Raw genomic sequence first — 72,089 nt, 5'->3', positions numbered from 1 at the left:
AAAGGGGTTCGAGAGTGTTGCTATACCGCAGGACCCTGGCGGACAAACTGATGGTAATATTCCCATACGACAGCGCTAGTGGCCGAAGGCGCAGTTCCGAGGGCCAGGTAGCAGGGGAGGCGCGGAGATCAGGCAGCATGTACAGCTCAGGCAGGCCAACACTCTTTAAGGCCCTTGACAGCTTTATGGCTCCCCAGCAAGACTGTGTCACCGCTCCCCAGTCACGGCTGAGTCAGCGGGAGCACTGTAAAAGGATGATGAGGGAGTACGTAGCCGATCGCACGACCGTCCTCCGTGACGCCTCTGCCCCCTACAACTACTGGGTGTCGAAGCTGGACACGTGGCCTGAACTCGCGCTGTATGCCCTGGAGGTGCTTGCTTGTCCTGCGGCAAGCGTCTTGTCAGAGAGGGTGTTTAGTGCGGCTGGGGGAATCATCACAGATAAGCGTACCCGCCTGTCAACCGACAGTGCCGACAGCCTAACACTCATCAAGATGAACAAAGTCTGGATTTCCCCAGACTTCTCTTCTCCACCAGTGGACAGCAGCGATACCTAAGCAATAGGTAGGCTGCACCCGCGGATGGAAGCATCGTTCTGTATCACTATCAAAAACGGGGACCTTTTCCCTTCATCAATCTGTGTATAATATTCCTCCTCCTCCTGAAACCTCACATAATCACGCCGAACGGGCAATTTTTCTTAGGCCCACAAGGCTCAGTCATATAATTTTTCTAAACAATTTTTATACGTTTCAATGCTCATTAAAGCGTTGAAACTTTCACCTCCACCAATTTTTATTTTAACTGGGCTGCCTCCTGGCCTAGTTACCAATTAAGCCACATTAACCAAAGCGATTAATGGTTTTCACCTGCCCTCTTGGTTGGCCATGGCCAATTTTTCTGATGTTCATTAGTACTGTTGATACAGCAATTTTTGTGGGCCCTCGCCTACATTGTAATCAAATGAATTTTTATCCCACCTGCATTACAGCTGACGTTACATCCGCTGTGTTTGGCAATGCAATGGGATATTTTTATGTACCGCCGGTGGGTTCCAGGGAGCCAACCATGCTGTGGGTCCACAGGGAGTTGTAAATGCATCTGTTTCCACTTCTAAAGAACCCCAGTCTGACTGGGGCATGCAGTGTGGGCCGAAGCCCACCTGCATTAAACATGACATTACTACCTCAGCTGTGTTGGGCAATGCAATGGGATATATTTATGTACCGCCGATGGCTTCCTGGCACCCACCCATGCTGTGGGTCCACAGGGAGTTGTAAATGCATCTGTTTCCACTTCTAAAGAACCCCAGTCTGACTGGGGCATGCAGTGTGGGCCGAAGCCCACCTGCATTAAACATGACATTACTACCTCAGCTGTGTTGGGCAATGCAATGGGATATTTTTATGTACCGCTGGTGGGTTCCAAGGAGCCACCCATGCTGTGGGTCCACAGGGAGTTGTAAATGCATCTATTTCCACTTCTAAAGAATCCCAGTCTGACTGGGGCATGCAGTGTGGGCCGAAGCCCACCTGCATTAAACATGACATTACTACCTCAGCTGTGTTGGGCAATGCAATGGGATATATTTATGTACCGCTGGTGGCTTCCTGGCACCCACCCATGCTGTGGGTCCACAGGGAGTTGTAAATGCATCTGTTTCCACTTCTAAAGAACCCCAGTCTGACTGGGGCATGCAGTGTGGGCCGAAGCCCACCTGCATTAAACATGACATTACTACCTCAGCTGTGTTGGGCAATGCAATGGGATATATTTATGTACCGCCGGTGGCTTCCTGGCACCCACCCATGTTGTGGGTCCACAGGGAGTTGTAAATGCATCTATTTCCACTTCTAAAGAACCCCAGTCTGACTGGGGCATGCAGTGTGGGCCGAAGCCCACCTGCATTAAACATGACATTACTACCTCAGCTGTGTTGGGCAATGCAATGGGATATATTTATGTACCGCCGGTGGCTTCCTGGCACCCACCCATGCTGTGGGTCCACAGGGAGTTGTAAATGCATCTGTTTCCACTTCTAAAGAACCCCAGTCTGACTGGGGCATGCAGTGTGGGCCGAAGCCCACCTGCATTAAACATGACATTACTACCTCAGCTGTGTTGGGCAATGCAATGGGATATTTTTATGTACCGCCGGTGGGTTCCAGGGAGCCACCCATGCTGTGGGTCCACAGGGAGTTGTAAATGCATCTGTTTCCACTTCTAAAGAACCCCAGTCTGACTGGGGCATGCAGTGTGGGCCGAAGCCCACCTGCATTAAACATGACATTACTACCTCAGCTGTGTTGGGCAATGCAATGGGATATTTTTATGTACCGCCGGTGGCTTCCTGGCACCCACCCATGCTGTGGGTCCACAGGGAGTTGTAAATGCATCTGTTTCCACTTCTAAAGAACCCCAGTCTGACTGGGGCATGCAGTGTGGGCCGAAGCCCACCTGCATTAAACATGACATTACTACCTCAGCTGTGTTGGGCAATGCAATGGGATATTTTTATGTACCGCCGGTGGGTTCCAGGGAGCCACCCATGCTGTGGGTCCACAGGGAGTTGTAAATGCATCTGTTTCCACTTCTAAAGAACCCCAGTCTGACTGGGGCATGCAGTGTGGGCCGAAGCCCACCTGCATTAAACATGACATTACTACCTCAGCTGTGTTGGGCAATGCAATGGGATATATTTATGTACCGCCGGTGGCTTCCTGGCACCCACCCATGCTGTGGGTCCACAGGGAGTTGTAAATGCATCTGTTTCCACTTCTAAAGAACCCCAGTCTGACTGGGGCATGCAGTGTGGGCTGAAGCCCACCTGCATTAAACATGACATTACTACCTCAGCTGTGTTGGGCAATGCAATGGGATATTTTTATGTACCGCCGGTGGGTTCCAGGGAGCCACCCATGCTGTGGGTCCACAGGGAGTTGTAAATGCATCTGTTTCCACTTCTAAAGAACCCCAGTCTGACTGGGGCATGCAGTGTGGGCCGAAGCCCACCTGCATTAAACATGACATTACTACCTCAGCTGTGTTGGGCAATGCAATGGGATATATTTATGTACCACCGGTGGCTTTCTGGCACCCACCCATGCTGTGGGTCCACAGGGAGTTGCAAATGCATCTGTTTGCACTTCTAAAGAACCCCAGTCTGACTGTGGCATGCAGTGTGGGCCGAAGCCCACCTGCATTAAACATGACATTACTACCTCAGCTGTGATGGGCAATGCAATGGGATATTTTTATGTACCGCCGGTGGGTTCCAGGGAGCCACCCATGCTGTGGGTGCACATGGAATTCCCATTGTGGAGTTGTACCTGCCTGTGACTATATATAAAAAACCGCGGTCTGACTGGGGCATGCAGACACCTTGACAGAATGAATAGTGTGTGGCACATAGGTTTCCCATTGCTATGCCCACGTGTGCAGCTCCAGATGGAGGTGGCACAGGATTGGATTTCTCATTGCTTCTGTACAGCATTGTGGGCTATCTTTTAAAGAGGGTCGCTGCCTAGCCGTGCCAACCCTCCGCAGTGTGTGCCTGCTTTTCCTGTGGCAGACGCACTTATAGATAGACATGAGGGTGGTGTGGCATGAGGGCAGCTGAAGGCTGGGCAGGGACAGTTTGGTGTGCGCTGTGGACACTGGGTCGTGGGGGGGGGGGATTTGGCAGCATGTAACCCAGGAGAAGTGGCAGCGGAGTATCATGCAGGCAGTGATTGTGCTTTGTTGGAGGTAGTGTGGTGCTTAGCTAAGGTATGCATTGCTAATGAGGGCTTTTCAGATGTTAAAGTTGTTGGGGGGGGGCACTCTTGCTGCTATTGTGGCTTAATAGTGGGACCTGTGAACTTCATATGCAGCCCAACATGTAGCCCCTCGCCTGCCCTATCCGTTTCTGTGTCGTTCCCATCACTTTCTTGAATTGCCCCGATTTTCACAAATGAAAACCTTAGCGAGCATCGGCGATATACAAAAATGCTCGAGTCGCCCATTAACTTCAATGGGGTACTCGAAACGAACCCTCGAGCATCGCAAAAAATTCGGCTCGAGTAACGAGCACCCGAGCATTTTGGTGCTCGCTCATCTCTAACCGACACACATATCTTGTAGCCTGGGGGTTGAGTGCATTTCAAGAAGTTCCTCAAGAAGCACCTCGATTTGATCGTCCCTACCAGGTGCTTCTGACTACTGCCACAGTTGTGAAATTAGCCGAAAGACCCACTTGGATCCACACTTTTCACTGTAAGAAAGCCTCAGATTCAGGAGACCAGGCTTAGTCATGCTGTCGACAATACTCTGGTTGGGGCTAGTGAGAGAGGAGGGTGGTGACTGGAATCCTTGGTCGGAGTATTATGAGGGTACGGTTACCTTCTGGTATAACTCGTCCAACACTCAAGTAGCCGCATATTCCTTCGACTATTGTACTGTGGTCCTGTGTCTATGAGCAAATCCCACCGCGGGCCAGATTCAGTTCAGTCCAGCTGGTTATATGACATATACCCGGGGAATACAATATGTTTGCGCCACTGATAATGTCTGGGGAGAAAACTGCCGCTATAAGGGATATGGTAGATGCTTCCGAATGGAAGCCTTCACCTTGCCCCGTGCCCATAGTTAACCCCCTACGCCCTAAAATAAAAACTTTGAAGAACATGATGGCCATAGCTGACTCTACCTTCGAGGACATCATGACAGTAGAGACTTGCTACTTTGACCAGAATCTCTGGTTGGAGTGGATGAGAGTGACAAGTCTAACTGTTTAATGTGCGGTAGTGCCCGACCAAACTTGGGGATGGTCCCCCTAAATCTCCCTGTAAATGCTGTATAGTGTTTCCTTAGTCTCTTCAATATCACATCAACTAATTACACTGGTTGTTAAAAGTGGAAAAAGGAATACTCTATAATCACCCAAGTGTCTCGCCCCAGGGAGAGTATTATTGTCTACACCGGAAACTACACCTGCTATGCAAGCAGGCAGGGTGAAGGGCGATTTTTGGGGAACTCACCAATGGGCATTGCTCCTCCTGCAGTACACTAGGAGGGGAATGGACGCAGAACCAGGTCCAGTCCTTAGAAGACGTTTACTGGCTTTGTGGGAACATGAGGTGGAGGACCCGCCTGGAAGGTAACTCAACAGGGGAGTGTGCCTTAGCAAAGCCCTTATGCTCCCCCACATCCGGTTAGACAGCATTGAGGATAATGAGGTTACCTCCAGTAGTTACCTTATCTCGATCCAACTCTGCCTGTGCTCTGTAGTTTTCCTGTCATGTTGGTCTATCCTTGTCTTCTGCATAGGTACGGCGGTTCGTTCCTGTCTTGCCTCTAGGCAGCGTAGGGTCAATGTTGGCGGCCTGGACCTGTCCACCTTTGGGGCTATCTCCAGAAAGGGAGATTGGTGTGGGTGAAGGTTAGGGAGTCCCGCACCGCACGTACCTGTGCACACTACTAGTAATGTAACATTACCCTAGAGCGAGAAGAGAGGCTCCTGGTGGTAGTTTTGATCCACATGTGTAAATTGACGTCATAGGACAGTGAAGGGGGGCACCTGACGAGTTTTAAAACTAGAGACCAAGTTAAAGCTGAGTTTGAGTCCATTTTTTTCCAATCATTACAGTAAATAAAAATGTTGACCGGACTAATTATATTTATTATAATCAGCAGAGGTTTATAAATTATACTAGAGATGCCTTATTGGGACTAGCAGACCAATTAGGACCTACCTCGTCTATGACTTCTCAAAATAGAATGGCCTTAGATATGATTTTAGCTGAAAAGGGGGGGTGTCTGTAAGATGATAGGGGAAACCTGTTACACCTACATCCCAGACAACACGGGACCCCCAGGTAAAGTCACAGTTGCAATTAAGAAGCTGATTGCACTATCGGAAGAACTAAAAAGAGCTAACACTTGGGACTTTTCATGGATGAGTGGGTGGCAAAGGATCCTGGCCCAGATAGCCATTGCTGTTGTATGTGTACTCATTATCTTTTCTGTTCTAATCTGCTGTATTATCCCCTGTGTCCGGAAGACCAGTTAAACTGCAATTAAAAAAAGATGCTCCTACAATGAGTTTGCTGGATGCATCCTCAGAAGGAGAGGAAAAGTCCTACACCCCCTTGAAGACCCTAAATCCAACCTTTAACACGCTCCAGTTATAGGGTCACCCGGAGATGACTGAAAATTACCAGGGAAAGTTAGAGAATTGACATTTCAAGGGGGAATTGTAGTAGAAATGATGATTAATTAGCTTAAAATGTCTATTGATTTGTATAAACTAGATGTATTACGCAGCTGTAGTGATTTAACTCTGTAGAGGCTAATGGGCACATCATTTAATTATGGTAATTGCTGGACAATGGCATGGTGAAAGATGTGTTCTATAACATTAGCCTAATGTAAAGCTCTAGTGCAGCCTCTCTAGGGTGAAAATTGCACAGGTCTTCAGCTGGCTGGGAATAACAGCTTGGACATCTCACTTACCTTCTCTCCTCTTGAACTCCTAGAACAAAGGACCTCATGGTCCTACAGAGACAGACGAAGGGAGTGGAAGGAGGGGAGGACTCAGCTGGAGACCCAATAATTATGCTCACGGACCACGTATGTAATATGTTATACGCCCATAAAGGGCAGGTATTATGTTATTTAATAAAACTAAGGGTCTAAGCATTGTACGCCCAGACCCAGTTTAGATCCGAGACTAGAAACTTGTGTCTGACTGGTTATTATAAGGCGTGCACATGCCATACTACATAATTAGGAAGCTACAGAATACTCCGGAACCTGCTGGAGAAATTTGTGTCCAGAACACTCTGGTGTCGCAGGGTTCATACTATTGTGGTTATCCCCACCCCACATCCGTGCTGAGCATGGTACTCATGTGCTGCACAGACGTGACATAGTAAGCAGCCAAACGTTTCCTCAGTGGCCTTCTTCTAGCACAAGCATAGATCCCATTGAGGCATTATCCAACCAGTTTAGGTCTCTGGCTATCGAAGTTGCTGAAGTCAAGCAGCAACACTTAGGTGGTATGGGTTTAGTTAGACGACCTAAGCTGGGTCTACCAGATCATTTTTCTGGTAAAAGGCAGGAGTTTTTTGCGTTCAAAGAATCCTGCAAATTGTACTTTAAACTGCGCCCTGTTACTTCTTGTGATGAGTCTCAGAGGGTAGGACTGGTAATCTCCAGGTTGCAGGGAGATTTTCAGGCCTGGGTGCTCTCATTGCCTCCCACCTCCGAGGCTTTTTATTAGTGGATTTGTTTTTTTTTGTCTTTAGGCCTGATCTATGATGACCCGGATAGTGTGCCTGGTGGAGGTTTAGATTAGAGGCCTAGATCAAGGGAAATCACCTATTTAAGACTTTTGCGCAGAGTTTCAACGTTGGTCTAACGAAGTACAATGGAATCACCCCGCATTGCGGAGTCAATTTTGCTTTGCGACAAGATAAAAGATCTAATGGTTTCACATCCCGCACCTAGAACTCTTGACGAGGCCATGTCCCTTGCCATACGGATTGGTCAACATTTTGAGGGAGTGGACAAGTAAGCTATCCTTTGCTTTATCCGTAGAACCCGTGGAGCTTGATGAACCCATGCAATTAGCCTCTGTGTCTAGTTGAACGGGGAAAAGAGAGGAGCAGGGGGGCAGAGGTCGCTGTTTTTTCTGTGGCCGTAAAGGACACTTCATACAGGTTTGTCCTTTTCGCAGGTCTCAGTCGGGAAACAAACTGGCCTGAAGGTTAAGGAGAAGTTCCCTTTGGGCTCACAAATCACCTGGATATCATCCTCCAGGTCGGTCCTTCCTGCTCAGATCCATATTGATGGGCATAGTTGTCAGGTGACAATTTTTTGGGAAAAAGAGTCAATTTAATTCATTATGTGGTTGACTAAGTGTCTAAGACTTGATATTAGACCCTTGGACTACCCAATACCTGTGTCTGCCTTTGATTCCACCCCACTGTCGCAGAAGTCTTTAAAATTTTTTGTGGCAGACGTTTGTCTCAAGATTGGCTTGTTTCATACTGAGAAAATATAATTGTTTGTCTTTGAATCACTCCCTACACAGGTAGTGTTAGGTTTGCCATGGCTGAAGTTGCACAACCCAATGGTGGACTGGGTAAAAGGAGACGTGGTGCCATGGAATCCTTCTTGTAGACAGAACTGCTTGTCAGTCAATGTCTCTGCAGTACAAACCGAGGAGTTACCTGAGTACATCAAGGATTTTGCTGATGTGTTTTCCAAGCAGAGAGCGGATAGGTTACCACCTCATAGACAGGGGGGATTGCACTATTGACCTCATTCCTGGTTGCAAGCTACCCAAAACTTGCATGTATAACGTACCAAGAACAAACAAAACTGAGCAGCATCCAGTGGTAAAAATTTCAATGCATCATATGAGATGAGGGTGTATTCCTCCATATTGGCAAAGGGTGAACACGCCACGTATCAACCCTGTCACAGAGTCTTTGTCAAGCTAATCAATGCCGCCACCCACCAACATTAAATAAGACACTCAACCAATCACAGTTAAAAACAATAATACATGCCCGCCCACTACAGGTGTTCCACAGAACTCACCACCTGGTCCATTATGAGGAACGAGGAGAATGGCATCGTCCCGGCAATCAGAGGCATCTGTCGTACTAGGTATACAGGTGTGTAAGCCATGTCGCGCATGCGCAAGGACGTAACTCATATGTCATGCCGCTCTCAGGCCGCACCGGTCGTCATAGTGACGCCAGAAGCTCCAAAAAAGCACATGCGTGGAGCACGGAATATCCCGTGCCCCAGCTATACCGGTCGTCAAGGGGACAGATAGCATAGAGCATCCGCGCATGCTTCGTATAGGGCTCACACCATAGAATTAAATCCATTTACAAGGAAATACATATACATCCAGGACCATATAGTAGATGGAACTCAACCACAATTTTAATACTTAGCCACAAAGTATACATCCAAATCATAAACCAATGTTGCCCCCATGGAAACATGTTTGGCTACACCCCTAATACATATATGTTTTAAAGCCTTATCGGTATATATGGAGTAAAGGGAAGGGGGAAAAAACTCAATAGAAGAGTGGAAAAATAAATCAATGGTGTGGCCCATAGCAGCAGGAGCCTGTGCCCAATCAAAAACTTCATAAATACAACAATAAATCAGCATGCATAAAGATAGCTTCAGATGGCATAAAAAAGCATGTGCGGATGCTCTATGCTATCTGTCTCCTTGACGACCGGTATAGCTGGGACACGGGATATTCTGTGCTCCGCGCATGTGCTTTTTTGGAGCTTCCGGCATCTCTATGACAATCAGTGCGGCCTGAGAGTGGCATGACGTGTGAATTACATCCTTGCGCATGTGTAGTATGGCACTTAGACACCTGTATGCCCAGTACTACAGATTCCTCTGAATGCCAGGACACCGCCATTCTCCTCATTCCTCATAACAATCAGGTGGTGAGTTCTGTGAAACACCTGTAGTGGGCATGCATATATTATTGGTTTTAACTGTGATTTGTGGAGTGTCTTATTTAATGTTGGTGGGTGGTGGCATTGATTAGCTTGACAAAGACTCTCTGACAGGGTTGTTACGTGGCGTGTTGACCCTTTATCAATATGGAGGAATGAAACAGCATCTCATATGATGCATTGAAATTTTTACCACTGGATGCTGCTCAGTTTTATTTGTTCTCGGTACATGGATTTAGGACCTAGGAGGCGGGTTCCTAATTGAGCTTGGTGTAATGGTCTACCTCACACCATTGGTGATATACACTGGAGTGCTGCTACTTTTTTTTTGTTTAAATCACATGTATAATGTATCAGGTCCAGAGAGGCTAGCTCGCAAGGGGTATATCACGGACAGTTTAAGAAAGGGACAATTACGGCCATCAAATTCGGCAGTAGTTGCCGGCTTCTTTTTTGTTAAGAAGAAGTATGGGGGTCTGCGACCATGTCTGGATTTTAGGGAACTCAGTAAGTTCACTAAGCGCAACCCTTATCTGTTACAGCTCATTCCAGATTTGTTTAGCCAGTTAATGGGTGCCCGCTGGTTTTCCAAGCTGGACTTGCGGGGGGCATACAACTTAATACAGGTCAGAGAGGGGGATGAATGGAAGACAGCTTTCAATACTCCCGAGAGTCATTTTGAAGAGACCGAGACACAGAGAGAGAGAGGGAGAGGGTGTGTTAATGATGGATGGGAGGAATGTTGTGTAGCTCCCTCCTCTTCCTCTGGTTTTATATTATTCCCCTCCATATCTTCATCCTCTATATTTCTCCCATAGATGGAGAAACATGTTGGATAAGGCGCTCTCCTTTCTTTCCCAAAGCCACCCTCCCTCCCTGTAGTGTTGAGTAATGGCTGACTGGCAAGACAGTAGGGAGATTGAAAGAGAAGGAGATGGAAGGGGGTGATGAAGGGACAAACATGGATGAATAACCCACAATTCTTAGGGGTACCTTGAAACATGGACCACGTCTTTTTGCTTTGTGCCCCACCTGCAGGACATTAATCCACTATGCTGTTAAAGATATGCAATGCACCTGCCACTGATAAAGTTCTTCAGCACTAGGAACACGTTATTACTCACATGGCAGTGCAGGACAGTAACTGATCTTTTGGGCAAAGAGATGGTGGCTGGACATCTGGTACTTTGGGTTAGCACAAGACATCATGTTGCAGAAGGTTTCTGTGTCTACTTGCCTGAAGAACAGCATTTCTCTTGCAAGCAGCTGTGGAATGCTTGTGTTTATGCTCTATGCTTGTGGATGGTTGGCATAGCATTGTTTTCCCTTTCCCATTGCTGGGGGATGAATGGATGGCTGCTGACCTAGGACATGCTGAAATATGAGATAAAGGTCACTGTCGGTAAAGGTGGCAGCTCAACTTCTGTTTCTGACTAGTGGCTCTGAAGCCTACAGCCAGATAATCAACTGTGGAAGAGAGACCTGAAGCAGTCATGCTACTGCCACTACACAAAACAGCCTCTGTGTGCTCAGAAACTACTATATGAATAGGGAGGGAGATTGGGAAAGATGCAGCTACAGCAGCGGAACAGGAAGCAAAATGATGCTGACTTTTTTCCTTATAGCCTAGCTGAGCTCTCCAAGGCAGCCGTTATTTGGAGTCCATGTGACTGATCATACACGTTGTGTTGAGGCTGTTTACCTCCTTGCTGCATTTTAAATGATTACCATAGATCTTACAGGTGACCACTCTCCTATCATTGTGTGCCTTTTTAAAGAATACTCAGGCTGCTCAAGTACTACGAGCACACTTCACCTGATGTTGCTGTTGCAATTAGTAGTACATGAGGGTGGTTGCCTTGTCCTTTTGTTTCTCTGCTACACCCTACTTGCTGGCTTGGCACAGTGCTGCCCTGCAACGTCCCACTCTTCCAATCTCCTCCCTCATCCTCACCATGAGTTGCTATCATGACTTTCCCTATCTATCCATGTTTGGTCAAGAACTTCATCGTCTTCCACCTCCTCTTCCTCATATTCTTCTTCTCTTAGGTGAACTTTATGTCCCATTTAGCACCTGAAGCTTGCACCTCCATTTCCATAGCCATTGAGTACACATTGCCTGTTGAGGGTTGACCGCACAAACTGACCTACCCTCATCTTGATCTTCAGAGGGAAAAAATGGTTGGGCATTGGTGCATTAAATGTCTTGGTCTTCTTCCTCAGACTATTTGGACTGCCCCGATGACATCCATGACAATGAATGAACAAACCTCTCCCCAGACTAAAGCATGTGGACTGCTTTGGAGGGCAGGTCATGTGATGCATGCATCCAATGAAACTGCTGCACACATACAAGATGAAGGATATGTTTGGTGAGATAAGCAAGGTGCCCTTGCTGCTGATTTGCTGCATGCTGACCTCTGCAACAGGCATTATAGGAAATTTGATTTTCCCAGAATTTTTGCTAAAAATCAGTTTGGATTAACCCGATTTAGATTTTGCTAAAATCTGGATGATTTTTTTTCCCTGGCCAAGCTTTGCTGTTTCAGCGATATGTAGTAGTTCTGAACAGGGTTACATTTTTAAAGGTGATTGCCCAGCAGTTGAGCATCAATTAGCTGACACAGACATATCCCTTTAAGGCAGTGTTTCCCAAACTTCAGTCCTTGCAAAAGGTTTGAGGCAATGTCTGAGGCTCTGACAATAATTGTGTCACCTTTGCAATACTATGTAAGTCTTGAAAATCTCACCAGTTTGAGAGGTCATGAGAACAGGCTTTTGGGAAACTGCTTTAAGATGTAACATATTGTGACAGTGCAGTAGCAAGAGTAACCTGTAGAGGGCCTCTGAGCACAGTCACCGTGTTTGATTTAGTTAACCTGCACCTGCAAGGGTGCGGCTACAAGTTTAAATTTCCCCTCCCTCACAAACACAGTGTCCTTGAAGCCTGTGGAGCTTAGGTCCATTGAGGCCTGTGGGGTCTGAGGTCTAAGTAGACCTGGTGCTAGTCTGTGAGGGACCTGGAAGCACAGACTGGACAAGGGCTAGTCGGCCCCTCGCTTATCGCCTTTAGGGTGAAGCCACCTTCATGGAAGGTCCACTGAAGGAAGTGGTTTGCATTGCTGTGTGCACTGTGACAGACAACAGTGTGAAGTTGTATATGACATGTTGGACTATATGTATGCTGAAAACGCTGCTATGCTTAAATAAACGCTGGAGGAACCAACATTTGGACTTGTGTTTCTGGACATCATTGCAGTGCTGTCACACCTGGGCAGGGGAAAGTAAGCAGGAGATCCTGGGCAAGTACCCACAACTTGCCATATATGGTGGAAGATGCAGGCAGTGAATTTTTAAACAACGGTGGTGCACCAGAGAATCCAGGAGGCCAGTGCAAGTGGAGGGGAGAACCTGCCAGCTAACAGTGTGTGGGATCCCACTGTTGGTGGACTTGGATCCACAGCAGGACAGGTCAGCAGTTATGCCGGACATTTTGCCATTCCTTTGTTGCAATCCAGAGACTGACAAAGTGGTGAGTCTAACCTTAGAGACTCCATGTGGCACTGTGACCTGGGACTTGACTAAATGTGAGAGTCTGCAAGTGGAGTTTGTGTTGGGCACGGATTTTCCCCATTTTTTTCAGGTGTGAGAGGGAAAGGATCCACTGCAGTCTCATACAAAAAATGCAGGTGTGAACAGTGCTCAAGGACTGTCACTTGTGTGCCCAGAGGAGTGGCTGCAGTGCAACACATCAACTCGGGGGGATGAGGAGAACACTCCGAGGACTGATGAAAGGGGGCCAAATGGACTGGAACATTATGATGATGTGAAGTATGATGAAGTATTTAATATTTCTTTGTTGCAGGTTGCACAGGGAAATCTGCACAATATGAACACATGTCTAGTAGAAATGCTTATGATAATGAAGGGAAATCTGCACAATGTGAATTGCTGTCTAAAAATGCATGTGTGTGGAATTGCTTAGGCATGGTTAGACTAGATAGTAACCATGAGAAGGTGCTGTGTGGCATACCTAGAGTTAAAGAGATTAATCCTCAGGTTCTGACACTTCAATTCAGCTACAGGAAGATGTAAAGTTACTTTCTACTGCTAGAAAAAAAAATAGCTTTATTGAAGGGTCAGTGTAGTCAACTCAGACAGGAGTTATTAGTAGAGAAACAGGAATCCAACATGGTGGAAGCAAATGCATGAGAACGCATCAGCTGGTTGGAGGAAGAATTGAATGATAAAATACAGTCTACAAAGAGGAATGGGAATTTCAGCTAAGTCAGCTCAAGGAAAAACTGGCAGTTAAGAAAGCTGCTTGCAACTGAGCAGAGAAGCAAGCTGGGGTCTTGAGAGGTATATTGGACTTCAAATAAACTTGTCATGAGCAAGTGCTGACCCAACTACAGACAATGCAAGATCAGAGAAATTTGTTCCTCAAGCGGTTAAAGGAAGCTACACAAACTAAGAGAGACCTGTCAGAGCAGACTGCAACACTTCAGGCTGAGGAATCTATTCTGGGATAGAAAATGGAGAAGAGTGCCGTGTGCTTGGATTCTGTTAAAGAGCAAAAAAAGTTCAAAAGGAATTAGAAGCTGCAAATCAACGGTATGCAAAAAAAGCAGCTGCTCATGACAAAGTAGAGAAGGCTAACACTAGATGTCAGCAAGAATTAGAAGATATCAGTGTGGGTCTGGATCACCAACATCAGATTGTGTCCAACTTGAAGAAGAAACAGAAGAAGTTTGATCAGTTGCTTTGTGGAGAGAAAATCATCTGTTAAATATGCAGAAGAACATGACCGTGCGGAAGCAGAGGTTTGTGACAAAGAAACCAAAGTGATCTCCTTGGAGCACACCCTGGAAGAGGCCTTCGAAGTGAAGGTTGTGTTAGAAAGACTTAACAAGCAGTTGTGTTCAAGTCTGAACTTGGAGGAACAGAAGCAAGAGAGGCTTCAGGATGAGCTTCAGACTGAGAGAAAGTCAGAGGACTTAAAGGGACAGCGTGCGATCGTCCAAGCATTGCTAGAAGACATAGCTCAGGTGGAGCTCCAGCTGTCACAGGTACAAGCAGAGATGGAGAACAGCAAAGCTATGGCGGCAGTGTCTGAGAACTCTAGGAAGGAAGCCGAAGATAAAGTGCAAAACCAATGGCAGGATGAGGTATCCCAGCTGCAAAAGCACTTATATGAAGAAGCTAAAATACATAAAGCTTACATTTTTTTGGTTCAGGTCTCTGGTCCTGCCCTGGGTATCTAATACCTCCCCTTATCTGATACCCTCCCTATTTTTAATTAAGGAAAGATAGCGAGAGGCATATCAGGTTCCAGTGTAAGGTCGCCCATTTCAAGATGGTTACTCTGCTTGTTTATCCAGATATTGCCGTTTGAGACATGTTAGGATGCAGCTGGGTTTTAGCATAATTTGATTACTATTAAAATTTTAATCAAAGAATACAATTCACTTTTCTGTGAATTTCAAAAAACTTTTTGTGGCTGTGACTATATATTTTGTCCTGTGGGGTGCACAGGACAAATATTTTGTGAGGAATGTCTGCTCCAGTAAGAAGGGGAATAGAAGCATAGGGCAGACTAGATAGGTCATGGTGGACTCAATTATTAGAGGAGCAAGCAAAACAATCTGACAGCAAGACTGGGATCCCCGAACAGTGTGCTGCCTTCCTGGCGCTTGAGTTTGATACATTTTGGATGGGTTTGACAAATTCCTGCGAGGGACTGGTGAGTATTCAGTGGATATGATACACATTGGCACCAATGACAACGTTTCAAGTATGTGGAAGTTTCTTGAAAACAATTTCAGGAACCTAGAATCTCAATTCAGGGCAAGAACCTTCAAAGTAAAATTTTCTGAAATACTTCCTGTACCATTTGCCACACCAGAAAGGCAGTGGAAGATAAACAAGTGGCTCAAGAGTTTGTGTAGGGAGGAGAGATTTGGAGTTCTGGAGAACTAGGAGGACTTTACTGTTGGCAATGGATTCTTCCATAGGGATGGGCTGCATATCAATGGGGGCGGTGCAGCTATGCTAGGGCAGAATATGGTTAGAAGGTTGAAGGAGTGTTTAAACTAGGAACTAGGAGGAGGGCAACCAGAGAGATAGAGGGATAGATAGTATAGCCAGTATTCTGGGACTAAGTAATGAAAATAGGGTGGAATGGTGAGAGGGGTGATAACACTTAATACTGGCAGAACAGTTAATAGGGATACAGTTATAGTAAAAAATAAGCTTCTAAACTGTATGATGATTAATGCTAGAAGTCTGACCAAAAAGGTTGATGCATGGAAGTAATAATGTATGAGGAAAATTATAGCATAGCAGGAATAATCGAGAGCTGATTGGGTGAGAGCTGTGACTAGGCAGTGAGTGTACAGACTTAAAATTTGTTTTAGAAGGGAAATTGTAAGGTGTTTGTCTTTTATATAAAATCCTATTTAAAGCTCACATTACAGGAAGATGTATGTGAGAGAGATGTGGAGTCTCTGGGTACAGATACATGGAGGGAAAAACAATAAAAAAAATCCTCATAAGGGGTTTCTATAGGCCACCAAACATAACACAGGCCATTGAAAATCCACTATTGAAGCAAATAGGAATAGGAGAAAACCAATGTGGCTCAATAAAGATGTAAAAGCAGCAATAAACAGCAAAAAGAGAGCATTTAAACTACTAAAACAAGAAGGCAGTGAAGAGGCACTAAATTGATTTTTTTTCCTTATAGTTCTTATGTTAAAAGCAGTCAAAATTGAGACAGAGACTTACTGCAAAGTAGAGTAAAGTAAGCTGTTCTTCCATTAAATAAATGGTAAAAAGATTAATACTGAGTTCAATAAATAATGTTGGAAAAATTGTAGAGAGTGATGAGGAGAAAGCCAATCTATTGGTTTTTTTCTCACCAGTTTAACCCACAAAGAAGTGCAGAGCCACCTTAAAGAGGAAAGCAGATAGATTGCCAGTTCCTGATGGTAGACACCCCTGGGTTCTATGGAAATTCAGTAATGTGATAGACTGTTGTTTCCTATATTTAAGCACTCTACAGTGACGGGGTCTGTCCCACTGGATGGGCGCATAGCCAATGTAGTGCCAATATATAAAAAGGGGGTCAAAAAATGAACCTGGCAACTACAGGCCGGTAAATACCATTGTGGATAAAATGGGAAGGGTTGTATGAAGGGTTTCTAAGAGATGCTATACTGGAGTACCTCAAGTAAAATAGCTGTATAACGCCATATCAGCATGGGTTTATGAGGGGGGTCACTCATGTAATGCCAAACTGAGCTGCTTCTAGGAGGAGGTAAGTTCCAGACTGACCAGGGAGAGTCATTGGATCTTGTACATCTGGATTTGTCCAAAGCATTTGAGACTGTACTGCATAACAATATGGTAAATAAAATGAGAATGCTCAGTCTGGGCAAAAATGTATGTACAAGGGTAAGTAACTGGCTCAGTGATATAAAGCAGAGGGTACTTATAAATGGTATATATTTTGATTGGGCCACCATTACTATTGGGGTACCACAGGGGGCAGTATTGGGCCCTATTCTTTTTAATATATTCATTAATGACCTTATTGAAGGAGTATACAGTAAAATATCAATATTTTCAGATAGTACAAAACTAAGTAAAGTTATTGACAGAAAAGAGGACTGAATGTGGTTGCAAATGGCTCTGGTTAATTTTGGGGGCTCAGGCAAAAAAAGTGGCAAATGAGGTTAAACACTTAAAAATGTAAGGTCATGCACATGGGCGGGGAAGTATACACACTAAATGAGAAACCACTGGGCAAAACTGATATGGAAAAGGAGTGGGGGACTTCAGTTAACTGGAAGCTTAACTGGAGCAACCAGCGTCGGGCAGCTGCTGCCAAGGCAAATAGGATCATGGGGTGCATCAAAAAAGGCATATGGGTACATGACAAGAACATTGTTCTTTCCCTTTACAAATCTCTGGTCAGACCATGTATGGACTAGTGTGCACAGTTTTAGGCACCAGTACTTAACAAGGACATATCAGACCTTGAGTCCGTGGACGGCTTCCGGTTCATGTTAATACTTCCGGATACGTACCCCACGCTAGATTGCTAGCCGTGTGACGTATCACTGTGTAGATCACGTGACAATGTGCGTCTCGTGATCCCCCAGCACCTTGACGTCCTTACGCCCGGCGCAGGTCCTTCAAATCTATATATGAAGGATGCGTTGCCATAGTAATGGAACGCTCTCCTCCAGATTAGAACAGATGTAACATTATGTGTCACACTTTGCCGTGGCATATCGATGAGTGAATAATGCAACTGCATACATTTATAAGCTTTTCATTGTATCATCATTATTACAAATACTCATATAAAATTTCCCTAAAAAATAATAATAGCATTACTATAACAACGTTCATCTAAAATATAAACGTATATAGCATGCAGACCTCATTATCATATCCTCTCCCTCTATTATCTATATTACACCCTCATTAAAAATATCTAAAATCCATAAATAATCCTATTTATAATGATAATATACAATGTTATACAATTCACATATATATAATATATATATATATATATATTATCCCAAGGCCACAAACACTAAAAAAAGTTTCATTAAACATGTCCCACTCCATATTGGAATATACACTAATAAGTGCATATCCCAATGTATGTTTGCATGTGTATTTTTTTACCATATTAAATTTTTATTGGTAGTTTCAGATATACAAAACACTGATGATTGATATTGACATATAAAAGATTCTTGTGGAAGTGTATATCTGTAAAGACAATCATTCTGGATAACAGTGAACATAAAATGATCAATGAGTTTCCAACATGAACCTATGAATTTAAGTTTACTTAACCATCAATCTTGTAATCAATTTTTTCCTATGAAAGGGGGAAAAGAGGGGGAGGGGGGGGGGATGAAGGAAGAAAGGAAAATAAAGGGAAGGGAGGGGGTTAAAGGGGTTGTCCCGCGGCAGCAAGTGGGTCTATACACTTCTGTATGGCCATATTAATGCACTTTGTAATATACATTGTGCATTAATTATGAGCCATACAGAAGTTATAAAAAGTTTTATACTTACCTGCTCCGTTGCTGGCGTCCTCGTCTCCATGGTGCCGACTAATTTTCGCCCTCCGATGGCCAAATTAGCCGCGCTTGCGCAGTCCAGGTCTTCTCCTGTTCTCTATGGGGCTCCGTGTAGCTCCGTGTAGCTCCGCCCCGTCACGTGCCGATTCCAGCCAATCAGGAGGCTGGAATCGGCAGTGGACCGCACAGAAGAGCTGCGGTCCACGGAGGCAGAGGATCCCGGCGGCCATCTTCACAGGTAAGTATAGAAGTCACCGGAGCGCGGGGATTAAGGTAAGCGCTCCGGTGAGCTTTCTGTACGTCCCTGCATCGGGGTTGTCTCGCGCCGAACGGGGGGGGGGGGGGGTTGAAAAAAAAAAATCCCGTTTCGGCGCGGGACAACCCCTTTAACTTTAAACTTTAACAAGGCATCATTCGGTTGTATACTAAAATTGTATTAGTAAGGTAGTTTCCACTTCTCCCAGGTCACTTCGAAATGTCTCATGGTATTGTCTCTTCGAGCTAACCATCCTTCAAATAAGTGTCGTTCCGCCATCCGTTCCACGAACTCATCCAAAGTAGGGGGGGAGGGGGGGTTGTACCAGTGTCTGGCTATTATTGTTTTTGCTGTCATCAGAGAGTGGCCGAGAAGGTATCTTGTGTTAGGGGGGAATTCTTCCAGGCCTAACAGGAGAAGGATTAGCTTGACTACTTTTGGAATAAAGCACTTAATTATTTTAGATAGCACTCCCAGAACTTCGCACCAGAATTGATTGAGTGAGGGACAGGACCAAAAAATGTGGGATAGGGAGCCTTTTCTGCCACAACCTCTCCAGCACAGGCCCGATCCTATTTTAAATCTGTTTTCTAGTAGCGAAGGGGAGAGATGCCATCTGAGGTATATTTTTGTTTGAGTCTCCAGTATTCCCATCCCTTTAGAAGATTTCATTGAGGTTTTGTAAGCCCTTTCCCAGATATAGTTTCACCTAGTTCTTTTTCCCAGTTAAGCATGTGGGATTTCTTTTTTAGAAAGGTGTTATCTGTTAGGATGTCGTAGAAGAATTTGGTGTCTGGTTTGCTTCCCTGTGTTCCTCCTGTGGAAATTTTTTGAATAATTGTAATTGGGAGGTATATATTATATATGGGAGTTTTTTGTAGGAAAGATCTAATTCTGCAGTAAGAGAAGAATTCTTTTTGTGGTAGGTGGTATGAAGAGCTAAGCTCCTCAAATGTTTTAGGCTAGGGTCACACAGGGCGGATTTGCCGCGTAAACGTCGCGGTTTTACCGTCACGGTTTTGCCGCAACCCTGCCGCATCTGCGGCAAATCCGCATGCAATATCCAAATGTAGTCGCGGTTTTCATCGCGTATTATTCTGCGGTTCAACCGCAGTTAAATCCGCAGGTCCTTTGCTGCGGGAAAAAACGCAGCGTTTTTTTTTTTGGAGAGGCGCGGTTTTAGTTGCAGATTTGACTGCGTATTTTAGTAGGTGCAGATTCTAAAGAAAACCCTTTCCTGTGAGGTCATCGTCCACGCCCATTTCTGCACAGGGTAGGAAGAGGCTAAGAATTTGTGGCCATTTTCTCTTGAGCTATGGAGCCTACCACAAGAATTCGGCTGAGGCGCGCCAACCGCCGCACACTCATTGCCCTAATGCTGTACATGCAAGGAGAAGAATCAGAAAAGGTGAGCAGTGTTTCGACAGTGTGTGCTTTGTTTCCTTGTTGTTTCTTTAGATGCATTGTGGACTAGAGTGCGATTGCTGCCATGTTCTTTAATTCCTGCTAATATTCTTTTACAGACTGATCATGCTTCCCGGCGCCGGAGGCGCTACTAGGTGCATCCCCTACTCACCGAGAGGGGGACGAAGGGGCATTTCGCAAGCCTGTACCAAGATTTAAAAAAGTAAGTGAAGTGTATCATGTGATGTGAATAGGTTTGAGATTGTGCAAAGAATTTGTATTTAGTTTAGCCCGCTCTCCCTTTCTCTCTCTCTCTGCAGCCATCCGGAGAAGTTCGTAGCCTTCTGCAGGCTGCTTATGGAGGCCTTTGACCGCCTTCTGGAGCTGGTGCGCCGGGATCTTACGTACCAAGATACGCAGATGAGGAAGGCGATCACTGCAGAAGAAAGGCTGCTCATCACCCTTCGGTAAGTAACCTTTCTTATCCTGTCCCAGTTGTTTTATCCGTAATGTAATTTGCAACTGTATAATTTTTTTTTTTCTTACACGTTTTGTGCAATACATTTTATTTTTTCATGCGATGCTGTGATTGCTCCGGCAGTAGGACGTAATGCAATCGCATTACGTCACACTGCTTTTGGACAACTTGGCTATCGAGCACCCCTTTCATTAGCAACACCGCCATAATGACACGTGCACGGCATCCCCGAACTCACCGGTCGGGTGGGTGTTTGGTTGCCCGTGCGTGACCCCTCGACACCATTTGTGCTATGTAAATGCCGCTGTCAGAATTGCTAGTGGCATTTCAATGGTTAACGCTTTCCAATATATATATATTTTTTTTTTCTCACCCATTCTCCCCAGTTCCAAATAAATTGGTGCTGGGGAGAATGGGTGAAAAGAATTCCTTTGTCCCTGCACCCTCCTGAACTGACAGAGTTCAGGACGGTGCAGGGAGGGAACTGCTTACCTGTCCGGCGTTTTCCGCATTCTCCTTCTGCCTCCTGGCTCGGCGATGATGTGATCGCAGTGGTCAGGTGGCACCTGGCCATCACATGATGGCCGGGAGACAGAAGGAGAATGTGCAAGAAGCAAGTCAGGTAAGCATGTCCTCCCACAGTGCTGGCTCCCGGCTCGGCTTTGATGTGACCGCCGTGGGTCGGGTAATCCCGGCGGACACATGATCGCCGGGCTGCCGGAATCTCTATGCATTACATAGCGCTAATTGAGCGGTATGTAATGTGTAAAGGAGAAGGCAGAAACGGTTGAAAACCCTTTCTGCATTCTCTACGGGGGTCCTCGATGAGGATGAGTGCAGGAATGCATCTGCACCCGATGTGTCTGATGATCGGGTGCAGATGCACTGCTGCACTGCACTGTTGGGCCTGCCACCACATCGCAGCTGTGAAGGCAAATTATGATGTCGGGGCAGGCCTGAGAATGGATTGGAAAGGGTTAATAGCCACCATTGGCCCAGGGGCCGTGTGTTGTAGTTCAAAACACCTTACGCCCTTGCTGCGTGGAGTGAGACAGCGCTGCTAGCTGCCAAGACACACGTTCTTCAACAGCTGGAAATAGGTTAATTTTGTGACGTCACAAAGGGCTTCATCCAGCGGAAGACAAACTCCATTTTTTTAATTCGCAGGTGACGTTGCTGAAAATGTACAGTTGTACGTTTTCGGGTTCTCCTCTAGTAGTTTTGGGAGAGGGCGGTGGAACAGTTCGTTGTCTTTGGTATTCTGACTTCTGGCACATAACACAGGCATCATCATATTGTGGGTGGTTGACTTCCGAAACAAATTGGCAGAAGTGAGATTGTTGAACTTACCATAGCAACCAAGTTGGCCAACCATTGTTGCGCACCGGCAGTCAACGTACCCTAGTTATGTACCTGAGTGTGGCAGGTACATCTTTGCACTTTAACTTTCTCTCTCCCCTATGTTGTAGATGGGGAGAATGGAATTGTGAACCATGTGTGGCGTGTAAAGTGACAATGTAACCTCCCCCATGGCTACCTCTGCAATGCTCATGTTATTTCCTTCACATGAATTATACTGTGTTCTCATATAAATTTTGTGTTGAGATTAATATCTGAATACTTTAATTGTTTGAAGTGTTGACATTATGCAAGTCTTCATTGTGTACTAACTTTTGTTTCTCTTCTCTGCTTCTTTTCAGCTTCTTGGCCACAGGAGGGAGCTATGCATCCTTGCATCTCCAATTTTCCCGGCGTCATCCTGACGGCAGACATGGAGGTTGCACCTTGACCTCGTAGGGACAGGAAGCAAGAGACTTTAAAAGGCTCCTCCCGTCTCCCATTCACCAGTGCTTCCTGTCCCTACAGGGACATGCAAGAGGAGCTCCCTCCAGGGAGCTGCAGGATGACAGCTGGGGGAACGGTCCATAGGGCTGTTTTCCCCCCTCACCCTTTTCCAAGCAGGCTGACTGGAGGGATTGACGGTCCACGGGGCTGCTTCCCTTCTCATCTCCCCTCCGGAGAGTCAGCGCGGTCCGGGAGCACGGCGGGCCACAGGTCTGACCGCCCGGGGTTCACCACCGCAACGGTTGGAGCGGCGGACCAGAGGTCCTTGAGTCCCCTCCTTCCTCCTCCAGCTCGGAGTTGTTTTTCAGCCGGGGAGAGTGGCGGGCCACAGGCTCAGATGCCTCTCTCCTCCAGGCATGCCGGCGCGGCGTCGGGGGGGCAGAGCCAATGACGCGGCGTGACGCGGTGACGTCAGACGCCGTCAGCTGACCCGGAACAGCGGGAGATTTGAAAATGGAGACCCCCCCGACAAGCTTCCACTGACAGCACACCTTCAGAGAATGATTTATCTGTCTACCTGGTTCTGTCTGCGTTTCTGCATCATGACTACAAAGGAACCAGAGATGGAAGCCCTGCAAACTGTAAGTGTTACTTGTTGCAGGAATGTTATGCTCAGGTAGCATTGTGTGGGGGGTTTTCCCTTATGTGCATGCATGTATTTTCTGCAGGACAGGGAATCCACTCGGTCTAAACAGGACCTAAAGAAAAAACATAGGAAAGGCGCTCTGTGTCTTTAAAAAAAAAAAAAAAAAACTGGACGAGGCATATAAAAAAGCCGCTATGCCCCGATTGTACCTCCAAGATCCTTACGGATGAACAGGCGCATTCAGGGAAGATATTAGATCCCTGGTTAGAGAGGAGGTCCGGGCATCGATTTCCAGTCTCCCCCCCCCCCCCCCCATCCCCCACCCCCCCAGCTCAGCGGAAGGAAGGGCCACTAAAAGGGCGAGCCACATACCGCTAACGAGCTCACAGTTTGAGCAATCCCGGGGCGACTTGTCAAATGGCAAACTCTTTGACTGTCCCCCTGACGCCAGGGATGAGAATAAAAAGTACTATTTCTCATCTGGGGACCTGGTTGACCTGATCAAAGCAGTCAGGGATACAAGGAAGGTCGAGGATGTGGTCGAGCCAGGGTCCGTACAGGACGCCGTGTCCGGCGGGCTCAGACCAAGGAACCGCACAGTGTTTCCGGTTAATGATACCCTGAGGAAAGCAATCACGTATGAGTGGGCTGCGCGTACAAACACCTCTATTTGTCCCGCGAATATAAAGAGAGACTCCGCTTTGCGGAGAAAGACGTGAGCATCTACGCACGGTCCGGGAGCACGGCGGGCCACAGGTCTGACCGCCCGGGGTTCACCACCGCAGCAGTCGGAGCGGCGGACCAGAGGTCCTTGGGTCCCCTCCTTCCCCTGCCACAGCTCGGCGCAGTGGTTTCAGCTGGGGAGAGCGGCGGGCCACAGGCTCAGATGCCTCTCTCCTCCAGGCATGCCGGTGCGGCCGCGCGCGGCGTCGGGCACAGGTGGCCATAATGGCCAAAAAGACAGCCCTGCCATTCAAGGACTCCTCTCATCTTAAAAACCCGATGGACAGGGTCGACGCCTTGATGAAATGGGCCTGGCAAACAATGGCCTATACGCTGAAGTCCAAGGTCGCAGCGACTTCTGTGGCAAGGTCGATGTTCCTCTGATTGGGGGAACTCGACGACCAGATTAAACAGAAGGCCTCTAGAGATGTGTTACTGGAATGCATGCCTCTACTTAGATCAGCAACAGGCGGTCTGGCTGAAAACATGGAAAGCAGATACGGCTTCCAAAGGAAGGCCGTGTAACATCTCTGTTTCATGGCCAGCACATGTTTGGCGCGGACTTGGAGGAGATCCTAAAAAGAGCTACCGACAGGACCCGCAGTTTCCCGGACCAAGCAAGAACGGGATTTCCCCACAAACCTCAGCCATCCTTCAAGCCATACCGAGGCAAAGGAAAGACGGGGTGCTGGTCCTACCCCAAAGGAGGCAGGAGTAAAACAAAAACAACCCCTTCCCCTGTAGGCGAGTACCAGGTGGGGGGCAGACTGTTGAGCTTTCCCGGCCCCCACGCGATCCCCCGCCCTGCAGGGTATCTTTAGAAACGAAATTTCTAAGGTGCTACAGATGGGGGCGGTAGTCCAGGTCCCCGCAGTAGAACAGGGCTTGGGGTTCTACCCCTATTTCTGATCAAAAAACCGAACGACAGTTTCGGATGATCCTTAATCTGAAGGGCCTGAGCAGGTTGATTACCTACAAAAGGTTTAACCATCAGGTCTGCAGTAACTCTGATCAAAAGAGGGGACTTTATGAGTACCGTCGATCTAAAGGACGCGTACTACCACGTCCCAGTCCTGTCGGAACATCACAAGTACCTGCGGTTTGGCATCAGGATGGGCAGCCGTGTACACCATTTTCAATTCCAGTGCCTACCCCTCAGAATTTCAACGGCACCCAGGATATTCTCTAAAATAGCGGCAGAGATGGTGGCGCATCTCCATGTGGCAGGCATAAACATTGTCCCATACCTGGACGATTTGCTGGTAATGGCATCCTCGCCGAAGATCCTCAAAGAGGATACCAGCCGAATCATCTCCCTATTTCAGAGACTGGGGTGGATAGTTAACTTCCCTAAATCTAGTCTTCTCCCCGAGACGCGAAAGACCTCCTGGGGGTACAGATAGACTCAGTGTCTCAGATCTTGTCTTTGCCTCCACCCAGGCAGGAAAACCTTAGGCTGGCAGCGCAGAAATGCGGCCAGAAGAAACAAATAACGATTAGGGACGCAACGAGGCTCCTGGGCCTCATGACCTCCTGTATCGTCATTATTCCTTGGGCCCAGGCTCACTCAAGGACGCTACAGAGAGCCACCCTGGGCAACTGGGACGGGGCAACAACCTCTCTGGACCGCAGAATGCCCGTGTCATCAGCGGTCACAAGGTCCCTCCGCTGGTGGCGGTCAACTGGCAACCTAGAGGTGGAGTCCCCATGGGTGACAGAGCCCTTCATCTCCGTAGTCACCAACGCAAGCCAGCCTGGCTGGGGAGCGCAAGTGGGGCAGCGTTTGCTCCAGGGCAAATGGGGTCCGATATTGCATGCCTAGACCTCAAATTCCAGAGAGCTTAGGGCCATCTGGGAGCATGTTAGGATCTTCTCGGATAACGGGACCGCCGTTTCACTTATTCACCACCAGGGAGGCACTAGAAACTTTCACCTGCTGAAATTAACAGCCCCGATTTTCTGATGGGCCGAGTCCACGGTACAGTCCTGACAGCGGTCCATCTCAAAGGATCCCAGATCCTGACAGCCGACTTTCTAAGTCAAAGAGGCCTAGACCCTGGGAATGGTCTCTGAATCAAGAGGAATTTCGTCTCATTACAGAAACCTGGGGCAGTCCACAGGTGGACCTGTTTGCGAGCAGCAAAAATTCAGAATGTCCCGGCTATTTTTCCCTAGATCCGAGGGACAAGTCCGAGGGGTTAGACGCTTTTTCCCATAGTTGGGATTTCAGTCTGGCGTACGCCTTCCCCCTCCCCCATACACCTGATCCCGAGAGTTCTTCAGAAGGTCTAACAGAGCAACATCACGCTGATCCTGATCACCCAACACTGGGGAAAAAAGGGCATGGTTTCCGGTGCTCCTAAAGCTCGCCATCTCGGAGCCAATCCGCCTTCCATCCAGGAAGGACCTTCTAGCGCAGGGCCCAGTTCTTTGCCCCAACCTAGAGAGACTGAACCTCGCAGTGTGGATATTGAGGAACAGACGCTAAGACAAGGTCTGTCCTCCAGAGTTATCGCGACTCTACGCCAGTCCCGAAAAACCTGTAACCTCAGCTACTTATAATAAGATCGGGGAAAAAAATTCTTCTCCTGGAGGGGGCTGGAGGTCTCCAATCTTGACACTTTGGTGGCGGAGATTTTGGACTTCCTCCAGATAAAAACCTGAGACCACGAACCCTGGAAGTACAGGTAGCAGCGCTCTCAGCCATTCTAGACCAACCTTTGGCGGATCAAAGACTGATCCACAGGTTCATGAAAGCGGCAGAAAGAATGAGGTCAGTTAGCCGTAGTACAGTTCCCCCCCATGGGACCTGAACCTAGTTCTCCAAAGCCTCTGCAAAGACTCCCTCAACCTATTGATCAGATTCCGATTAGGTTCCTCATGTTTAAAACTGTGTTCCTGGTAGCTATCACAGCAGCAAGGCACGTAAGCGAGCCCCAGGCCCTATCTTGTAAGACGTCTTACCTATTAAGCCAGGACGATAGGGTCATACAAAAAAAAAACAGACCGCCGTTTTTCTTCCAAAGGTAGCCTCAAAATTCCACAGACAGCAAGAAATTATTCTCCCATCCTTCTGTCAAAATCCCCAAAACGATAGGGAAAGAGACTACCATAGCCTGGATGCAAGGAAGGCCATTCTATGCTACCCAGAGCAGACATTATCCTTTTAGGAAGGCTGACTGTCTTTTGTTCAATTTCAGGGGCCAGGCAGAGGAAGAGCGGCTTCTAGGAGATCCATTAGCCGCCGGATAAAATCCACCATCCAGCAGGCCTACTCGTCCTGCAACAGCACTATCCCGGAAGGACTCGAGGCTCATTCTACCAGGGCAGTATCCTGCTCCTGGGCAGAGAGGGCTATGGCGACGCCGGACCAAATCTGTAAGGCAGCCACATGGTCCAACCTGCACACATTCGCAAAACATTACAGGCCGAATGCGGACCTCTCCTCCGATCTCTCTCTTTCGGGAGAGAGGTCCTGCAAGCAGTGGTCCCTCCCTAAGAGTTAATTTGGTATACTCCATGTCTGCCGTCAGGATGACGCCGGGAAAAGGGAGTGAATTTCTTACCGAAAATTCCTTTTTCCCGAGTCATCCTGACGGCACGTATTTCCCTCCCAAAAATTCACACGTTTATATTAACGTTTATGCGGGCACGAATCTGTAGCCCAGACGCTCCTATGTTGGACATTTCCCTTCATGCGGTAAATTTGTGCATATTTCCTGTGTTTAAGTCTGGGTAAGCTACCCTCTTCTTGTTTATGTTCAAATGAAACTAACCATGTTATTTTTTTCGGAGCAAATAAATATCTTCCTTGGTTAACCACGACATGTCCATGTAAGTAATTTAGAAGACGCTGGTGAATGGGAGACGGGAGGAGCCTTTTAAAGTCTCTTGCTTCCTGTCCCTACGAGGTCAAGGTGCAACCTCCATGTCTGCCGTCAGGATGACTCGGGGAAAAAGGAATTTTCGGTAAGAAATTCACTCCCTTTCGTGTTGGTAAATCTACCATCACCGAAATTGTGAGGTGCACATGCAGCGCTATCTGGCAGAAGTTGCAGCCCATCGTGAAGCCTTCACCTACCGAGGATACTTGGCAACATGTTGCAGCAGGCTTTCAAGAGGTTGCAAAATTTCCTAACTGCATAGGCGCCGTCGACGGCAAACATGTGCGTGTGCTTCAGCCAGCCCACTCAGGCTCCAAATTTTATAATTACAAAAAAAATTTTTCTATTGTCCTGATGGCCGTGGTTGATGCACATAGCAAATTTGTTTGCATCAACGTCGGTGCCTATGGCAGCACTGGAGATTCTCGGGTGCTGCGAACTTCACAGATTGGGATGCAAATTCTTCGAGATGGCGTTGAGCTCCCAGCCCCACAACCTTTCCCGGGAACCACACATCCAGTCCCCTTTGTGATGGTATCGGATGAGGCTTTCCCGTTGTTGCCAAACCTGTTGCGCCCATACCCACGAAGAGGACTGAATGCCCGGAAAAGGATTTTTAATTATTGGCTGAGCCGGGCATGTCGCGTGGTTGAGTGTGCCTTCGAGATCATGGTTAGTCAGTGGAGAGTTCTAGGGACTACCCTTATGGTAGACCCTACCACAGTTGATGACCTTGTCAAGGCATGTTGTGTTCTTCACAACTACCTCCGGGACTATCGCCCCGAGGTAGATGTCGAAGAACTCGCTCCTGCCTTTGACACGGTCATCAACAGGGGTGCAGGTCGCACACCTGCTACCGCAGTGCAGGTTCGAGAACTCTTCACTGACTATTTCCTTAGTCACGAAGGCACCGTGCCATGGCAGTTCTCCTGTGTCGGTGGTGTGCAGCCCTAAAACTGGAGTGTGACCCTCCCCCGGCGCCCAGCCCCCGAAGGATGCAGAAGACATTATTGGCATAAAGTGCATTTATTCAAGACCCACCAAAGGCGGTCCCTTCAGTTTCTGATCGGTCATTAAAGTTTACAAAATTGTTAGAAAAAAGTTTGCACAAATAAATTTTACTATATTTAATGAAAAACATCACTCTTCCTTTTTTGTCGTCGAACAAAATACCTGAACTTTATGTTAAGTTGAAACAATTGTTAGACTATGTTGGTTTTTAATAAGTAGCCTAATGAACATGGCAGGTGTATTGGTTTTTAAACGTAACCTTTTTGAAGCATTTCAGCAGTTAACGATTACAACAACATGAGTAGCACAATACATTTCACCCAAGCAATGGAACCACATTCACAAGCTTCACGCCACAGCACTACCGAGCGTTACATTAGGCACGCCCCAGGAGCACATGGAAGCGACATATGTGACCGTTTTTTATCCACTAAAATACTGACATTATTTTACATCAATGTTGGATAGCGGAATTCAGGGTTTGGTGTTTCATTGCTCGCCACACAGTTGCAGTCATTTTGCATGTGGTGACTTTTTTTTTTGGTAAATGGTATAACGTTTTTCTCTGTCGCCGGGCGATCCAATACCAATTTGGCTTTCGCCACACTTGACGGATATACCGCAAGGGGAAATGCGGATGGGAAAAGGCCGACAGACAGACTGCCCCTGTTCTCATCAGCATTTCTTGGAGTTTATTTCATGTTCGAACTCCGGTAACATGCATTACACTGGAGCAAACATGAAAATACACATGAAAATAAAAAAAAGGAAAACAACAAACAAAGGCAATGACCCCGAGAAGTGAAATACCCCAACCTTGGAGGACAGCGAGGCAGCGGACAAAATCACTCTAGACGCACATACACAATCCTTCACGTGGAGTCGCACAACCTGCGAATAATTTCACGGTCATGCCACTCACGGGAAGGAATGTGTGTTCCTTGCCTATTTAGCAGCAGAGCAGATAGTAGCCGGCAGTGAGCGATGGAAGAAATTGCACCCCAATCTTTCACATGAGCATCCGTTAGGATTTCTGGGACAGCAGGCAACTGCATGCACCGCTACAAAAGGCAGCATCACAACGGATCCAGCACTTTACAATGCTTGCGTATAAGACATTGTAGTTATCACCATGCAACAGCTGTTATCACTGCAGTGTTGTATAATTGATAAAAGAGCCGTCTCCTGTACTGGATTGAGATCCGCTTGGCGGCGTGTACAGTATCGTGGTTGTGTGCTGCGAGGTCTGATGCACAGGGCTGCTCATCATTGAGAGAAACGATGGCTGGGAAAGGGAAGGGGACCCGCCAGAGACCGTGTCGCCGTAGCCAGTGTCTTGGGAAACATGGTGCATGGGGTATCCCGTTGTCCTAGGAACCCTGCCTGGTTGGTCAGGGAAAGATTGGCGTGGAGGCAACATGCGGTTCGATTGTGGTACTGCAAAGGCTGCATTTTTCATTGCCGAAATAAGGGTACAGCTATCAGCAATGGGCCTTTCAGAAGCAAAAAGCTCTAAAGCATAGTAAATAACGGGCGCAATAGCCCACTGATGCTTCGACCTCAGTTCACGAATGCGTGACGCAATGGTGGCACCCATTGTATCCCACTGATCCTCCGTGTCAACCCGCCGCAATAACGACAATAACGACAGCACCTCATTTGGGGCATCTACCTTGTTCTTCCGACGCGGACGAGCAGCAACGCTGTGGCTCGTCCGCTCGGAACTCGCCTCCCGGCTACTGCATGCTCTGCTGCTAGGGCCAGCACTACTGCTACGCGACACGTTTTGTTCCACCACTTCCGGTGTTACTGAAGTGCGGGACAAATCGGGCGTGCTCCGCTGGCTGTCTTCCAAGGTTGGGGTACCTTCTCTGATATCATCATCCCGTGACTCCTCTTCCTGCCCTTCTGTGTCGGCTGTAGCAGTTTCGACCGTGGGAGGGGCGGCCGTGATGTTCCCGCTGGATCTGTGGACGAAACCAGAGTACCGTTAGAGACATAGAACATCAAAATGCAACAACAGTGAAGCTGAGCTATAAAAGCTCGCCTAAAATACAGCACTTACGGATGCAATGCTCGACTTGTTCTGAGGAAATGCAGTATTTCCTGGTTTGGACACTTTTTCTTAGACGGGGACATGCCGCTTTTTTCACACTCTTTCTCGTGTTTCTTGTAGTGGTCCCGAACTGACCTCCAGCGATTCTTAATGTCTTTAACTGCAATATAATAAAACATGGTTAAAAGCAGAATTTAAAAGTATGGAATCCACCGAATGCTGCAATAAACAGTGTGGTTAGATGCAGTACAGTTCAAAATACATGGAAGAAAGAAACACCAAAGCGTTACAACCAATACTGTTAACTTACGGATTTCACTTTGGGTGGCAGCTGTAGCGGAGTCCCAATCGGGATACATCCCAGTGCAGACCGCATTCCAGGCGTCCGCCTTTATGTCGCGGTCACTGTAGCCCGGCTCGGCTGGGTCCCAAATCTCCGGCCTACTTTCAGCCTGCATTACTTACTTCTTCTGACGTTCTGCGGCGCTCCTGCAGGCTGTTGCTCCCTCCTGGTCCACGGCAGAGTATTGCTTTCTGGAGGCAGGGCTTGAAATCCCCGCCTCCAGAAACACAGCCAATCACAGCCATTCAATGACATCATTGTCATTGGCTGTGATTGGCTGAAGGCACGTGTGTTTCTGGAGGCGGGGATTTAAAGCCCTTCGTAGAGAAATCAATGCTCTGCCGGGAACCAGGAGGGAGCGACAGCCTGCAGCAGCGCCGCAGAACGTCAGAAGTAGTAAGTAATGATTTTTATTCTTTGCTCCACTGTATTGCCGGCGTATATGGTGACAGTTGGGGGGTCGTCTTATACGCCCGGTCGCCTTATACGCCGGTATATATTTTTATTGTAACACATTTCTGGATGAATTGCAGGGAAGGGGTTATATATTTAACCCCTTCCCGACAATTCATCCTGCGATCGCCGGCAGCCCATTGCTTTCAGTGGAACCTGCTGTATTGCTGGCTCCATTGAATTCAATGGGCAAACATCGTTCTTCTCTGCCACAGCTGTTACAGCTGTGGCAGAGAAGAAGGATTTGTCTTCTATATGTTCTCAATGGGGTCGGCGCTGCTGCCGCCGGCCCCATTGAGCGCATATAGAGAAGATTTATGGCCTTAAGAAGGACCGTTGGGGTTCTTGAAACCTAAAATACTCCTAACACTCTCCCTATAGCAGCTCCAACACGATAGCACTTTCCCTGAACTAATGTCAGAATGCATCCGTAGCGAGCCGCGGGAGGGGCAGATTTCAATACTCGGGTGACACCTAATCTCGCCAGCCACTCACTGCAGGGGGGTGGTATAGGGCTTGAACGTTGCAGGGGGAAGTTGTAATGCCTTCCCTGTCTTTCTATTGGCCAGAAAAGCGCGCAAATTTCTCAGGGAAGAAAGTGAAAGTAACTCGAACATCACGTGGTGCTCGTTACGAGTAACGAGGATTTCGAACACCCTAATACTCGAACGAGTATCAAGCTCGGACGAGTATGCTCGCTCATCTCTAGTTGACTCCTCTCAGAAAGTTGTCGATTGTGACACTGTTGGGTTGAGTAATCTGCGGGTTGTCCTTCAAATTGTACAGGTTACTATAATAGGTGCGAAAGGCTTCTGTGATGTGTTTGGGATTGGTTAATTTATATTCCTTTTTTTTTTGGAATTCCAAACATATGGAATATTGGCTTTTATGGATTTCCTTTTTGTTAGGTTAGCCATCCATTTGGAAGGTTTATTTATAGATGAGTATATGTTGGCTCTGTTGGCGTTGACTTCTCTGTCAAAGTCTCCCAATAATATTTTGTGCAGGTCTAGTCTCAGATTGTGTAGTTCTTTTTGCCCCTTAGGGGAGGGATGTTGTTGTATTTCTTTTTCTTTTGTAGCTATCTGGGACAGCAGTGCGACCGTTTTGTTTTTTTTGTCTCTTTTGAATTTGGCTCCGAGTTTTATGAGAATGCCACGCATGTAAGATTTGTGTGCATTCCACAAAACCATTGGGTCCACGTCTGGGGTATCGTTAAATGTGAAGAACTCTTCGAGGGCCTTTTGAATTTCTATTTTTTGTTTAGGTAGGTTCAATAGGTATGTATTGTTCCTCCATAACCTATTTGTTTGGCAGATTCCCCCAAATTCCAAGGATGTCACAATCAGGGCATGATCGGACCATGAAGCAATGCCTATTTCCGACTTAGATATTTTTGTGAGAAGGTTTTTATCTACTTGGCATAGGTCAATGCGGGAGAAGGTACCGTGTCTGGGAGAGAAATAGGAATATTCTCTTGCCGAAGCATTTATACAGCGGAAAGTATCGTATAGGGCCGCATTGTGTAACCAGTTACCCAAAGTGAGCCCTTTCTTTAGTCTCTGGTTAGTGGTGTCAATTGTGTTGTCTGGGACTAGGTTGAAGTCACCACAGATAATCACCGAGCCTTTGGCTACTCGGTTGATTTTTTTCATGAGTTTATTAAGAAAGCTAATTTGCTTTGTGTTCGGGGCGTATACATTAACCAACGTAAGTGCAACGTTGTTCAGGGAGCCTACCAGGATTATATAACGACCCTTGGTATCGCAGAGTTTTTCATCTAGTTTGAATGTTATGTTGTCTTTAAAGGTGATCATAACCCCTGCATGCTTTTTTTCTGTGCAAGCAAATACTGAGTGGTGAAATTTTTTATGTGACATGCGACCTATGTCTGATTCCAACATGTGTGTCTCTTGTATACATACGATATCCGCATTGTAGGAGAGAGATTCTTTCCAGACTGCGTGTCTCTTGTATGGAGAGTTTAGGCCGTTGGCGTTTATGGAGAGGATTTTCAGTGTCATGGCGAGGACGGCGGAAGAAGGAGATGAAGACCTGGGAGACCGTGGAAAGCCGAGATGCCTAGAATAGAATAACAACAAAAAAAATTAATAGAGCAGTTAACTAAGAAGCTTTCCCCATGTGAGATTGTACCACTCAGGAAGAGTAGCTTTTGGGGGGAGCAAGCATTGTAAAACATTAAGAAGACATAACAAGAAAGCGCTTGTTGAATCATCTGGGGGAGTAAAGTCCGGCATATGCGGTAGGGCACTCAAATGATATGAGTCACATATCAGCAGGGAGAGAAAACATAACCAGTTCTCATTTCAGGCTGGTCGTTCCTTTGGATCCAGGTGGGTAGCTTCTCTTGGTGTTGGTCAGAGCATGGGGCTGGGTCCGGTCTTGAATTGGAACTCCCCAGGAGTTCAGCGCATTTGTGGCTTCTTCGGGGTTGAGAAAGATATGCGTTGCATTATCTTTAGTAGCTATTATTTTTGTGGGGAATCCCCATCTGTATACGATGCCGGCGTCTCTCATAGCGGCTGTTGCGATGGCGAAGCCTCTTCTTGCCTCCATGGTGGCCTGGGATAAGTCTATGAAGAGGCGGATTTTGTCGTAGGGGCTTGGGAGAGTTGGCGTTTTCCTAGCCACGTTCATCAGGGCTTCTTTAGTGCGAAAAAAATGGATGCGTACAATAATATCTCTAGGGCTATCTTCTTTTAGAAATTTCGGACGCGGTAGGCGGTGAGCTCTGTCGATTTTCAGATCTTGATCAGGGATATCTGGAAGAAGCTTTTTCATGAAACGCATGACGTAGTTATAAATTTCAGCATTGGAGACTCTTTCAGGTACACCCCTGATTCTGACGTTGTTACGTCTATTTCTATCTTCAAGATCTATTAATTTGTTTTGAAGTTTGGAGACTTTATCTTCTAGTTCGTGATGCGCGTCTATAAGAGAGTTGTGAGAGCTGACGATTTCTTCCATTTTATTCTCTGTTTGTTCAACTCTGTTTTTGACTTCAAGGACAGACGCATTCATGTCCGAAGTCATGCTTTTAATGTCAGAGTGAATAGTGTCTCTTAATATCATGACTAGCTCCTTAATGTAGAGCTCTGTTGCGGGTTTATCCGATGCAGAGAGATTATTAATGTTTTTCCCTTCAATTGTGTTGCAGGGAGATTCAGTGTGTGCTGATTGTTCTTTAGAGGGAGACATTTTTTGCTTTTGTTTCTCTGGGCTGCCTGACGGTGAAGATGCAGTGCTACATATCGGTAACGTGGTCGGCGCCATCTTGGGGGGTGAGGACTCCGCTCCCAACTCTCCCTCTAACACTAACCTCTCTTCTCTGGGTTGTTCCCTCTGACCTGAGGCAGTTACCTCCGTTATGGGAAGCTTCTTGGCAACCTCCAGGGCATTTTCTTTCCCCTGTCGCTGCTTAGAGCTGTCGTTCCGCTCCTCGTCCTGAGCGCCGGGAGGGGATGACACTCCTGCAGCTGTCGCCTCCGCAGCCCCGCGCGCGGAGAAGAAGGACTCCAGCCTGGTCGGGATCGCTTTTGTGGTTCTCCTTCTGGACATCTCCGATCCCTGCTATGTTCCTGGGTGGAGCGGGTAAGTTTCCCCTCTTCTGCCAGTCGCTTTATATAGATATTGGTGCCCTTGCCGAGCGGAGCCTAAGGAGAAGCGTCCATCTCGGTGTCTGCGCAAACCACGCCCCCGTTTGCATGTGTATTTCATATAATTATGGACATATTTATAAAACTGCCTACCTAGAGAAAGAGCGGGACCACCTAGATATAAAAGGAAACCCACATTAAAATTTCTCCAAAACCTCATTTAGGCCATCTGGGATAAGCGTATTTAATTTATATATCCAGTAGATCTCCTTGATCCGTAAATTGCTCACGGACCGTAAGGAGATGCTTTCTAATGGGGTGACTTTCAGGCTTGATGGATTGCTGTCATGGTAGATTTTAAAATGCCTGGAGATACTATGCTGCATGAATCCCTTTTTTATGTTGCTCTTATGCCTTGAAACCCTCGCTCTCAACATATTAAGAGTTCTTCCAACGTATTTTTTATGACATGGACATTCCAGTAGATATATTACATTCTTTGATCTACATGTAAGATATTGTTTTAACTGGATCTTCTCATCCTCCTGAGTTACTTCCATGATTCCATGAGTAATATGTATGTAGCTTTTACACCTCATTTTTCCACATCTGTACGCACCCTTTTTACCAGTTTTTTCCTGCTTCTCTAAGTCATCTCCTCCTCTTTTTTCTTTTTTTGGGCGTGATGGGGCCAACATATTTTTAAGGGTCTTATTCCTTCTGAAAATGCATCTTGGATTTTGATCTATGCATTTCCCCAGAAACGGATCATTTTTCAATAGACTCCAATTCTTTTTGATTATCGTTCTTATTTCATTATGCTGTGAGCTATATTTAGTAATAAACATAGTCCTCAAGGATCTATTTTCTTGTGTCTCTTCCCTATCCTCTCCTTTCCAACTATTTTCTGATATTACGCACACCCGTTTGTAGGCCCCTTCTATTACTACTCCAGGATAACCCTTTTCTCTGAACCTTTGTTTTATCACTTCCGCCTGTATTTTAAAGTCAGATTTCTTGGAGCAATTCCTTTTTATCCTTCTGAGTTGGCCATATGGTATGTTTGTTCGCCAACTCTTAAGGTGGCAGCTATTAAACTCTAAAAAACTGTTAGTGTCGACTGGTTTAAAAAATGTTTTCGTACTAATCTTTTCTTCTTCATCAGAAAATATCTCTAAATCTAAAAAAACTATACTATGGGGACTAATCGTGTCGGTGAACCTCAAATTATATTCATTTGTATTCAAGGTATCTATAAATTCTCTCGGACTTTCCAGATCTCCTCTCCAAATCATTAAGATGTCATCAATATAACGTTTATACAGCCCAATACGTGGGTCCTTAAAACGGTTCCTTTCAAATATGCCCATAACGAGATTGGCTTTTTTAGGGTCACAAGAAACCATTCTTTGCCCTCTGGTTACTATCAATCAAATAGCACCATCCATGACCACTGTACCAGAGAACAACACCTCGAATATAAGCGAGGACAGAGTCCGCAAGATTGCCAGGGGACCAGGAGCCAGGTCCAAAATTACACAGTTTTACCATCCATTGACACAGTCCACCCAAATACAAAAAAGAAAAATGGAGGGGTCAAAAGAAGGGGTACAAGGGGGGGCAAGAAACATAAGAAATCTGGAAAGAAGTCAGATACAGATGAGGAGATAGTTACCTTTGAAGAAGCTAGGAAATGTGGAATTTTTAATATCTCCCAGTATTTATTAAGACGAAAAGAAGTAGAAATTTTATCAAAAGGCCTCTCTTTCAGCCCCACTCAAAGCTCTAACATGTTTGACCTCTGTTGATTTGAATGTATTTCTACGTAAACTCACCCTTAACAGATATTTTGTACAGCACTCACAGGATAAAAAGAGGAACATGAGAAATGAGGAGATAGTAAGTGATTTTTCATTAGAGGAACCTATCATTACAGAGTTAAAACCTCATTCAAAATTTTATCCAGTAGAATCTAAGGGGGAGTACTTAGAGTTGTTTTATCAGAATGTTCTGAGAGATTTCAATACAATGTGCAAAAAGTCGACTAAAACGGGGAAATCTAATTTAAATGAAAAACAGAGAAGAACATTGGATAGACTTATGAAGGAGAAGGATGTTGTAGTTAGACAAGCTGATAAAGGGGGTGGGGATTGTTTTGATCGATCATTCTGATTATCATAAAGAAGCGTTGAGAATATTGGATGATGCATCATATTATAAGAGGCTCACTGAAGATCCTATGGGAGAAATTAATAAAAAGTTTTATGATATGATGAAGATAGCTCTAGATAAAAATAGTATTTAAAAAATAGAGTATACATATCTTACCAACATTGATCAAGAGACCCCTTATTTTTATCACATCCCCAAGGTGCATAAATGCATACATAATCCCCCTGGACGTCCTATCATAGCCGGCATGTACTCCATAACTAGTCATCTATCTGAATATGTAGATATACAGCTACAACGATACGTAAAAACATTACCATCCTATATTAAGGATACCGGCCACCTATTAGAAATCTTAAAGGAAGAAAAATGGCATAGCTCATCATTATGGTGTACTTTAGATATTGAGGCCCTGTATTCGAATATAACACATCAGCAGGGACTGGAAGCCATAAGAGAAGTCCTAGATGAAGACCCTCTTATGCCCAGTCAGCAAAAAGATTTTCTCATACAAGCCATGTCCTTTATTTTAAGTAATAATTGCTTTACGTATAACGGAGTGTTTTATAGGCAGATAAAAGGCAATGCTATGGGCACTAAATGTGCCCCTAGCTTTCCCAATCTCGTTATGGGCATATTTAAAAGGAACCGTTTTAAGGACCCACGTGTTGGGCTGTATAAACGTTATATTGATGACATCTTAATGATTTGGAGAGGAGATCTGGAAAGTCCGAGAGAATTTATAGATACCTTGATTATAGAGATGAGCGAGCATACTCGCCCGAGCTTGATACTCGTTCGAGTATTAGGGTGTTCGAGATGCTCGTTACTCGTAACGAGTACCACGCGGTGTTCGGGTTACTTTCATTTTCTTCCCTGAGAAATTTGCGCGCTTTTCTGGCCAATAGAAAGACAGGGAAGGCATTACAACTTCCCCCTGCAACGTTCAAACCCTATACCACCCCCCTGCAGTGAGTGGCTGGCGAGATTAGGTGTCACCCGAGTATTAAAATCTGCCCCTCCCGCGGCTCGCCACAGATGCATTCTGACATTAGTTCAGGGAAAGTGGTATCTTGGTGGAGCTGCTATAGGGAGAGTGTTAGGAGTATTTTAGGCTTCAAGAACCCCAACGGTCCTTCTTAAGGCCATAAATCTTCTCTATATGCGTTCAATGGGGCCGGCGGCAGCAGCGCGACGCTATTGAGAACATATAGAAGACAAATCCTTCTTCTCTGCCACAGCTGTAACAGCTGTGGCAGAGAAGAACGATGTTTGCCCATTGAATTCAATGGAACCAGCAATACAGCAGGTTCCACTGAAAGCAATGGGCTGCCGGCGAGCGTGGGGATGAATTGTCGGGAAGGGGTTAAATATATAAGCCCTTCCCTGCAATTCATCCAGAAATGTGTTACAATAAAAATATATACCGGCGTATAAGGCGATGGGGCGTATAAGACGACCCCCCAACTGTCACCTTATACGCCGGCAATACAGTGGAGCAAAGAATAAAAATCATTACTTACTTCTTCTGACGTTCTGCGGCGCTGCTGCAGGCTGTCGCTCCCTCCTGGTTCCCGGCAGAGCATTGATTTCTCTACGAAGGGATTTAAATCCCCGCCTCCAGAAACACACGTGCCTTCAGCCAATCACAGCCAATGACAATGATGTCATTGAATGGCTGTGATTGGCTGTGTTTCTGGAGGCGGGGATTTCAAGCCCTGCGTCCAGAAAGCAATGTTCTGCCGTGAACCAGGAGGGAGCGACAGCCTGCAGGAGCGGCGCAGAACGTCAGAAGAAGTGAGTAATGATTTTTATTCTTTGCTCCACTGTATTGCCGGCGTATAAGGTGACAGTTGGGGGGTCGTCTTATACGCCCCGTCGCCTTATACGCCGGTATATATTTTTATTGTAACACATTTCTGGATGAATTGCAGTGAAGGGCTTATATATTTAACCCCTTCCCAACAATTCATCCTGCGATCGCCGGCAGCCCATTGCTTTCAGGGAAACCTGCTGTATTGCTGGCTCCATTGAATTCAATGGGCAAACATCGTTCTTCTCTGCCACAGCTGTTACAGCTATGGCAGAGGAGAACGATCTTTACGGTGACAGTGCGGGGGGGGGGCACTCTTGCCGCTATTGTGCCTTAATAGTGGGACCTGGGAACTTGAGATGCAGCCCAACATGTAGCCCCTCGCCTGCCCTATTCGTTGCTGTGTCGTTCCCATCACTTTCTTGAATTGCCCAGATTTTCACAAACGAAAACCTTAGCAAGCATCGGCGATATACAAAAATGCTCGGGTCGCCCATTGACTTCAATGGGGTTCGTTACTCGAAACGAACTGTCGAGCATTGCGAAAATTTCGTCCAGAGTAACGAGCACCCGAGCATTTTGGCGCTCGCTCATCTCTACTTGAATACAAATGAATATAATTTGAGGTTCACCGACACGATTAGTCCCCGTAGTATAGTATTTTTAGATTTAGAGATATTTTCTGATGAAGAAGAAAAGATTAGTACGAAAACATTTTTTAAACCAGTCGACACTAACAGTTTTTTAGAGTTTAATAGCTGCCACCTTAAGAGTTGGCGAACAAACATACCATATGGCCAACTCAGAAGGATAAAAAGGAATTGCTCCAAGAAATCTGACTTTGAAATACAGGCGGAAGTGATAAAACAAAGGTTCAGAGAAAAGGGTTATCCTGGAGTAGTAATAGAAGGGGCCTACAAACGGGTGTGCGTAATATCAGAAAATAGTTGGAAAGGAGAGGATAGGGAAGAGACACAAGAAAATAGATCCTTGAGGACTATGTTTATTACTAAATATAGCTCACAGCATAATGAAATAAGAACGATAATCAAAAAGAATTGGAGTCTATTGAAAAATGATCCGTTTCTGGGGAAATGCATAGATCAAATTCCAAGATGCATTTTCAGAAGGAATAAGACCCTTAAAAATATGTTGGCCCCATCACGCCCAAAAAAAGAGCAGATGATTTAGAGAAGCAGGAAAAAACTGGTAAAAAGGGTGCGTACAGATGTGGAAAAAAGAGGTGTAAAAGCTGCATACATATTACTCATGGAATCATGGAAGTAACAACTCAGGAGGATGAGAAGATCCAGTTAAAGCAACATCTTACATGTAGATCAAAGAATGTAATATATCTACTGGAATGTCCATGTCATAAAAAATACGTTGGAAGAACTCTTAATATGTTGAGAGCGAGGGTTTCAAGGCATAAGAGCAACATAAAAAAGGGATTCATGCAGCATAGTATCTCCAGGCATTTTAAAATCTACCATGACAGCAATCCATCAAGCCTGAAAGTCACCCCATTAGAAAGCATCTCCGTACGGTCCGTGAGCAATTTACGGATCAAGGAGATGTACTGGATATATAAATTAAATACGCTTATCCCACATGGCCTAAATGAGATTTTATATCTAGGTGGTCCCGCTCTTTCTCTAGGTAGGCAGTTTTATAAATATGTCCATATGTATATGAAATACACATGCAAACATACAATGGGATATGTTCTTATTAGTGTATATTCCAATATGGAGTGGGACATATGTTTAATGAAAAGTTTTTTAGTGTTTGTGGCCTTGGGATAATATATATATACATACACACACACATATATATATATATATATATATATATATATATATATATGAATTGTATAACATTGTATATTATCATTATAAATAGGATTATTTATGGATTTTAGATATTTTTAATGAGGATGTAATATAGATAATAGAGGGAGAGGATATGATAATGAGGTCTGCATGCTATATACGTTTATATTTTAGATGAACGTTGTTATAGTAATGCTATTATTACCGTATATACCGGCGTATAAGACGACTTTTGAACCCTGAAAAATCTGCTCTGCAGTCGGGGGTCGTCTTATGCGCCGGTAATACAAAAAAAAAAAGTGTAAAAAAAAAAAATTTTATTACTCACCTCCCCCGGCGTTCTGTCGCGCTCCGGCAGGATGTCGCTCGCTCCAGCAGGCTGTCGCTCGCTCCTCGTCCCCACCGCAGCATAGCTTTCTGAATGCGGGGCTTGAAATCCCCGCTTCCAGAAAGCTAATACACACGCCGGCAGCCATGACAGCATTGAATGGCTGTGATTGGCTAAAGCACACGTGGCTTCAGCCAATCACACTATTCAATGACATCATTGAATGGCTGTGATTGGCTGAAGGCGCACGTGTTAGCAATCACACCCATTCAATGATGTCATTGAATAGTGTGATTGGCTGAAGCCACGTGTGCTTTAGCCAATCACAGCCATTCAATGATGTCATGGCTGCCGGCGTGTGTATTAGCTTTCTGGAAGCGGGGATTTCAAGCCCCACATTCAGAAAGCTATGCTGCGGCGGGGACGAGGAGCGAGCGACATCCTGCCGGAGCGAGCGACATCCTGCCGGAGCGCGACAGAACGCCGTGGGAGGTGAGTAATAAAATTTTTTTTTTTTTCTCCACTGAATACCGGCGTATAAGGTGACAGTTGGGGGGTCGTCTTATACGCCCCGTCGCCTTATACGCCGGTATATACGGTATTATTTTTTAGGGAAATTTTATATGAGTATTTGTAATAATGATGATACAATGAAAAGCTTATAAATGTATGCAGTTGCATTATTCACTCATCGATATGCCACAGCAAAGTGTGACACATAATGTTACATCTGTTCTAATCTGGAGGAGAGCGTTCCATTACTATGGCAACGCATCCTTCATATATAGATTTGAAGGACCTGCGCCGGGCGTAATGACGTCAAGGCGCTGGGGGATCACGAGACGCACATTGTCACGTGATCTACACAGTGATACATCACACGGCTAGCAATCTAGCGTGGGGTACGTATCCGGAAGTATTAACATGAACCGGAAGCCGTCCACGGACTGCTCCGTGTACCGGAAGCTATGGTACGGCAGTCCGGGCTATTGATTAGCGAGTAAGCAACAGTTGCCACATAGGTAGGATTGGTTTATGTATAGTATACAAGGTCAGTATGTGTTTTATATGTCACTTGAAAAAGTCGCTGTTATGCGACGAAACGCGTCGGACATATTCTCAATAAAAGCATCCATATGTTTGGAAGTCTAAGGAGCCTTGTATTGACTGGGCTAAAGAGATTTGCTTTGGAGCGCTGGATCCTTTTTGCTTTTTTCTTCATATTCGTTTATACGGAGTCACATTCCTATCTTAGGGGTGCGACAGATCCTTGCCAGCTCCTTGCACCATTTTCCTTGTTTCCGGACTGGAGAGAGGAGTCTCAGAAAACTTGGATTAAGCCTTCCAGGAATAACTATTCAATATATACAACACTTATCGGGACGTGGAGGTGTAAGGTGGGGGGGTCCCTCACGAGGCCCACCCACCTACGCCGGGTAAGTCCCGTTCCTTCATTTATTTCAGCAATATTGCATTACAGTGGGTTGAGCGCTGTCTCATATTATTTTCCATATCAGACCTTGAGCTGGTTCAGAGGCAGGGAACTGAAGTACTAAATGGAATAGGTGAACATTAGTACTCAGAAAGGTTATCAAAATTGGGGTTATTAACTTTAGCAAAAAGACGGCTATAGGGCAACCTAGTAACTTTATATAACTAGATCAGGGGTCAATACAGAAATCTCTCCCATCATCTGTTTATACCAAGGACTGGCACTGTAACAAGGGGGCATCATCTTCTTCTATAGGAAAAAAGGTTTCTACACCAACATCAAAGGGGGTTCTTTATTGTAAAAGCAGTGAGACTATGGAACTCTGCCTGAGGATGCGGTGATTGCAAATTTGATAAGAGTGTAAGAGGGGCCTGGACACCTTATTTGAGTGTTATAATAGTATATGTTCTAGTCACTAATTACTTCAGAAGAGTCGGTGATCCAGGGATTATTCCGATTGCCAGACTTGGAGTCAGGAAGACATTTTTTTTACCCTTAAATGAGAAAAATTGACTTCTACGTCATTGGGGGGTTTTTTTTGCCTTCCCCTCTACATAAACATTGGGAGGATGTAATAGGCTGAACTGGATGGACATGTCTTTTTTCAGCCTAACTTACTATGTTACTATGAAGCTATAGCGGCTAAAACTACATTTGAAGCATATATAATAGTAGCAATAGAAATCATTATTGTATTTTGGAAATAATAATTATCAGAAAAATTTATTTTTCTTAATCAATTTCATAAATGCAGCTTTCACATCATTGTTTTTCAGGGTATAAATCATGGGATTTAACATCGGTGTGACAATAAAATACAATAACGCAAACACTTTATTAGTGGCAGGAAGAGAACTCGATCTAGGTTTCATGTAAGAAGCCATTGCTGATCCATAAAAGATTGTTACAACCATCATATGAGAGCTGCACGTGGAAAAGGCCTTCCTCCGCCCGGATGATGATGCAATTTTTAAGATACTTAGAATCATATTAATGTAAGATTCTCCTGATTCCTGTAACCTTTATTGTAATATAATTATTCCAGAAACATAAATGACTAATTCCAGAAATATTAGGTTCACACAGCCCAGTGACAATACTCCTGGCATTTCACATAAAAAGTGATTTATTTTGTTGTGTCCGCATAGGTCAACATTAAATGTCATCATAACATTGAAAATGGGCAGAAAGAATCCAAATATCCATGTACCGACTGCCAGTCTAATGCAGACCATCTTACTCATAATGGTGGTGTAATGCAGTGGATAACATATAGCCACATAACGATCATAGGCCATAACAGCAAGCAGAACACATTCACATACTCCTAAAGACAGGGAAATGTACATTTGTGCTACACATTCACCATAAGAGATGACTTTATTAACTGACAATAAATCCCTCAACATTCTCGGTAGAGTAGAAGTAGAGTAACAAAGATCCAGAAAAGACAGGTTGGAAAGGAAGAAATACATAGGAGTGTGAAGGTTGGCATCTATTAGGACTAGAACAATGATGAAAAAGTTTCCAATTAAAATAATTGCATACACTGATGTAAAGATAATGAAAAGTGCAACTTGTGTCTTTGGGTCACTGGAAAGTCCAAGAAGAACAAATTCTCTCAGTATCGTCTCATTTTTTCAGAACATTCTGAAAAAAGAGAAAAAAGGTAACTAAATGAAAAATTAACTAAAGTTGTCTGTTTCCATAATGTTTTTGACACTTTTTATGAGCCACTCACTGGAATGAATGAAACATGCATAAAGAAAAAACTGATACTTTTCCTTTCCTTTGTAATTACGCCTGTGTTTAGCTTGTAAGAGGCTGACTCTGCTCATTTAAGACTTTTATACTGCCACCCATGTCTATTCTCCAAGCACTATAGCGGTATTGCTATGCTACGATTGGGGTACATTGCCTTGTTCTTTGCTCCCTGGGTACCTCCTTGGAGTGTCTGGTGATTTTTATTGGGGATCTGCAGCTCTCCACTTGTTAGTGGATATCTCTTGAGGCTTTAATTGATATCTGTTATAGCTCTTTATATTGCCCATTGCCTGGGCGCTCTCCTACCAATTTGCTTTCAACCTTGAGTGCGTGGTTTGGCGAGCAGAGCGGCAAGGCGTGTCTAGAGAAGCTCTGCCATCAGACCCTAACCCCCTCCCCCTATAATCCATCCCTGTACGAGCTGCTAATAGCCTGATTTACACCCGCACCGTGCCTCTCTGTGTAGGAGGTGAAGTTTAAGACCTTTTAAGGTCTACTGGAAGATAGGTCTCTAACAAAGACCTTACATCCTCGGCCTCAATTTGAGGGAGCAGGTGACCGGAGGCACACTCTGTGGGAGCTTCTGCTGATGCCCAGGACAGAAGATTCGGAGACCCTGGCAGTAAGGGAGTCCACAACGGAGCTCACCACCTCAACAGGCCTCTGTATCTGTGACAAAGTGAGTGAATTCTGGAAATGCTGGCCATGACAGGGAGGCCCATTGCCGCCGCCACAGCCTGATCTGGGCCGCCGTAACTCTGAGGAGAAGTGGCGCTGCTCCCCCCTTTGGTACTGGCGACATAAGGAAGAAATCTGTGAAGCCGCCAGTGTGGTAAGGAAGCCCTGCAGCTCCATGTGGCCTAATCAGGCCTTCAAATCCCCGGCCTGCATTTCCATCGCAGCCAGGGTGCCCAGCGGGAGCACTTCCAGCGGCAAGAATAAGCTAACTAGCAGTGGAGCTGGTTAAGGGGGGAGACCTCCTTTGGCCTACAAGGCCTCTGGTCCTACAATTAAAAGGGCACAAGCAGGAGGAGGAAGAGATTGGCACAGGCAATAGCACCAGAAACAGGATGCCACAATGCCCTGCAAGAAGAAAGCTTGAAATGTACAATCATTCCTTACCATGTGTGTGCTGTAGTGTAATAACAGAGACTTGTAAGATAGAACGTTGATCTCCCAGAGATATCTGTGGGGTCGCAATTTACCCTCTAAGGTTTAACCTATATACAATTTCTCCATGCTGCTGTTTTCAGTGCCACGGGATCTCACATATATCCACCAAATGCCATAGAATATGCCTACCCCCTGTTTTCTAAGTGTGACACAGGGGTGATCTAGGGAAGATATGTTAATGTTCTACTAGACCACATCCAGGCCGGACCTCTGCACTTCCTAAGCATGGTTTCATTCTATGCATTTCAACTTGCGTCACAACAAGGATGAACAGGACAAATGGAAAGACCTCCAGAGATTCACAAAATAAAACATGGGCACACTTCCGGAACTTTTTGCAGCGTGATCCTAAGCAGAATTCCATGCAAGTTCAGACCCGCTGAGTCCGGTCACATCAAAACAAATGTGTCACATTTCCCTCTGGCAAGAAAATCCAGAACCAACATCTCTAGCCCTTACAGGGCCCTAGTCGGCACTTCTATTACAAATGAAGTCAATCTTCAAAGAAGAACTTTCTTTGGCAGTTAGAGAATTGCTGACCGGATAAAAGACCTAGGTCAAAGAACTCATGAGCTGTAACACAAAAAGGACGATACTGTGGTTCCACTGGAAGATATTAAACACTGTATCAACAATCTGGAGGCCAGATTAGATCTTCTGGAGTTTAAAAGCGAAGATTTAGAAAACCAATCCCAGCGAGACAACATATGGATATGAGACCTCACCAAGATGGTGACAGCCTTGAAGAAGACAGTGATAACTATTTTCTCTGCTCTCTTTCCCAACATGGATCATCAGCTATTATGGATGGATAGAATCCAATCCAAACCTAAAGTTGCACTACTGTGAAGTTTGAGATTAGTTTCTGGCAGCAGCAAGAGGGATGGCCCTTCCTACTGCAGTCCAATTCTTTTCAGATATTGCCCATACAACATTGGTGAAATGCAAATTGCTTTCACTAGTTAGTTACCCAAGCACTCCCAAATGGTTAATGTCAAATACAATTGGGGATTCCCCTTCACCCTCATCTTTCAACACAAAGGAAGATCCTGCTCAGCAACATCCCTAGATGAGGCTTTCCAAGCCTCCAAATCTGCATGAATCCCAGTGATGACAGCGAAAACAACCACCCCAAGAGGTCTTCCACCATGTCCAAGACGACCTTGGACCATTACAGGCCTGCCAAGACTCTCATCTGGACCAGCTTCCACTCCTGCTAGGACTCGAGCGGGCACCAACACGTAAGATAGAGGGACTGCACAGTAAAATATCAATATTTGCAGATGGTACGAAATTATGTAAGACGATTAATACAATAGAGGACAATGTGTGGCTACAAAAGGACCTAGATAAGCTGGAGGCAGAAAAATGGCAAATGAAGTTTAATGTTGATATATGCATGGTTATGCACATGGGCAGAGAAACGGATGTCACCAATATACACTAAATGGGGTAGAGCTAGGGAAAAGTGATATGGAAAAAGACCTGGGGATACTAGTGGATTGTAGATTTAACTGGAGTAACCAATGCCAGTCAGCTGCTACAAAAGCTAATAAATAGAGATGAGCGAGCACCAAAATGCTCATGTGCTCGTTGCTCGAGTTGAACTTTCCGCGATAGTCGAGAGCTCGTTTCGAGTAACGAACCCCATTGAAGTCAATGGGCGACTAGAGCATTTTTGTATATGACCAATGCTCCGCATAGGTCTTCACATGTGAGACTCTGGAAAACATCTGAAAGTCATGGAAATACCACAGAAACGGATAGGGAAGGCAGGGGAAGCATGCATAGCTGCATCTCAGGCTCCCAGGTCCCACTATTAAGCCACAATGGGGGCAAGAGTCTGCCCCCACCCCCAACAATTTTTACTTCGGACAAACCCTCATTAGCAAGGCACACCTTAGCTAAGCACCACACTACCTGCAACCAAGGACAATCACTGCCTGCGGGTCACACCTCTGCCTCTTCTCCTGGGTTACATGCTCCCCAACCCCCCGCATGACCCTGCGTCCACACCGCACACAAGTTTTCCTGCGCAGCCTTCAGCTGCCCTCATGCCACACGCTCGCTTCATAGCTACACCACCCTCATGTCTATTTCTAAGTGCGTCTGCCATGAGGAGGAACCGGAGGCACACACTGCAGAGGGTTGGCAGGGTCAGGCAGCGACCCTCTTTGAAAGGGGGGCAATAGCCTACAATGCTGTTTAGAATCTATGATAAATTGACGTACGATCAACATTCCAATCCCGTGCCACCTCCGTAACAAAGTTATCACGAGCAAATGCGGGCATATAGGGGACTCGGGTGCCAGCCTAGCACTTCTACACATCTCCACAATGCCTGGGTCAGGCTCGGTCCCAGCCTACATCTTGTGTGACCCAAGGTGCCGCGAGTGACATAGCAATGGGGAATCCATGTGTCCACACACTACTCATTCTGTTTGGGTGCCGGATACCTCATCGACAACGCAAGGGGAAAGCCATCTGCACTCTGCACCCTACCCAAGTCAGTCAGGGTCTTTGTGCCAGACAGGTAAAAGACCGCGATGGGAAGTCTGTGTGCACCCACAGCATAGGTGAGTCCAAGGAACCACAAGACATGAACCATGAAGAAATCAGTGTCCAAACATGGCAGACTTTCACTGCGCCGAGGACATAGGCCTCTGCACAAACCCTCAGCAATCACTTGCCTCAGCTCAAAAAATCATCCAGGTTTTTACCTGCACTCTTGGTAAACAAATCCTTTTAGGGGTTCACCTATACTCTTGGTAAACAAATTTTTCAGGGTTTCACCTGCATTCTTGGTAAACAAATCTTTCAGGGGTTCAACTACACTCTTAACAAACAAATCTTTCAAGGGTTCACCTATACTCTTGGTAAACAAATCTTTCAGGAGTTCACCTGCACTCTGGGTAAAAAAATCTTTTGTTTTAGAATAGGTTGTTGAAGACAGGCATTCTGGTGCCTGAGAAAAAGGAAAACACCCAGAGGTGTGGTCAGAAAGTTGGATATAAGAGTACATTCCTGCTACACCCAAGGAGATGTTGGCTCAGAAAGCCAGAGAGACAGCTCAGTGGAGCTGGGAGGGCTTCTAGCCGAGGGGTCTAGTGCAGACCAAAAAGGCAGGAGGTTGACAGGGTTGACCACCCCAACCTCAACACCCAGGTGGGGTGTGGATATGGACTTTGTTTTACTGAAGTATGTTATATGGGCTCTGTTTATGTTGTTTGTGCTGTGAATAAAGACTGGCAGGAGCCAGGCTTAAAGAAAATCCACGTCTCCAGAGAGTCTTTCTACACGCTGGTGCCCATTCCTGTCTGGAAGTTGACGATCCACAGGCAAGTAGACCCCAGCTTGCTACAGCACTTATAAATAGGCATGAGGGTGGTGTGACTATGAAGCGACCATGTAGCATGAGGACAGCTGAACGCTGCGCTGGAAAAAATTTCAGTACTCTGTGGACTACTGAGTAGGCGAAGGCATGCGCCTTACCCCTTCTGGGATGAGGACAGCTGGACGTTGCGCTGGGAAAAATTTCAGTACCCTGTGGACTACTGAGTAGGCGAAGGGGTGCGCCCTACCCTGTCTGGGATGGTGATAGCTGGACGCTACGCTGGGAAAAATTTCAGTATGCTGTGGACTACCTTCCCTGAAAATCAAGTGAAAGTGGTTTAAAAAAGAAAAAAAATAGATACTCACCTCCCCTCAGCTGCCGGGGCACAGCCGCGTCTTCTCCTGCTGTCCCCTGCACTCTGGTGCTGATCTATCAGTAGGTGGATATTTAAAATCCCGCCTGCTGAAAGAGCTGAATGTGATTGGCTGAGGTGCTCAGCCAATCACAGGCAGCTCTCGCCCGTCATTCATTCGGGGAGAGCTGCTGTGATTGGCTGAGAGCCTCAGCCCATCACATTCAGCTTTTTCAGCAGGCGGGGATTTTAAACCCCCTCCTGCTGACAGATCAGCACCACAGTGCAGGGGACAGCAGGAGAAAACGCGTCTGTGCCCTGGCAGCTGAGGGGAGGTGAGTATCTATTTTTTTTGTTTTTTAAACCACTTTCACTTGATTTTCAGGGAAGGGCTTATATTCAAAGCCCTTCCCTGTAATCAATTGCTGGCAGCAGAATCCTCTACCACAGCTGACATGTGTGACAGCTGCGGTAGAGAATTGAAGAATTCCTCTGCTGCATCTGCTACAGATGTGGAAGATGTAGCAGCAGGGAATTCTTTTAACTAGTGGGGATGAAGGAAACCTCTTCTGCATGCGGCAGACGTGTTCTTCATCCCCACGGGGGACACTAAAATTTTTATTTTTCAGGGAAGAGCTTATATGTAAAGCCTTTCCCTGAAAAAGAATGCAGGGGTGTCGGCAGGCCATTGTTTTCAATGGAGCCGCCAGCAGCAGCAGCTGCTCCATTGAAAACAATGCGTGCATTCCCTATGGTGCACGCATGTCCTATCTTTGTAAGCACGCACCTGCAAAGTACGGACAAGTGCACACACCATAATGAATGCATTGTTGCAAATAGAAGCGTGTTTTTGTGCGTGCGTATGTACGCACAAAAACACGCTCGTGTGAACGCACCCTAAAGTATGTTTACATAACAAATTTGTGAAACAATTATAATAAGTGGCAGTGAAACTAGCAGCGGATTTTTTTTTTTTAAATGTCGTTTAAACTCTCATAATTTGGTTGCAGAAATGTCTCCCTCATGCATAAGATTCTGAAGCAGTTCCTACAGATTTTCCACTTCTCACATGAAGGTATTGTGAACTTGATTCTAAGGTGGGCGAACAGTTAACTTGCTTAAAGAAATGGGCATAGCCCATTTAGGATGATGGTGCAGACCGATATGAGGATGCGTCAAGGGAATTTTAAAATGCTATAAAAGAAAATATCTACAAAGGTATCTACTAGAGATGAGCGAACGTACTCGTCAGAGCTTGATACTCGTTCGAGTATTAGCGTGTTCGAGATGCTCGTGACGAGTACCACGCGATGATCGAGTTACTTTCACTTTCATCTCTGAGACGTTAGCGCGCTTTTCTGGCCAATACAAAGACAGGGAAGGCATTACAACTTCCTCCTGTGACGTTCAAGCCCTATACCACCCCCCTGCAGTGAGTGGCAGGCGAGATCAGGTGTCACCCGAGTATAAAAATCGGCCCCTCCCGCGGCTCGCCACAGATTTGTTCTGACATAGAGGAGGGAAAGTGCTGTCTTGGTGGAGCTGCTATAGGGAGAGTGTTAGGAGTATTTTAGGCTTCAAGAACCCCAACGGTCCTTCTTAGGGCCACATGTAACCGTGTGCAGTAGTGTGGAGGCTGCTTTTTGCAGTGTTGCACTTTTTTTTTTTGGTATATCGTCCGTGCAGAGCATTGCGCCCTGCAGTAATACTCCAGGGCCAGAAGTGGTGGTGAGGCAGGGACAGAAGACATATTGATTGAATATAGGCAGTGGGCCTTTGCAAAAACACTTGGGGAAAAAAATCTATTTGGGCTGCCTGTGACTGTCCTCAGTGTTCTGGGTCTGTGCTGGGTGTAGTAGTCCTCCAAATTCATACGCAGCCAGATAAGTGTTACAGCAGGCTTGCGCAAAATTATATCCTGGCTCTGTCTGGGCTGTTAAATCACCGCTGTATTGCAGTCCACAGTGCAACACTCTGCAGTTCTTTGACATACTCCAGGGCCAGTAGCGGTGAGGCAGGGACAGAAGACATATTGACTTAATATAGGCAGTGGGCCTTTGCAAAAACATTTGGAGAAAAAAATCTATTTGGGCTGCCTGTGACTGTCCTCAGTGTTCTGGGTCTGTGCTGGGTGTAGTTGTCCTCCAAATTCATACGCAGCCAGCTAAGTGTTACAGCAGGCTTTCGCAAAATTATTTCCTGGCTCTGTCTGGGCTGTTAAATCACCGCTGTATTGCAGTCCACAGTGCCACACTCTGCAGTTCTTTGACATACTCCAGGGCCAGTAGCGGTGAGGCAGGGACAGAAGACATATTGATTGAATATAGGCAGTGGGCCTTTGCAAAAACATTTGGGGAAAAAAATCTATTTGGGCTGCCTGTGACTGTCCTCAGTGTTCTGGGTCTGTGCTGGGTGTAGTAGTCCTCCAAATTCATACGCAGCCAGCTAAGTGTTACAACAGGCTTGCGCAAAATTATTTCCTGGCATTCCGTAAGCGAAGTCAGCCTCCAACCACAGGCCAATAAGCAGCACATTTAATTACAGCGTTCTGTTTCTGTATTACTGGTAATACAGCATGCTGAGGGGTAGGGGTAGGCCTAGAGGACGTGGACGCGGCCGAGGACACGGAGGCCCAAGTCAGGGTGTGGGCACAGGCCGAGCTCCTGATCCAGGTGTATCGCAGCCGACTGCTGCGGGATTAGGAGAGAGGCACGTTTCTGGCGTCCCCACATTCATCGCACAATTAATGGGTCCGGTAGACCTTTATTAGAAAATGAGCAGTGTGAGCAGGTCCTGTCGTGGATGGCAGAAAGTGCATCCAGCAATCTATCGTCCACCCACAGTTCTGCGCCGTCCACTGCTGCAACTGTGAATCCTCTGGCTGCTGCTCCTTCTTCCTCCCAGCCTCCTCACTCCATCACAATGACACATTTTGAGGAGCAGGCAGACTCCCAGGAACTGTTCTCGGGCCCCTGCTCAGATTGGGCAGCAGTGGTTCCTCTCCCACCAGAGGAATTTATCGTGACTGATGCCCAACCATTGGAAAGTTCCCGGGGTCCGGGGGATGAGGCTGGGGACTTCCGGCAACTGTGTCAAGACCTTTCAGTGGGTGAGCAGGACGATGACGATGAGACACAGTTGTCTATCAGTGAGGTAGTAGTAAGGGCAGTAAGTCCGAGGGAGGAGCGCACAGAGGATTCAGAGGAAGAGCAGCAGGACGATGAGGTGACTGACCCCACCTGGTTTGCTACGCCTACTGAGGACAGATCTTCAGAGGGGGAGGCAAGGGCAGCAGCAGGGCAGGTTGCAAGAGGCAGTGCGGTGTCCAGGGGTAGAGGCAAGGCCAGACCGAATAATCCACCAACTGTTTCCCAAAGCGCACCCTCGCGCCATGCCACCCTGCAGAGGCCGAGGTGCTCAAAGGTCTGGCAGTTTTTCACTGAGAGTGCAGACGACCGACGAACAGTGGTGTGCAACCTTTGTCGCACCAAGATCAGCCGGGGAGCTATCACCACCAGCCTCACCACCACCAGCATGTGCAGACATATGATGGCCAAGCACCCCACAAGGTGGGACGAAGGCCGTTCACCGCCTCCGGTTTGCACCGCTGCCTCTCCCCCTCTGCCCCAACCTGCCACTGAGATCCAACCCCCCTCTCAGGGCACAGGCACTACCGTCTCCTGGCCTGCTCCCACACCCTCACCTCCGCTGTCCTCCGCCCCATCCACCAATGTCTGTCAGCGCACCGTCCAGCCGTCGCTAGCGCAAGTGTTTGAGCACAAGCGCAAGTACGCCGCCACCCACCCGCACGCTCAAGTGTTAAACGTGCACATAGCCAAATTTATCAGCCTGGAGATGCTGCCGTATAGGGTTGTGGAAATGGAGGCGTTCAAAAGTATGATGGCGGCGGCCCCGCGCTACTCAGTTCCCAGTCGCCACTACTTTTCCCGATGTGCTGTCCCAGCCCTGCACGACCACGTCTCCCGCAACATTGTACGCGCCCTCACCAACGCGGTTACTGCCAAGGTCCACTTAACAACGGACACGTGGACAAGCACAGGCGGGCAGGGCCACTATATCTCCCTGACGGCACATTGGGTGAATTTAGTGGAGGCTGGGACAGAGTCAGAGCCTAGGACCGCTCACGTCCTACCCACCCCCAGAATTGCGGGCCCCAGCTCGGTGGTGGTATCTGCGGCGGTGTATGCTTCCTCCACTAAACCACCCTCCTCCTCCTCGTCCTCCTCCTACGCAACCTCTGTCTCGCAATCAAGATGTGTCAGCAGCAGCAGCACGTCGCCAGCAGTCGGTGTCGCGCGGCGTGGCAGCACAGCGGTGGGCAAGCGTCAGCAGGCCGTGCTGAAACTACTCTGCTTAGGAGATAAGAGGCACACGGCCCACGAACTGCTGCAGGGTCTGACAGAGCTGACCGACCGCTGGCTTGCGCCGCTGAGCCTCCAACCGGGCATGGTCGTGTGTGACAACGGCCGTAACCTGGTGGCGACTCTGCAGCTCGGCAGCCTCACGCACGTGCCATGCCTGGCCCACGTCTTTAATTTGGTGGTTCAGCGCTTTCTGAAAAGCTACCCATGCTTGACAGACCTGCTCGGAAAGGTGCGCTGGCTCTTCGCACATTTCCGCAAGTCCCACACGGACGCTGCCACCCTGCGCACCCTGCAACATCAGTTTCATCTGCCAGTACACCGACTGCTGTGCGACGTGCCCACACGTTGGAACTCTACGCTCTACATGTTGGCCAGGCTCTATGAGCAGCGTAGAGCTATAGTGGAATACCAACTCCAACATGGGCGGCGCAGTGGGAGTCAGCCTCCTCAATTCTTTACAGAAGAGTGGGCCTGGTTGGCAGACATCTGCCAGGTCCTTCAAAACTTTGAGGAGTCTACCCAGATGGTGAGCGGCGATGCTGCAATCATTAGCGTCACCATTCCTCTGCTATGCCTCTTGAGAAGTTCCCTGCAATGCATAAAGGCAGACGCTTTGCGCTCGGAAACAGAGCCGGGGGAATACAGTATGTCGCTGGATAGTCAGAGCACCCTCCTGTCTCAGCGCGTTGAGGAGGAGGAGGAGGGGGAAGACAGCTTGGCCCACTGCTGAGGGTACACATGCTGCTTGCCTGTCATCCTTTCAGCGTGTATGGCCGGAGGAGGAGGAGGAGGATCCTGAAAGTGATCTTCCTAGTGAGGACAGCCATGTGTTGCGTACAGGTACCCTGGCACACATGGCTGACTTCATGTTAGGATGCCTTTCTCGTGACCCTCGCGTTACACGCATTCTGGCCACTACAGATTACTGGGTGTACACACTGCTTGACCCACGGTATAGGGAGAACCTTTCCACTCTCATACCCGAAGAGGAAAGGGGTTCGAGAGTGATGCTATACCACAGGACCCTGGCGGACAAACTGATGGTGAAATTCCCATCCGACAGCGCTAGTGGCCGAAGGCGTAGTTCCGAGGGCCAGATAGCAGGGGAGGCGCGGAGATCAGGCAGCATGTACAGCACAGGCAGGGGAACACTCTCTAAGGCCCTTGACAGCTTAATGGCTCCCCAGCAAGACTGTGTCACCGCTCCCCAGTCAAGGCTGAGTCGGCGGGAGCACTGTAAAAGGATGGTGAGGGAGTACGTAGCCGTTCACACGACCGTCCTCCGTGACGCCTCTGCCCCCTACAACTACTGACACGTGGCCTGAACTCGCATTGTATGCCCTGGAGGTGCTTGCTTGTCCTGCGGCTAGCGTCTTGTCAGAGAGGGTGTTTAGTGTGGCTGGGGGAATCATCACAGATAAGCGTACCCGCCTGTCAACCGACAGTGCCAACAGGCTTACACTCATCAAGATGAACAAAGCCTGGTTTTCCCCAGACTTCTCTTCTCCACCAGCGGACAGCAGCGATACCTAAGCAATACGTAGGCTGCACCCGCGGATGGAAGCATCGTTCTCTATCCCCATCAAAAACGAGGACCTTTTTGCTTCATCCATCTGTGTATAATATTCCTCCTCCTCCTCCTGCTCCTCCTCCTGAAACCTCACATAATCATGCCGAACGGGCAATTTTTCTTAGGCCCACAAGGCTCAGTCATATAATTTTTGTAAACAATTTTTATACGTTTCAATGCTCATTAAAGCGTTGAAACTTTCACCTCAACCAATTTTTTTTTTAACTGGGCTGCCTCCAGGCCTAGTTACCAATTAAGCCACATTAACCAAAGCGATTAATGGATTTCACCTGCCGTCTTGGTTGGGCATGGGCAATTTTTCTCAGGTACATTAGTACTGTTGGTACACCAATTTTTGGGGGCCCTCGCCTACAGTGTAATCAAATGAATTTTTTGCCCACCTGCATTACAGCTGACGTTACATCAGCTGTGTTGGGCACTGCAATTGGATATATTTATGTACCGCCGGTGAGTTCCAGGGAGCCACCCATGCCGTAGGTCCACAGGGAGTTGTAACTGCATGTGTCCACTTCTAAAGAACCCCAGTCTGACTGGGGCATGCAGTGTGGGCCGAAGCCCACCCGCATTAAGCACGACATTACCTCAGCTGTGATGGGCAATGCAATGGGATACATTTATGTACCGCCGGTGGGTTCCAGGGAGCCACCCATGCTGTGGGTGCACACGGAATTCCCATTGTGGAGTTGTACCTGCCTGTGAGTATTTATAAAAAACCGCGGTCTGACTGGGGCATGCAGACACCTTGACAGAATGAATAGTGTGTGGCACATAGGTTCCCCATTGCTATGCCCACGTGTGCAGCTCCAGATGGAGGTGGCACAGGATTGGATTTCTCATTGCTTCTGTACAGCATTGTGGGCTATCGCCCCGCCCCTTTTAAAGAGGGTCGCTGCCTAGCCGTGCCAACCCTCTGCAGTGTGTGCCTGCGGTTCCTCTGGCAGACGCCCTTATAAATAGACATGAGGGTGGCGTGGCATGAGGGCAGGTGAAGGCTTGGCAGGGATAGTGTGGTGTGTGCTGTGGACACTGGGTCGTGCGGGGGGGTTGGTGAGCATGTAACCCAGGAGAAGGGGCAGCGGAGTGTCATGCAGGCAGTGATTGTGCTTTGTTGGAGGTAGTGTGGTGCTTAGCTAAGGTATGCATTGCTAATGAGGGCTTTTCAGAAGTAAAAATTGTTGGGAGGGGGTGGGCCCACTCTTGCCGCTATTGTGGCTTAATAGTGGGACCTGTGAACTTGAGATGCAGCCCAACCTGTAGCCCCACGCCTGCCCTATCCGTTGCTGTGTCGTTCCCATCACTTTCTTGAATTGCCCAGATTTTCACAAATGAAAACCTTAGCGAGCATCGGCGATATACAAAAATGCTCGGGTCGCCCATTGACTTCAATGGGGTTCGTTACTCGAAACGAACCCTCGAGCATCGCGATAATTTCGTCCCGAGTAACGAGCACCCGAGCATTTTGGTGCTTGCTCATCTCTAGTATCTACTGATATTCTGTTCTTTATTCCAGGTTGTCTTGATCTCAGGGGTAATGTAAGTCTGTGACAAGTTTAAACCCTTAATACCACAGGGCATTAGTGTACGTCCTGGCAGAGGGGTACTTAATGCAACAGAGCATACACTTATACTCTGGGGATAGTACAAGATCAGAAGAGATCCCGCACACAGCGAGAGTCGGCTGTCACTGATAGCCGGCCACCTGCTGCAACAGCGGGGGTGCATCAGGACAGCGACCCCCGCTGCTATTCCCCTTACATGCTGCAATCCATGTAGATCGCGGCATGTAAAGGGTTTAGAGGGAGCAAGCTGCCTCTGTGATGTCATCGGACTCTCGCAATGAAATTGCGGATGGCTGATGGGTTGCCATTGCAACAGGATGCCAGCAACAGACGTCCTGCTTTGCCATTGCATATGATCACTAATACAAGTGATGAAGCGATAAAGCATTCCAGGACAGAAGTCCTGCAATGCTTTATCATAACGATCATAGCACTTATGGTACAAATCTCCAACAGAGATATGAAAAGTGTAAAAAGCTAAAAATAGGGTCAAAAAAGAAAAATGTAAAAAAAATGTAAAAACACCTCTTTTTTCAGCTTTTTCCCCTATTAGTATAAAAAAAAATATTTGGTTTTGTCATATCTGTATCAACTTGTGCAACAATGTTTACACCCTTTTTATTCTGCATGGCAAAAAGCATAAACCCTCCCCCTAAAAAACACAACCCCCCAAACAATGCAATAAAAGGGAGCAAAAAAGCCATGTGTATCCCAAAATGGTACCCATGAAAACTACAGCTCCCCACACAAAAAAATGAGCCCTCACAAAGCTCCATACACAGAAAAAAAAAGTTATAAGACTGAATGCAGAGATTTAGAAAAAAATAATTTCCCTCCAAAAAAGGTTGTCTTATTGTGGAAAAGTGAAAAAAACCTAAAGCAAGAATGAGAATTTTGGTATTGCTGTAATTGTACCGACCCCAGAAAGAATGTTGTGTCATTTATGCTGCATGATTGACATAAAAAAAAAAAAAAAACAATGGCAAAATTCATGTGTTTTCTACCCTTGCTACATTAAAAACAATAATACAAGTTTTACAATATAGTCTATGCATTCAAAAATGGAGCCAATAAAAACTACAGTTTGCCAAACAAAAAACATGCCCTCATATGGTCATGTCAATAGAAAAATAAAAGAAGTTATGGCTTTTGAAAAGTGGAGATGAAAATCCCCCAAAAATCATTGCGTTCTTATCCCCAAAATAAGCCATTTCAATGTCTATGGAGGTTGGGACCCACTAACACAGACCATTGGAAGGTGCGGCCCCTAAATTCTGGATTATTGGACATTTCTGGAATGACCTATAAAATTAAATTTTATAGGTATATAAGAGTAGAGATCATTCCAGAAGAAGAGGAGCCCAGAAAGTAATTGGGTGATGCGCATCTTCAATAATACCATTGTAGTAATGCCTCCTGATATCTACATTGTGCGCAGGGGTAGGACATACAAATGGCTTACATTAAATACAATAAGGTTTTATATTCACCTGTCATGTTTATGCTTCATATGAGGATTTCTCATACTAAGCCCTTTAAGCACTCACTCTTTAATACGGTAGTAGATAATAGACAGAAAACCCGATGACAAACCCCATGTGGTATCAACAGGGGCAGCAAAAGGAGTTTTTCAGTATAGGTTTCATTTATCCTATGCTTATGCAAATGTATGATAAACAAGTGGAAGCTGCAGAGCAAAAGTAGTCAAACACAGGCTCAAATCACTGCCCTTGGCCAGCACACTCAGATAGAAACAAGTGTTAGGTTTCTGTGTTTAATCCGGCAAATGGGTTAAAAGTAACTGAATGGTGATTTATGGGAATTATTCAAACTATGTTCAGATGTTATTATTGCTATTGCTATGTTTTTATCATATATGTATATGTCCAAAATCAGCTTGCATAATATTAATTTGCAGACGGCCTCTGTGACCTTGGGGTTATCAGCACCACTTCTGCTTCCTCTTATCTATGCTTGTGCATATTTTAAGTGTCCGTCTTGACTGCAGCTCTAGCATTCTATTCATGAATTTAAAAATTCAGGATAAGTAGTGTTAGAGATTTGTCCAGAACAAATCGAGCTCTAGTGCGTTTACTTGAGAGAGAAGCATAATACGTGAGTTTTATCAGTATGATATAGTTTTGCTTTTTATTTTTTAATAAATCTTGCATTATACTATAGTTCAAACTTCAGAGTTAGCTGTTTAATCAATTGATACCAATAAAATAATGCTGATCGATGGTGGGGATACAATTAAGAACTGAAGAGCCATATAGCATAATTTTGATTTCTTTCATTTCTGTTCATAAGAATTTAGCTTGCAGTCCCAAGCTGGGCCATTGCAATCTGGCAGAATTTCAAAGTCAAGCGGCCCAGTGAACAGCTACTGTTGGCCCATCCTGAGAGTGTGCCAACAGTGGCCCATAACTAAAGAACCCTCCATGGTACTCCTTGCTCCCAGTTCTTCTCGACCGTCGGGACTACTGATCATACATGGGATCCTTGTGCAACTCTGTGTGCGGTGGTGTCTGGAAAGGGGAGAACAGGGCAGCAGGGAGCAGTAAGCGATATTTGCTAATAGGTGTTGCATCCCTTCTGTTGCAAAGGGCCAACTTTGGGCCTATGGTGTCCAGGGGTCAGGAATAGAGATGAGCGAAGGTACTCGTCCGAGCTTGATACTCGTTCGAGTATTAGGGTGTTCGAGATGCTCGTTACTCGAGACGAGTACCACGCGATGTTCGAGTTACTTTCATCTCTGAGACGTTAGCGCGCTTTTCTGGCCAATAGAAAGACAGGGAAGGCATTACAACTTCCCCCTGCGACGTTCAAGCCCTATACCACCCCCCTGCAGTGAGTGGCTGGCGAGATCAGGTGTCACCCGAGTATATAAATCGGCCCCTCCCGCGGCTCGCCACAGATTTATTCTGACAGAGATCAGGCACAGTGCTGCTGGTGCCGTAGCTGCTATATGGAGAGCGTTAGGAGTATTTTAGGCTTCAAGAACCCCAACGGTCCTTCTTAGGGCCACATCTAACCGTGTGCAGTACTGTGGAGGCTGCTTTTTTGCAGTGCTGCACTTTTTTTTTTTTGTATATAGGCCGTGCAGAGCATTGCGCCCTGCAGTAATTATACATAGTCCAGGGCCAGTAGTGGTGGTGAGGCAGGGACAGAGGACATATATTTATTGAATATAGGCAGTGGGCCTTTCCAAAAACATTTGGGAAAAAAAATCTATTTGGGCTGCCTGTGACTGTCCTCAGTGTACTGGGTCTGTGCTGGGTGTAGTTGTCCTCCTAATTCATACGCAGCCAGCTAAGTGTTACAGCAGGCTTGCGCAAAATTATTTCCTGGCTCTGTGTTGGCTGTTACATCACCGCTGTATTCCAGTCCACAGTGCAACAGTCTGCAGTTATTTTACATACTCCAGGGCCAGTAGTGGTGAGGCAGGGACAGAAGACATATATTTATTGAATATAGGCAGTGGGCCTTTCCAAAAACATTTTGGAAAATAAATCTATTTGGGCTGCCTGTGACTGTCCTCAGTGTACTGGGTCTGTGCTGGGTGTGGTTGTCCTCCTAATTCATACGCAGCCAGCTAAGTGTTACAGCAGGCTTGCGCAAAATTATTTCCTGGCTCTGTGTTGGCTGTTACATCACCGCTGTATTCCAGTCCACAGTGCAACAGTCTGCAGTTATTTTACTTACTCCAGGGCCAGTAGTGGTGAGGCAGGGACAGAAGACATATATTTATTGAATATAGGCAGTGGGCCTTTCCAAAAACATTTGGGAAAAAAAAAATCTATTTGGGCTGCCTGTGACTGTCCTCAGTGTTCTGGGTCTGTGCTGGGTGTAGTTGTCCTCCTAATTCATACGCAGCCAGCTAAGTGTTACAGCAGGCTTGCGCAAAATTATTTCCTGGCTCTGTGTTGGCTGTTACATCACCGCTGTATTCCAGTCCACAGTGCAACAGTCTGCAGTTATTTTACATACTCCAGGGCCAGTAGTGGTGAGGCAGGGACAGAAGACATATATTTATTGAATATAGGCAGTGGGCCTTTCCAAAAACATTTGGGAAAAAAAATCTATTTGGGCTGCCTGTGACTGTCCTCAGTGTACTGGGTCTGTGCTGGGTGTAGTTGTCCTCCTAATTCATATGCAGCCAGCTAAATGTTACAGCAGGCTTGCGCCAAATTATTTCCTGGCTCTGCTGTGCGTTCCGTAAGCGAAGTCAGCCTCCAACCACAGGCCAATAAGCGGCACATTTAATTACAGCGTTCTGTTTCTGCACTACTGGTAATACACCATGCTGAGGGGTAGGGGTAGGCCTAGAGGACGTGGACGCGGGCGAGGACGCGGAGGCCCAAGTCAGCGTGTGGGCACAGGCCAAGCTCCTGATCCAGGTGTATCGCAGCCGACTGCTGCGGGATTAGGAGAGAGGCACGTTTCTGGCGTCCCCACATTCATCGCACAATAAATGGGTCCGGTAGACCTTTATTAGAAAATGAGCAGTGTGAGCAGGTCCTGTCGTGGATGGCAGAAAGTGCATCCAGCAATCTATCGTCCACCCACAGTTCTGCGCCGTCCACTGCTGCAACTCTGAATCCTCTCGCTGCTGGTCCTCCTTCCTCCCAGCCTCCTCACTCCATTACAATGACACATTCTGAGGAGCAGGCAGACTCCCAGGAACTGTTCCCAGGCCCCTGCCCTGAATGGCCAGCAATGGTTCAACTCCCACCGGAGGAGTTTGTCGTGACCGATGCCCAATCTTTTGAAAGTTCCCGGGGTCTGGGGGATGAGGCTGGGGACTTCCGGCAACTGTGTCAAGACCTTTCAGTGGGTGAGGAGGACGATGACGATGAGACATAGTTGTCTATCACTCAGGTAGTAGTAATTGGAGTAAGTCCGAGGGAGGAGCGCACAGAGGATTCGGAGGAAGAGCAGCAGGACGATCAGGTGACTGACCCCACCTGGTTTGCTACGCCTACTGAGGACAGGTCTTCAGAGGGGGAGGCAAGGGCAGCAGCAGGGCAGGTTGCAAGAGGCAGTGCGGTGGCCAGGGGTAGAGGCAGGGCCAGACCGAATAATCCACCAACTGTTTCCCAAAGCGCCCCCTCGCGCCATGCCACTCTGCAGAGGCCGAGGTGCTCAAAGCTCTGGCAGTTTTTCACTGAGAGTGCAGACGACCGACGAACAGTGGTGTGCAACCTGTGTCGCGCCAAGATCAGCCGGGGAGCCACCACCACCAGCCTCACCACCACCAGCATGCGCAGACATATGATGGCCAAGCACCCCACAAGGTGGGACAAAGGCCGTTCACCGTCTCCGGTTTGCACCGCTGCCTCTCCTCCTGTGCCCCAACCTGCCACTGAGATCCAACCCCCCTCTCAGGGCACAGGCACTACCGTCTCCTGGCCTGCTCCCACACCCTCACCTCCGCTGTCCTCGGCCCCATCCACCAATGTCTGTCAGCGCACCGTCCAGCCGTCGCTAGCGCAAGTGTTGGAGCGCAAGCGCAAGTAAGCCGCCACGCACCCGCACGCTCAAGCGTTAAACGTGCACATAGCCAAATTTATCAGCCTGGAGATGCTGCCGTATAGGGTTGTGGAAATGGAGGCTTTCAAAAGTATGATGGCGGTGGCGGCCCCGCGCTACTCAGTTCCCAGTCACCACTACTTTTCCCGATGTGCCGTCCCAGCCCTGCACGACCACGTCTCCCGCAACATTGTACGCGCCCTCACCAACGCGGTTACTGCCAAGGTCCACTTAACAACAGACATGTGGACAAGCACAGGCGGGCAGGGCCACTATATCTTCCTGACGGCACATTGGGTGAATTTAGTGGAGGCTGGGACAGAGTCAGAGCCTAGGACTGCTCACGTCCTACCCACCCCCAGAATTGCGGGCCCCAGCTCGGTGGTGGTATCTGCGGCGGTGTATGCTTCCTCCACTAAACCACCCTCCTCCTCCTACGCAACCTCTGTCTCGCAATCAAGATGTGTCAGCAGCAGCAGCACGTCGCCAGCAGTCGGTGTCGCGCGGCGTGGCAGCACAGCGGTGGGCAAGCGTCAGCAGGCCGTGCTAAACCTACTCAGCTTAGGAGATAAGAGGCACATGGCCCACGAACTGCTGCAGGGTCTGACAGAGCAGACCGACCGCTGGCTTGCGCCGCTGAGCCTCCAACCGGGCATGGTCGTGTGTGACAACGGCCGTAACCTGGTGGCGGCTCTGCAGCTCGGCAGCCTCACGCACGTGCCATGCCTGGCCCATGTGTTTAATTTGGTGGTTCAGCGCTTTCTGAAAAGCTACCCACGCTTGTCAGACCTGCTCGGAAAGGTGCGCTGGCTCTGCGCACATTTCCGCAAGTCCCACACGGACGCTGCCACCCTGCGCACCCTGCAACATCGGTTTCATCTGCCAGTACACCGACTGCTGTGCGACGTGCCCACACGTTGGAACTCTATGCTCCACATGTTGGCCAGGCTCTATGAGCAGCGTAGAGCTATAGTGGAATACCAACTCCAACATGGGCGGCGCAGTGGGAGTCAGCCTCCTCAATTCTTTACAGAAGAGTGGGCCTGGTTGGCAGACATCTGCCAGGTCCTTGGAAACTTTGAGGAGTCTACCCAGATGGTGAGCGACGATGCTGCAATCATTAGCGTCACCATTCCTCTGCTATGCCTCTTGAGAAGTTCCCTGCAAAGCATAAAGGCAGACGCTTTGCGCTCGGAAACAGAGCCGGGGGAAGACATTATGTCGCTGGATAGTCAGAGCACACTCCTGTCTATATCTCAGCGCGTTGAGGAGGAGGGAGAGGAGCATGAGGAGGATGAGGAGGAGGGGGAAGAGACAGCTTGGCCCACTGCTGAGGGTACCCATGCTGCTTGCCTGTCATCCTTTCAGCGTGTATGGCCGGAGGAGGAGGAGGAGGAGGATCCTGAAAGTGATCTTCCTAGTGAGGACAGCCATGTGTTGCGTACAGGTACCCTGGCACACATGGCTGACTTCATGTTAGGATGCCTTTCTCGTGACCCTCGCGTTACACACATTCTGGCCACTACGGATTACTGGGTGTACACACTGCTCGACCCACGGTATAGGGAGAACCTTTCCACTCTCATACCCGAAGAGGAAAGGGGTTTGAGAGTGATGCTATACCACAGGACTCTGGCGGACAAACTGATGGTAAAATTCCCATCCGACAGCGCTAGTGGCCGAAGGCGCAGTTCCGAGGGCCAGGTAGCAGGGGAGGCGCAGAGATCAGGCAGCATGTACAGCACAGGCAGGGTAACACTCTCTAAGGCCTTTGACAGCTTTCTGGCTCCCCAGCAAGACTGTGTCACCGCTCCCCAGTCAAGGCTGAGTCGGCGGGAGCACTGTAAAAGGATGGTGAGGGAGTACGTAGCCGATCGGACGACCGTCCTCCGTGACGCCTCTGCCCCCTACAACTACTGGGTGTCGAAGCTGGACACGTTGCCTGAACTTGCGCTGTATGCCCTGGAGGTGCTTGCTTGTCCTGCGGCTAGCGTCTTGTCAGAGAGGGTGTTTAGTGCGGCTGGGGGAATCATCACAGATAAGCATACCCGTCTGTCAACCGACAGTGCCGACAGGCTTACACTCATCAAGATGAACAAAGCCTGGTTTTTCCCAGACTTCTTTTCTCCACCAGCGGACAGCAGCGATACCTAAACAATACATAGGCTGCACCCGCGGATGGAAGCATTGTTCTCTATCACCATCAAAAACGTGGACCTTTTAGCTTCATCAATCTGTGTATAATATTCATCCTCCTCCTCCTGCTCCTCCTCCTGAAACCTGACGTAATCACGCCGAACGGGCAATTTTTCTTAGGCCCACAAGGCTCAGTCACATAATTTTTCTAAACAATTTTTATACATTTCAATGCTAATTAAAGCGTTGAAACTTTCACCTGAACCAATTTTTATTTTAACTGGGCTGCCTCCAGGCCTAGTTACAAATTAAGCCACATTAACCAAAGCAATTAATGGGTTTCACCTGCCCTCTTGGTTGGGCATGGGCAATTTTTCTCAGGTACATTAGTACTGTTGGCACACCAATTTTTTTGGGCCCTCGCCTACAGTGTAATCCTAGTAATTTTTTGCCCACCTGCATTACAGCTGACGTTACATCAGCTGTGCTGGGCACTGCAATGGGATATATTTATGTACCGCCGGTGGGTTCCAGGGAGCCACCCATGCTGTCGGTCCACACGGAGTTGTAACTACATGTGTCCACTTCTAAAGAACCCCAGTCTGACTGGGGCATGCAGTTTGGGCCGAAGCCCACCTGCATTTAATCTGACGTTAGCTCTGCTGTCCAGGACACTGCAATGGGATACATTTATGTACAGCGGGTGGGTTCCAGGGAGCCACCCATGCTGTGGGTGCACACGGAATTCCCATTGCGGAGTTGGGGATTCCCAGTTGTACCTGCCTGTGACTATTTATAAAAAAACGCGGTCTGACTGGGGCATGCAGACACCTTGACAGAATGAATAGTGTGTGGCACATAGGTTCCCCATTGCTATGCCCACGTGTGGAGCTCCTGATGGCGGTGGCACAGGATTATATTTCTCATTGCTTCTGTACAGCATTGTGGACTATCGCCCCACCCCTTTTAAAGAGGGTCGCTGCCTAGCCGTGCCAACCCTCTGCAGTGTGTGCCTGCGGTTCCTCCTCATGGCAGACGCACTTATAAATAGACATGAGTGTGGCGTGGCATGAGGGCAGCTGAAGGCTGCACAGGGACAATTTGGTGTGCACTGTGGACACTGGCTCGTGCAGGGGGGGGGGGGGGTTGGGCAGCATGTAACCCAGGAAAAGTGGCAGCGGAGTGTCATGCAGGCAGTGATTGTGCTTTGTTGGAGGTAGTGTGGTGCTTAGCTAAGGTATGCATTGCTAATGAGGGCTTTTCAGAAGTAAAAGTTGTTGGGGGGGCCCACTCTTTCCGCTATTGTGGCTTAATAGTGGGACCTGTGAACTTGAGATGCAGCCCAACATGTAGCCCCTCGCCTGCCCTATCCGTTGCTGTGTCGTTCCCATCACTCTCTTGAATTGCCCAGATTTTCACAAATGGAAACCTTTGCGAGCATCGGCGAAATACAAAAATGCTCGAGTCGCCCATTGACTTCAATGGGGTTCGTTACTCGAAACGAACCCTCGAGCATCGCGATAATTTCGTCCCGAGTAACGAGCACCCGAGCATTTTGGTGCTCGCTCATCTATAGTCTGGAACTCAAGTCCCATGAATGTTATGGGGCAACTGGTTAGACAGAAATTGGGAAGCCTCCTGTCCCACCTGCCTTGATTATTAAAAAAAGGCTGTGTTTCTGTGAGTCCTGATGACAGATGTATGTTCATGGTAAGTCTATAATATGAAAAAATGCTAATGGGAGGACTTGGGGTAATGTTGACCCTTCCGGATGGACAGCCAACAATTTTCAGCAATGATTACAGGATGATGACAACTGTCTGCAGCTACGCCTTGCTTTTCCTTTGCTTTGCATGGCCCCTAAATATTTTGGAAATGAGTGGAGGACATTATCTTCATTAGAATGGGCCTCCATGTGATGCTGAAACAGTTTGAATTCCACTACTTTGGGCCTATGGTGATGGTGATTTCCCTAATTGGAGAGCCTGGAGTGGACTCTGTGGATGAGTATAACATTGGCGACCTGTATTTTATTAGTTCAGGAAAAAAAACCTTAAAAAATTCATGCCTTACTACAGATTGGGGCCATAAAACTAGCTTCATTGAACTATGCCATATTATTTTCATGTGGATTCAAAGGGGCAGGAAATGAGAAGAGTAACCACTGACAGCCTGAAAATACTCTGTATTTTTTTTTTTAAATCACTAGACCCTACAGAACAAAATTGCCTCTAAGCATGTTAAAGATAAGCCAATTAATGTGCAAGATTTGAGATTTTTGGAGATTGTTCCAGAATATCATGGAAATGGACAAGCAGAACAAGTTATGCATTAATAACCAATATCAGTAATCGGGAGGAATAACCACTCCTTTCCTGGGACATATCCGAGAAGGTTGGAGATGAGGGCACTCACTGCACGACGTGAGACTGGCTTGAAGGTAAGCACTGAACGGAGGTACACTTTTGATATCTCATTCGATTTCACACCTTTGGTAGCGCAGTGGAAATTTGTGTTCTTTTTTTTTTTTTTTTTTTTGAAGCATTGGGTAAGCCAATCTAGAATGCAGAAGCAGTGTTTTATTATTGTTTTTATACAAGTCCACACAGATCTTCCCAGAGAGAGCCACGTGATGCAGAGCATTGGGGCAGCAGAAATGCTCTTGCTCATGACCTGAAGGTTGTGGGTTCAATCTCTGCGTGGTTCAGGTAGCTGGTCCAAGGTTGACTCAGCTATCATCGGTAAAATGAGCACCCACCTAGCTTTCTGGGGGTAGATGACTGGAAAAGGAAATGGCAGGCCGCCCGCAAAAACAGTCTGCTTGCACTATGGGACTTTGCCTTTGCCTACCTTAAATCCCCGCTAAAGCTTACGCCAAGGATGTAACTCCTATAACTCCGGAGAGTGGATTCAGTAGACTCTCCTTAACTCGGGTACAGCTCCTAATTTGGTTTCACCCAGATTGGGTGTAGATATTTCTCTGCTGCTTAGATTACAGGAACAAGTTTCTGAGGGAACTTGACTGGTAGAAGAATGGACTACACACTGATGGGGTCTGGAGGAAGAATAAACTCCTGTGCTTTTCCCAGATGCTTCACACCACGATGACACACCTGAGCTATGAGCTACTCCATTGCTCTGAGGAGGTACTATATGGTATAGTGTTTTCTGCTTGATTTGCCCCAGGGTTAAACTCTGCAGTGACCTGGTTTGTACTAGGCTGCATGATATGCACCTGTTACAATTCAGACCAACTAGTCAACGTACCCATGTGTTCCTCAGTGGAGCAAAATGTGACTGTATATGTGTCTCCAGATCTCTTCCATTAGCTTGAGAAAGAACCTGATGTAGGTTCAAAAGCTTGCTATGACATCATGTCTTTTTGTTAGCCATTAGAAGTTATCGTATTTACAAGATCACTGCTTCTCTTACTGTCTTTTAACTTATGGTTATAGTACCATGGGTTTGGGCTTGAATAATATGATAAAGAATAATATGTTAGAAAATAATTGAGACAATAAGGGCACCTGCACACGAGCAGAAATTCTGCGATGGGATTTCCCGCGGGACTTCTGCCGCTGGAAGCCTGCATAGGATTGCGTTGACAAACTCTCATTTATCAAACGCCTCACTACAATTTAAAACTATAGGGAATCCTGTGTGCTGGTTGAATCCTGAGATAGACCTTCCACACTGCTGAGTAATAGTGAAGTAATAGCTCTGGGAGCATCACTAGTGGGGGTCTGGGGATTGTCTATAAGTAGTGGAAAGATAAATGGTTATTATGTGATTTAGCAAGAGCACCGAATGCTACCTTATAGGCTTTCGACTTATTACTGGTGGATGTACAGGGTACTTGGGATGCTATTTTACAGAACAGAGCTACAATTGATTTTATTTGATCATAGATGCAAGAAATTTTGTGGTATTTGGTATTTCAACCTAACTGATAGTTTGATTGACTTCCTGTTTCCTGGTTCAGTATATTCATGTTTTTTTTTTTGGTTATTTTTCTGCATACATTGTAGTATATGGGTAAATTGTAGATTCCTTAGTCTGATCTAGTATTTATACAATAATTGGTTCATGGGTCCGTTAAAACACAGATTTGTAATTTATGTTTTGTTAAAAAGGAAAAATATGGTTATGTTGTTTAGGTAAATTCCAACTTAGATATGACTAAATGGTTGGTCATGCTTCATCATCTATCCCAATATGCGACATACATGAATCCTCTGCTCCCAGACCCAGGGTTAGAATAGAGGCCATAGGGATGAGCTGAACCACTCTACATGGGTGTATTCAGAGGATCATGGATGGGTCCTATGAACCTCCATCCTTCTGTTTAGATAAGGCAACACATTCCCTATTTGTTATCTCAAGTTTTTGGGATGAGGGAAGAGGTCATGTCATTCACAGTATATGGGAGGGCTGTATAGCATGATAAAGTAGCCGCAAAAGGGAGGACTGTTAGTGAAATTAATATGACTCCATGTTTTTTTCTATGCGTAACCATTTTGCAGGCAAGTAGCCATCTTATGTGCCTTTTTTCACTGTATTCATTGGTCTTCTTTCTGGAAGATTTATAGATATTAAATGGTTATTTAATAAACCTTGAGTGCATTACTAAGGCTTTTGCTTCAAGAAGATAGCTATGTTGCATTTAGACTGGCCAGTGGGTCAAATTGACATGTTTCTAGCTGTTCACATATGTTTCTAAATATTCTCTCTAAACAACTTAATTTTTAGATGCACTGTTCTAAGAAGGTAATCACGTATGATTATTTCTGCACCTGCGCTTTGTTTGCCTGACATTTTGGATGTTAAATTCCCTATCTTGCATATTCATATTGTTTTAGTTTCTTTTGACTGGGTTTCTTGTTCGTAGATTCCTTGTTTGTGGAGTGGCTTTAATAAATTCTAATGAGACTAGAAACAAGATAAGTAGAAGTGAATGTTTGGTCTCCACTGTTCTTGGTGCATGTGTCTGTGGACAGGCAGTACTCTGTTGAGAATTGGTTTGAAAAACAAAGCCTTAAAAGGAGCCTGTCATCAGGTTCATGTTACCCGAACCACAGTCAGCATGAACCAGGTGCAGGTATGTACAGTGCATACATGTATGTTACAAATGCTGTAACATATCAGAATAACATACTTTGAAGATACTGCTCAAATAGAGCTCCAATTCATGAGTGGCACCATGCCAGCCTCTCTCCTCCTGGATCGCTTAGAGTGACAGCTGTTTTCCTGTTTGTGTATAGCAAGAGAGTTCTCACTCTAGAAACTCTAGGTTCTCTGTGCTACTTGTTTGAGGTTGTTCTCAGAGTCTTCCATACAGTTTTTCACTCTTTGTTGAACCACCTGTCATCTTTTGTGATGGTTTTCATCTGGCTTTTTGTTGCATTTTTTCAGGTCAAAACTTTCTGCCATAGTATAAAATATTTTAAGGTCTTTTATGGCTTGGCTTACCTCTTCTGGGTTTACCTCATAGACGTTGTAATAAAAGTTGTAGAGCATATCCTTGATTTTCCCAGTCGTCTCCACGAAAGCATCACTTTTAAAGATGAGCGAGCACCAAAATGCTCGGGTGCTCGTTACTCGAGACGAACTTTTCGCGATGCTCGAGGGTTCGTTTCGAATAACGAACCCCATTGAAGTCAATGGGCGACCCGAGCATTTTTGTATATCGCCGATGCTCGCTAAGGTTTTCATTTGTGAAAATCTGCAAAACCCAAGAAAGTGATGGAAACGACACAGCAACGGATAGGGCAGGCGAAGGACTACATGTTGGGCTGCATCTCAAGTTCACAGGTCCCACTATTAAGCCACAATAGCGGCAAGAGTGCCCCCCCCCCCCAACAACTTTTATATCTGAAAAGCCCTCATTAGCAATGCATACCTTAGCTAAGCACCACACTACCTCCAACAAAGCACAATCACTGCCTGCATGACACTCCGCTGCCACTTCTCCTGGGTTACATGCTGCCCAACCCCCCCCCCCCCTGCGTGACCCAGTGTCCACAGCGCACACCAAATTGTCCCTGCGCAGCCTTCAGCTGTCCTCATGCTACACCACCCTCATGTCTATTTTTAAGTGCGTCTGTCATGAGGAGGAACCGCAGGCACACACTGCAGAGGGTTGGCACGGTTAGGCAGCGACCCTCTTTAAAAGGGGCGGGGCGATAGTCCACAATGCTGTATAGAAGCAATGAGAAATGCAATCCTGTGCCACCTCCATATGGAGCTGCACACGTGGGCATAGCAATGGGGAACCTATGTGCACACACTATTCATTCTGTCAAGGTGTCTGCATGCACCAGTCAGACCGCGGTTTTTTATAAATAGTCACAGGCAGGTACAACTCCGCAATGGGAATTCTGTGTGCACCCACAGCATGGGTGGCTCCCTGGAACCCACCGGCTGTACATAAATATATCCCATTGCATTGCCCATCACAGCTGAGGTAATAATGTCATGTTTAATGCAGGTGGGCTTCGGCCCACACTGCATGCCCCAGTCAGACCGGGGTTCTTTAGAAGTGGACAGATGCATTTACGGTAGTGCCTGTGTCCTCAGAGGGGGGTTGGATCTCAGTGGCAGGTTGGGGCACAGGGGGAGAGGCAGTGGTGCAAACCGGAGGCGGTGAACGGGCATCGTCCCACCTTGTGGGGTGCTTGGCCATCATATGCCTGCGCATGCTGGTGGTGGTGCCTCCCCAGCTGATCTTGGCGCGACAAAGGTTGCACACCACTGTTCGTCGGTCGTCAGGCGTCTCTGTGAAAAACTACCACACCGTAGAGCACCTTGACCTCTGTAGGGTGGCATGGCACGAGGGGGCGGTTTGGGAAACAGTTGGCCAATGCACTAGCTCGGCCTGTGCCCACACCCTGACTTTGGCCTTGGCGTCCTCGCCCGCGTCCACGTCCTCTAGGCCTACCCCTACCCCTAAGCATGCTGTATTACCAGTAGTGCAGAAACTGAACGCTGTAATTAAATGTGCCGTTTATTGGCCTGTGGTTGGAGGCTGACTTCGTTTACGGAACGCCAGGAAATAATTTGGCGCAGGCCAAATAGATTTTTTGACCAATATTTTTTAGAAAAGGCACACTGCCTATATTCAATGAATATGTCTTCTGTCCCTGCCTCCACACTTCTGGCCCTAGGGTATGTCACAGAACTGCAGAGTGTTGCACTGTCAACTGCAACACAGCTGTGATTTCAGAGCCCAGACAGAGCCAGGAAATAATTTGGCGCAAGCCTGCTGTAACACTTAGCTGGCTGCGTATGATTTTGTAGAACTACTACACCCAGCAGAGACCCAGAACACTGAGCACACTCACAGGCAGGCCAAATAGATTTTTTGCCCAAATTTTTTTAGCAA

At 46.8% G+C, this 72,089-nt stretch overlaps 1 protein-coding gene across 1 annotated transcript; it reads right to left on the bottom strand.

Annotated features, from left to right (window-relative positions):
- Positions 1–43,595: 43,595 nt before the first annotated feature.
- LOC136578063 (olfactory receptor 2B2-like) lies at positions 43,596–46,607 on the bottom strand. The gene is made up of 4 exons (XM_066577972.1): positions 46,545–46,607; positions 46,305–46,371; positions 44,097–44,386; positions 43,596–43,895 (listed from the first exon to the last, which is right to left on the bottom strand). The coding sequence occupies exons 1-4, from the start codon at positions 46,605–46,607 to the stop codon at positions 43,596–43,598; spliced, it is 720 nt and encodes a 239-aa protein (XP_066434069.1).
- Between the last annotated feature and the right edge of the window lie 25,482 nt (positions 46,608–72,089).

The sequence above is a fragment of the Eleutherodactylus coqui genome, chromosome 8 (genome assembly GCF_035609145.1).
Source record: "Eleutherodactylus coqui strain aEleCoq1 chromosome 8, aEleCoq1.hap1, whole genome shotgun sequence".
Classification (NCBI taxonomy): domain Eukaryota; kingdom Metazoa; phylum Chordata; class Amphibia; order Anura; family Eleutherodactylidae; genus Eleutherodactylus; species Eleutherodactylus coqui.
The sequence above is the reverse complement of the archived record's forward strand: the minus strand, read 5'-3'. Positions and strand labels throughout refer to the sequence as shown.

Coding starts and splice junctions, on each gene's coding strand:
- LOC136578063 (XM_066577972.1), bottom strand. CDS start 46,607: ATGTTGGGAAAGAGAGCAGAGAAAATAGTTATCACTGTCTTCTTCAAG. Junction 46,372..46,544: donor TCAAGGCTGTCACCATCTTG/GTGAGGTCTCAT, acceptor TCTTTGACCTAG/GTCTTTTATCCGGTCAGCAA. Junction 43,896..44,096: donor TGGTCTGCATTAGACTGGCA/GTCGGTACATGG, acceptor TAAAGGTTACAG/GAATCAGGAGAATCTTACAT.